The sequence below is a fragment of the Pseudorasbora parva genome, chromosome 12, assembly GCF_024679245.1.
Source record: "Pseudorasbora parva isolate DD20220531a chromosome 12, ASM2467924v1, whole genome shotgun sequence".
NCBI classification, from domain to species: Eukaryota; Metazoa; Chordata; class Actinopteri; order Cypriniformes; family Gobionidae; genus Pseudorasbora; species Pseudorasbora parva.
In genome coordinates, this window is record NC_090183.1 from 32,467,606 (window position 1) to 32,539,694 (window position 72,089).

Here is a 72,089-nt window from a genome sequence, read left to right on the forward strand (position 1 = left end):
GACGACTGGCTGATTCTAGCGAATACAGAGCAGATGGCGGTTCAGCATCGAGATGCTGTTCTCGCCCATATGTCGAAGCTGGGGTTGAGGCTGAACGCCAAGAAGAGTGTGCTTTCTCCGGCTCAGAGAACCACTTTTCTAGGTGTGAACTGGGATTCGGTAATTATGCGGGCGCAATTATCGCCAACACGCATAGCATCGATCCTGGCAGCCGTCAAAGAGCAGAAGCTAGGCCGAGCCGTCACTGTGAAACAGTTCCAGAAACTGTTAGGTCTCATGGCAGCAGCGTCCAACGTGATACCTTTTGGCCTATTGTACATGAGGCCACTGCAGTGGTGGCTCAAGACAAAAGGGTTCTCCCCGAGGGGAAACCCGCTCCGCACGATCAAAGTCACGCGGCGATGCCTACGTGCTCTGGTCATGTGGAAAAACCCGGGGTTTTTATCTCAGGGTCCCGTGTTGGGGGCTCATGTTCGTCGCGTAACGCTAACGACAGATGCCTCTCTCACGGGCTGGGGGGCGACCATGAGTGGTCGCTCGTCCCAGGGTCTATGGCAGGAACATCAGCGGCACTGGCACATAAACCGGCTAGAGATGCTCGCAGTGTTTCTTGCATTGAAACAGTTCCTGCCCGACCTCAGGGGCCACCACGTACTAGTCAGGACAGACAACACGTCCGTGGTCGCCTATATAAATCACCAGGGGGGTCTGAGGTCTCGTCCGTTGGACAAATTGGCACATCGGATCCTCCTGTGGGCCCAAGGGAAATTGCTGTCAATCAGGGCAGTATATATCCCGGGGGCCCTGAATCAGGAAGCAGACAGCCTGTCGAGACAGGGGCCGAGGCCCGGGGAATGGAGACTCCACCCAGAGGTGGTGGAGCTCCTTCGGAAGGTTTATGGGAAAGCAGAAATAGACCTATTTGCTTCGGCGGAGAATTCCCACTGCCCGCAGTGGTTTTCTCTGACCCATCCGGCCCCGCTGGGGCTGGATGCCATGGTACAGGAGTGGCCGAGGCTGCCTCTGTACGCCTTCCCCCCGATTGTCCTGCTTCCAGGAGTTCTGGAGAGGGTACGCCGGGACGGGGCCCAGGTACTTCTAGTGGCTCCGAACTGGCCGACCCGAGTATGGTTTTCGGACCTGATATCTCTCCTGGAAGGCTCTCCGATGGAGATTCCGACCAGGAGGGATCTACTCTCTCAGGCGGGCGGGAGATTCCTGCACCCACGCCCGGAGATGTGGAAACTGTGGGCCTGGCCTCTGAGGGGGCTAGGCTCATAGAGGAAGGTCTCTCGGCCGAGGTCGTAGAGACTATCCTACACTCCAGAGCTCCGTCCACAAGGAAGCTGTACGCTTTGAAATGGAGACTTTTCTCAGCATGGTGCAGAGAACGCCAGTGGGACCCAGTTAACTGCCCGGTTGGTACAGTGCTGGAGTTCCTGCAGGCAAGGTTCTCGGCAGGGTTGACCCCCTCCACAATAAAGGTGTACGTGGCGGCCTTGGGTGCCTTCCACGTCCCTTTCGGTGGAGTGTCTTTGGGAAGACACCCTCTAATTACACGCTTCCTTCGTGGCACTCTAAGGTTGAGGCCAGTTATGCACTCGAGGGTCCCAGCATGGGACTTGGCCATTGTTCTGAGGGGCTTGTCCGGACCACCGTTCGAACCTCTGGAGGAGGTTTCGGACAAGTTCCTCACCCTAAAAACCATCTTTCTGTTGGCCATTTCGTCTCTTAAAAGAATAGGAGATATTCAGTCCCTGTCAGTAGGGCCCTCATGTCTAGAGTTTGCGCCAGGGATGGTGAAAGCATTTCTGCATCCCAGGCCGGGTTATGTCCCCAAGGTTCCTACGAGCCCACGGGGCCCCATCACTCTACAAGCCTTCTGTCCTCCTCCGTTTAAGACGTCAGACCAGGAAAGGTTAAATCTGCTGTGTCCTGTGAGGGCACTGGATACATATGTCCACAGAGCTGCCCTGTAGAGAAAATCTGAACAATTATTTGTCTGTTTCGGACCCCCTAAGAAGGGGGCTCCAGTATCCAAGCAGAGGATGAGCAAGTGGGTGGTCGAGGCCATCTCACTTGCTTATGAAGCGGCCGGGCAGCCGTCTCCACTGGCTGTCCGGGCGCATTCAACCAGGGGTATGGCTGCTTCAAAAGCACTCTTGTCGGGGGCTTCCCTCCACGATATCTGCAACGCGGCCGGATGGTCGTCTCCGTTAACCTTCGTCAGGTTCTATGAACTAGACCTGGCATCTACAGTAGGGGCACAGGTTCTCTCGTAACCGTGTGCGCTTCGGCTTCACACATACGAGACACTTGGTCCTATGGCGATGTGGGTATAAGCGTTCTCACAGCGTTTCGACGCAGCTCGAGTTCCCCGAAAGGGAACGTCTCAGGTTACGTATGTAACCCTGGTTCCCTGAGGGAACGAGACGCTGCGTCGCTTTGCCATACTCCCGGCGTGTCCGTGATCACTTACTTCAGGCTTTATCAGAAGTTAGTTCCTGTTTGTTTTCGCGGACGTTTTATAGCTTCCGGTCGATGACGTCATCACGCCGACGATCGATCTTTTTTCCGATGGAATGGTTCTACAGGCGCTTCACGACGCATTAACGCAGAGGCGTTCTCACAGCGTTTCTAATTTTGCAGTGGTCTCTTAATTTTTTTCCCCAGTGCATTACAATCTAACAAATTGCTGACTTTAAAGGAACATGACTGTTTTTAGAAATACGGCTTATTCAACTTCTTTCCTACATTTAGATGTGGGCAAATGCTTGGAACGCTAGCTTAGCATAGTGAATAGAATTCTATGTTGCCAGCTAGCATGTCCCGAGTATCTCTGCGCCCAAGTCGCAATGCTTCACCTGTGCTTCCCCATAATACAGTCCTAATTCAATATCGGCCTAGGAAATCCCCTGGTCTTAATCTGCATCGCTATTTGTATTTGTTGTGAATATGCAGGCCACAAGAAGTAATTTTTCTTGTGTTTATTTTGTGTGTTTTTTTTTTTTGGATCACTTTTACTCGGGACATGCTAGCTGGCAACAAAGGACTCCATTCATTATGCCAAGCTAAGCTAGTGGTGACCCTGCCAAACTAAAAAAATGCATGCACTAAGACAAAACTGCATTTGCCCACATATCTAAATGTAGGAAAGAAGTTAAATAAGCCCTGTTTCTAAAATGGTGGAGTGTTCCTTTAAGATGGCAAGAGAAAGATCCAAGATAATGGGGTGATCTCTCTACGAGAAAATGTCAGTATTCGACTGGGTGGATATCATTTTCTAAACAAAGTCTCTCCAGATGTGTCTGATGTGCAATACTTTATGTTCCAATTGTTGATTACCAATATTTAGTCATCATATCTGAGAAATGTTTAGTCATCATATCTGATATCCCTCATAATTGCTTCCTATAACCCTCATTAGCTTGGCCCCTTCTGTTGTTATATTTTTGCAGGGTCATTTCATCAGATATATTACAGCTGACCAATCAATAACTAATTTAACTTTCGGTTTATCTGTTAGAGTTGTTGCCTAACTTTTCTCTTTTGTGGCAGTTTCATTATTTGTTCCCTAATGATGTGGCTTACTTCGTCTCAAGGTGAATCTATGAAAAAACGTTGAGAAATAAGTCACCAGTGGTCTCATTTGTAAAACGTGTGTACGTTAAATCCATGCCAATGTTCAGATTTATAAAAACTCTGAAAAGTTCTTAGTACTGTGTCAAGTTCTAAGCAGCAATAAGCATAATACATAGAGTGAGGGTGTGTTAAAATCCACTTTTCTGTGTGTACGTTAATTTTCTCTAAATCTCGCATGCGCATATTTGAGAAATTATCTTAGATCACGTCGGACGGTTTCTACGCAACATTTTCTAAATGAAGCACCAGGTGTTTATGCCAAAAAGCAGTCAGAACTGCTCCAACGTGGGCTTTTTTTATATTATTTTTTTTTTGTGAAAGCTTTTCTCGTAGGTGAATTGGCTCTCGCAAGGAATCATTTCTCAGACAGACTTGCCTGCCAGTTTTTTAAAAAGCCTATGGATAGGTTCACCTGATGATGATGATGATGATGATGTGTGTGTGTGATATGTATGTGTGTTTTAAATATTCCACAACTCTTCAAACTGTGTATTATATATATATTTAAATATATAATAAACAAAGTTTCACTCCCTCCACTAATATTGGCACCCTTGGTAAATATGAGCAAAGGCGGCTGTGAAAATAAATCTGCATTGTTTATCCTTTTGATCTTTCATTAAAAAAAACCACAACATTCCCACCTTTCATTGAAATATAAAAATTGAAAATAGGGGAAAAATCTCATTATGAAATAAATATTTTGCTCTAGTTCACGTTGTCCACAATTATTGGCACCCAATTACTGCAATGTCCTTTTCCCAAGAAAGCTCTGAGTTTTCTCCTAAATGCCTGATGAGTTTGGAGAACACCTGACATGAGATCAGAGACCATTCCTTCATCTCTCCAGATCCATTAGATTTCCAACTTCATGTTGGGGATTCTCATTTTCTATGGTTCAGGTCAGGGAACTGGGATGGTCATGGCAGAAGCTTCATTTTGTGTTCAGTGACACATTTGTTGATTTTGATGTTTGGTTTGGATCATTGTCCTAATGGAAGATCTAACCATGGCTCATTATAAGAATTCTAGCAGAGGCCATCAGGTTTAGATTTTTTTATGTGTTGGTGTTTGCAAGAATCCATGATACCATGTTTTTGAACAAGATGTCCATGACAGCCAGCAAAAATAGGCCCACAATATTAAAGATCCAGCAATATATTTAACCGTGGGCATGGGACACTTTTTATCCATGTTTGCACCAAAGCCATCGGGTGGGTTTGCTGCCAAAAAGCGATTTTTAATCTGACCATAGAACCCGGTCCCTTTTTGAAGTCCCAATCCTGTCTGACAACTGAATATGCTGCAGTTTGTTTTTGGATGAGTGAGGAGGATTTTTCTTGAAACCCTTCCAAACAACTTGGTGGTGACGTAGGTGATGTTTGATCAAATGTTTTAAGCTTTCTGACAACAAGACTCTAATCTCTAATCTCGGAAATTCTCCAGCTGTGATCCTTGGAGAGTCAAACTCAAACTTTCCTCCTCGCCGTGTATTAAGACGCATGTCCTCTTCCAGCCAGATTTGTAACATCTTTAGTTTAATGGAACTTCTTAATTATTGCCCTGATGGTAAAACTGGGTATTTTCAGTGCTTTAGCTATTTTCTTACAACCACTTTTTATTTCATGAAATCTTTTGCTGCACATAAGAACCATATTCTTTGGTTTTTACTCATTTTGATGGATATTCTGGCCCTTGTGGTCTGGCCCTTGTGTTTCCTCATTTTTTTAATCACATAATCATATTTATACTCATTTGGAATTGGAAGTTGTGGCTAGACAATATATATATATATATATATATATATATATATATATATATATATATATATATATATATATATATATATATATATATATATATATATATATATATATATATATATATATATATATATATATATATATATATATAAATTATTATATATATATAAATCATATAATTATTTAAAAAAAAATCTAATTAATTAGAGGCTTTGTAATTAATTAATCGAAATTAATCGCATTTTAATTGCATATAAATATTTGACCTGGAACAATGAGAAGTCATTTTTTCACATGGATTTTTAGTAGACAATTGAATAATGACTGAATACATAAGCTTAATCAACAAAATATTGTTTATTTATTTCAGTCCAGCAGACCAGTGCAATGTTTGCCATTAAGTGTAGCAAAAGCATATTTGTGATATTTGAGGCTCGATGTGCTGCGGTGATACGCACATTCCTTGTTGTATAGCTTGCACACAACCATGCTCTTGTCGACGCTTCCACCCTTTCGTTTTTTAAAACAAAATTTCCCATCCACGGGGCCAAGCAAAGCGGTCTCATCAGCTTCTTTGTTCATGTTCACACTGGTTTGTTGTTGTCGTGACTCGTCAGCTGTGTCTCATTTCGGAAGGCTGCGTCCTCTGGAGGTCGCATTTGAAGGGTGCATACGTTATAAGGCCGTCTCATTTCAAAAAAGTGAGTAGGACACTCCAAATGCAACCTTCGAATGCGCGCATGAGGAGTATCCTTCACGGCTGGAGATTCTTTGCGTCGCCGTTAACAACAGTCATATTTTTTTTTCATATTATATGAAAAAATGGCGCCACCGCCAGATATACATGCAAGCGGTGTGGTGTTTAAATTAAGTAGTTCAAACTTTTTTGTTGTTTTTTTAAGCTCTATTACCTCAAACAGATAGTTGTGGTAAACAGGATTACAACTGTTTAGTGCATTTTAAACGTTTAGAACAGCATATTGCAGTCCAATGTACAAGAAACATTTCATAGTCATTTTCAAGTTATAAATAATTTTCATTTATATAACTGGCGTGAGAGCGCAACGAGGCTGAACTTGTTGGCATAGCAACGTGATACTTCCTGCCTGTGTGTCCTACGAAGGACGTCCCGTTTAATTTTGACTAAGGACACTCCGTATACTGCATCCTACACAGGACGTGTCCTCCGGAGGACACAACCTTCGGAATTTAACGAAATGAGACACAGCAGTCGTGAGCGCTAGTTGGTGTTCCAGTATAATCGGTCTGTCGAAACTCACTCATTGAAAAACGTTCTGAGGTGCAAAAATAAGTGTGGTTAAAATTGTTATTTATTTTTTTGCGTAATTAATTAACATGTTAAAGTCCCGTTGTTAATTAATCTTAATTAATGCATTAAAGTCCTGGCCCTAATATATATATATATATATATATATATATATATATATATATATATATATATATATATATATATATATATATATATATATATATATATATATATATATAAATTGGAATATATACGTCAGAGATATTTTACTCATGAAAATTTCTAGGAGTGCCAATAATTTAATAATTGTGGCCAACAAGCATGGGAGAAAAACATTTATTTCATCATAAACGTTCTACTTTCAATTGTTTTACTTCAATGAAAGTTTATAATTTTTGTTTATTTTTTTGGATGAAAGATTCACAGCCTCCTTTGCTCATATTTACCAAGGGTGCCAATATGGAGGGCACGGCAACTTAAGACAACAAACAAAGCCTCTAAATAAAACCACACAAGTTATGTGCAATTCAAGCAATTAGATATATTTACAGACGGCACATAAAAATGATTTTTATTTAGAGTATTAACAAATTCATGTTCTATACATTTTATGGACATTACCTTTGTAACTTGTCACAAATAATTGATTTTATAAAAATAAATGTACATGAAACAGCATATATAATAAGTACCTTGCTTATGGTGTGATTTTATTTTTTATTTATTTTCTCCTACATTCATATTCAAACAAATACTGTAAAAAAAGGTTTAAGCCTCAACAAAACCATCTATTGTTGATTAGGATATGGATATTTTTGAGAGTTACAGTGTTGACAGACAGCATAAAAAAGGGGGGAAATGTTAAGTATTTTGCCCAGACACAGCAGGAACACCTGATTACACTAACAAGGTTTGGCTCGCCATGTGTCACAGCCTCTGTTTTGCTTAAAGAGAATAAAAGTAAAAAGAAAAAAGTTTCAGGACAAGTCCAACTGCACGCATTATTTACTAGGACTGGGGCTGATGGTAAATTCTGCAGTGTGCCATGAAACTGAAATAAGGTCATCACGCTAAGGGTTATTGTAAATCACCAGTGCAGTTAAGAAAAGAAAAGGCAAAGGTTTGGCCATTCCTCTGAAGTGCCCCATTACATCAGTGGTTCAAACAAACACCATAACTGTGGCATCACCATCAACACTGTATCCCAGCAGCTGTCCAATGTGTTTTCTTGTATTTTTTATTTTTTTATTTTTTTATTTTTTTTGAAAGTATACCAGGCCATTTAACTACAATTACAGAAATAGCTACAAATATACTGCTACCTTGCAGTGCCTTATTAGCTACATAGTTTGGTAGTTTCATACTCCATTGAGTTGGGCTGCTTGGCACTGAAGGCCTGAAGAGCAGTCTGGATTCGGACCACATCAGTGGTAGAAAGTTTGAGACGGTGGCGTAATAAGCAGGCGAACAGGTCCAGAGGTTGCTGGCCCGGTGGAGAGAGTCGGTTGACCCGGTCTCGGATCTCCAGAAGCTGGAGCAAGGCCGAGTCCTGCGAGCCCTGCGTGTACGGGTAGTCCAGCTGCAGGATCAAGTCCTGGATGGCATCTGGATCAAAGTGCATACTGTATCCGAACACCTGCATACTGTTGATTTTCATGTAGCCCAGGTTACGGGACGAATCCATGTATTCCAATGGCTCGAAATGGACGCTGCCGTTACCCTGAGCTGATGCTGTTTTCACACGGCTCCTCAGGTAAATGTGTACTGTCTCAAAAAAGGTCTTCCACTTGTTACCTAGAGTGAGGGTCCAGTTATAACAGTCAAGTGGGATGTCTAACTTGGTCCTTTCCCAGTCAGGGTAACTGTTCTGATCAATGGGCATGATCCAGCTCTCAGAATGACTCCCTCCAAATGGGTTGATGTAGACGGACAGCACGGGTTCCAGAGTGCTGTTTTTAGTAAGGCATATCTGCAGGGAGATCCCTAGGAGCATGTGAACGTGGTTAGACTTGAACTTGTTGCTCTTCAGCGTCAACAGCATCCTCTTCCTCCAGCTGGGATCAAACCAGTTGTTGAGTCTGACGTCATTGCTTATGAACATGGCGTGAATACTAATCCGCCCGTCCTTCTTTTGCAGCAGGTAACGCAGCTCCAGGTCCTGCAGGTCGGTCTCAAAACCGATGTAGTTGTCGGTAGAATCCGGTATGGTATTCCTACAGGTCCCTTGGCTCAGCATGTAGCCGGGATTGCAGCTGGCACAGCGAGAGCGGTTCTCATAGGAGCAGGAGGTGCAGTAAGGTCCGTCGCCCACGGAGCACGGGATAACACCCTGGCAGGACGGGTGCTCATAATGACAGGAGCAGGTTCGGGTTTCCTCCATGTAGGAGCCTATCTGATTGTTCTCACTGCAGTACATGATGGACAGGATATACCTCAGCCAGTAGCTGAGAGGCCTATGGTAAAGGAAGGAATGAATGTGATAAGTCAGGTTGTCTTGAAAGTCCTAAATGATTTTGTATTTCATCATAGAGTCGGAAGACAAAGTAAGTGGCAATATTAAAGGGTTAGTTCACCCAAAAATGAAAATTCTGTCATTAATTACTTACCCTAATGTCGTTCGACACCCGTAAGAACACAAATAAAGATATTTTTTGTTGAAATCGGATGGCTCCTCTCTCAAGACCCATTAAAGGCACCAAAGACGTCGTTACAAAGTCCATCTCACTACAGTGACTCTACAATAGTTTTATGAAGCGAGAATAATTGTTTTTTTTGTGCTAAAAAACAACAACTAAATAATTTGATGGGCCAAATTCAAAACAATGTTTTTAACGCTATGAATCAGCGTATTGATTCATGATTTGGATCGAGTGTCAAATCCGCTGAAATCACGTGACATTGGCGATCCGAATCATGAATCAATACGCTGATTCATAACCCTTTCGAAACATTGTTTTGAATTCAGCCCATCACTATATAAGTCGTTATTTTTATTTTTTTTGTGCACAAAAACTATTCTTGTCGCTTCATAAAATAATTGTAGAATCACTGTAGTGAGATTGACTTTTTAACAATGTCTTTAGTGCCTTTTATGGGTCTTGAGAGAAGAAATGACATTGGTTTCAATGAAGGCCTTTCTGAGCCATCGGATTTTAACAAAAATATCTTCATTTGTGTTCCGAAAATGAACAGAGGTCTTATGGGTGTCGAATGACATTAGGGCAAGTAATTAATGAGAGAATTTTCATTTTGGGGTGAACTAACCCTTTAAAGATGTACTGTTGATTAACATGCTAAATTTGGTATTCTATTGGGGTGGAAATGAATTGGACTTGGTGCTGGTAACAAAATGCAGGACATAGTGACACCAGAATGAAAATATTCATGATTCTGAAGCTGAAAATACATTACATTATTTTAGACAAATATGCTTGCACTCTGTCACTGACTAGGGTTATTAAGATAAGACATTTAACAAAAGACATTTGGCATCAAGACCCATCAATATTCCCCTATTGCAATATTATACATTATATTACAAACATATTGTCACCATCCACACATAGTGTTGTATTTTTGTATTGCGATATATTGGTACACCCTTACTTTGTATTGAACAAAATAAAACAGGCTAATAGATTTATTACTAGTATATTACTTGGCTAATAATTTATATGACTTAAAACGTTTGAATTGGTCAACAAAGAAAAAAGACTAAAACTAAGATTACTTTATTCAAAGCAATGTACCGACTGTTTTCTTTTTCTTCTTATAATAGAATACTTAACCCAAGTAGAACATTTGGAAAAATAAATACTTTAAAAAAACAACACTAGTCACTAAATTACTTCCAAACAATTTCATCCATTTTATGAGCATGAAAAAAAAATGCCATCCTGCAAAAATTAACATAACATGCATATTCAGACACTGTAATGATTCTCTCTGCTGCTGCTGGCAAATGAACTCAGTGGAGTGGATCAGCACGATCTGTCACATGGAGTCAAATTGTAAACATCAGCTAAACTGTACTTGTTTCCCATTTTCCATTTCACTTTGTTTTTCCAAAAACAATAACTGAGTAAAAATGTACTTCATACAGCATTTATAAATCCTAATAGTAAATGATGCGTCTATGTAGTCTGTGAAATATCTGAGCCAAATCAAATGTTATTTTTGACACATTTCAATATCATCTAAAAAAACACAAATCATAATCAACCTGAGGAGGATCATATTTTGGGTTTAAATAAGGGTATTCTTATTTCCGCTCTGAAATTGCTTACTATGTATGGTAACTCTTCTTTTCATAGTGCAAAAATCTATTTCAGCAATTGTCCTCTTGTTATGCTCTCCTGAGAGATAGCCAACGATTTTCATTGCCATGGAATTTCCAATTGCGCAGAGAAAAAACAGTTTACCCTGGATTAAAACATAAGTGATGGCAACAGAATGTATAAATATTCATGGCACCAGGCTGCCTGAGAGACAGTCAGTATGCAGGTGGTTGGCAATGGAAGAAATCTCAGCAGCCTGTCAGCATATTTCACTGACAGCGAAACGGAAATTCACACCAGAGACAAAACATGCTCATGCACATTTATTCCACGAGACAACAATTTCATGAGAATTTCCATATTTTTAGAGTGTAAAACCCATCTGATGGAAGAGCAACAATAGCTTAAATAAGCCATTTTTGCTCTTATGGAAAATTACACCCATTAAGGAAAGCGTATTTGTCAGGTAGTATAATCGCTCAAAACCAGCTATCGGATTCAGAAAGTTAATGTATTTGCCTGTTATTTTAAATAACACCGATTGGGTTTAAAGCTAAAGTGAAAGACAAAGTGATATGAAAACAAATATAAAGCAAATATATGGGAATGCATTTTATGAACAAATGTATCAAGCTGTTGATAAATTCTGCCTGACAAAAGCAATGAAAAAAAAAAAAACTCATTTAAAAGAAGTGTGAAAATCAAATAAATCAAGTGTGAATGATGAAATGACAAAGAAAACAAAACAGTAAATCAGGAACTTAAATTCGTCTAATAAAATGTATTTTCTATTTGTGTGCTTTAGTTTCTTGCTGCGACTTCAATCATATGTTATCGAAGCATAAGGACACTCTTGAAGATTGATCAAGGCAGATTGCAGAAACATTTCAAACACATGCAGTTATTGTTTTCATGCCCTAGACTCCTCAGTCCCAAGATAGGAAACTTTGCAAAATATTAGTATACTGTACATTGGGACTTGCGATCTGCAAACATAGAATTTTTTGTTTTCACAAGTGCTGCAAGTTAAAGGCTATTTACTTCACATTTTAACTAACAGCTTTATAAAATATAATCATATTAAAATAATAATTAATAAAGCATGCTTAATAATACCCTAATTAATCATATAATTAGTTATGCATGTAGCAACTAACACATTTTTGGTGTTGTCTTGTTAGTTCCTGTGCTAGGTAGATACATTACTGATAAAAAGTACATGACAAGTAATGTAGTTAGTAACATAATCTAGTAGATTACACATTCAAGGTAATGTATTCTGACTACTTTTTGATTACTTTTGACCCAACTCATTTGTCACATAGATTTAAATACGATTGTTTTGTACCATATTTATATGAAAATACAAAGAGAAAGATAATATATAACATTTTGTGTTATAAAAAATAAAGAGTATTAAATATGACATTATGCCAAGGTTTCTCATACTGTTTCGTGAATAATGAATAATCATGTAACCAATAAAAAAGTAATTGAAATATGATTATACATTTTAAAGTGCCCCTATTGCCCCTATTATTTTTTCCATTATTCCTTTTCATGCAGTGTGTAATATAGATGTTTGTGAATGTAAAAGTTTTGGAAAGTTTAAATAAAGTTATTGTCTTCCAAAAGAAAGAATCGCCTCTGAACCTCCTATACGAGTCGTTTGTATATCGAATCTTACTGTGTGACGTTTCTTCTTCACTAGAAAAGACATTTGTGTAATGTCGTATTATAACCTATGTTGTACATTGCCCACCCATGAACAACTTGACCAGCCCTCAAACGTCATTTCACTGATTTAAATCTGTCTCGAAAGCATTTCAGAGGGCTTTTTTACACCTGGGGCCTCATTAATAAAATTTTGTGTAGAAATCATCCTAAATTTTATCTTAAGATAATTTCTCAATGTGCGTACGGAGTAATTCATAGAATGAAAAAGCACAGAAAACATGACATCTATAAATAGCAAATTATCTTTAACTGGTTTCAGTTCTCCGCCTTGTAAACAATGCCTAATTCATGTAGTTTACTTATAAAAGAACACCAGTCATTGTCCCAATCATTTTATTTAGAAGAGCAAGCTGAAAGACTTATATTTCCAAAACCCTACAGTACATAGACAAAGAAAAGTGCATACATCTGTGTAGACCCTGAGGTGGCACTAAGTACTTTTCCATGTCAATGACAGTTTTTATAAATATGAGCATTGGCATGGATTTTTAGTATACATACCCTCTAAGATCAAATATGTGCATATGCACGCTTTATAAATGAGGCCCTTTGCCTTTTTATGATCGGATGGCTATCCGATTAGAGAAAACGTCTCGGCTTACAACTGTAACCCTTGTTCCCTAAAAAGGGAACAAGACACTGCGTCGGAATCTCACTTTGGGTATGTTCCCTTAGGCATAGCATATCTGAATGAAACCATTTAAATCCTGATTGGTGTTGCGTCATGATGTAACCATGTGACGATATATCCGGAAGCTAAAAAGGATTGCCAGTACATAACTGTAAGCTGAACCATGAAGCAAACGTTCCCAGCCATGACGAGGTGTGGCAGCGCGTTCTCATAGGGTACAAGGTTTACGTTGTAACCTGAGACGTTCCCTTTTGAGGGAACAACACTTTGGGGAACGAGTTCCCACTATGCAACTCCAAAAACATTCCTGTCCTAGTGTAAAGCTGGAACCCAGGCACATGGTGCCCTGGTGCCTGGCGTCATAGGGAGTTGCAGACTATAGAACCTAATGAAGGTCTGCGGAGTGGCCCACCCAGCTGCATCACAGATCTCCTGAAAGAAGTGCCCTAGAGGAAGCCATACCTTTAGTAGAGTGGGCCCTGATAGGGAGAGGCAATAGCCTATTGGACAAACCAATTTGCTGACTGTCTGCTTATATGCCGGCAGCTCTTTCTTGGGTGAGCTAAAGCACACCAACAACTGGTCTGACTTTCTGCATATAAATGTTCATTGCTCTGACAGGGCATAGAAAAATTAAGCCTTTCTTCTTTTGCCAATACATGTGGTGGAGAATGGAAGGCCTGAAAAAACACTGATCGTGCCACGCTGGATGGCACCTTAGGTACGTAGCCAGTTCTGGGATGTAGGATGTGGCAAACTCCAGGCAAGTCGGCGAGATAGCCAAAGCTTGGAAGTCCCTTACTCTTTTGAGAGAGGTGATAGCAAGGAGAAAGGCCATCTTAAGGGTCAGGTTCTTTGCCTCAGCCAACTCGAGCGGTTTAAAGGGAGCAATAGACAGGGTAATACCATACAGAGTAATACAGTGGATGGGGTAATACCAGCAGAAAAGCAATCTTGAACAAACTTCAGCACTGAATCCACCGGGCAGTTAACTAGTTCCAACTTATGCTCTCTAAACCATGTGGAAAACACATTCCACTTTAGGCTTTAAAATCACCTTGCCTTGCCTGAAGCTAAGTATGGTCTCTACTACATCTGCTGAAAGGCCAGCCTCTAGGTACAGACCCACAGCTTCCACAACAAGTGAAATATTGTGCCCCCAGCCTGAGACAGAAGGTCCTTGCATAAAGGAATCTGCCATGGAAGGCCTGCCAGCAGTGCCATGTCTGTGAAGCATACTTGGGCTGGCTAAAGCGGGGCTATACGAAGTAGACTGATTCCTTCTTGACGGACCCTCTCCAAGACTCCCAGGAGCAGAGCGATGGGGGTAAAGTCATAGCCAAGGCCACGTCTGTACCATGGCATTCAACCTCAGTGGGGCTGGATGCTTAAGAGAAAACCACAGTGGGACAGTGGGACCTAGACAGTGCGACGCCTCTCGAATCGTGAATAGATCCACTGGGGCAAACCTCTCACACATGGACTTCACCACCTCTGGGTGAAATCTCCATTCCCCAGGCTTCAGCCCCTGCCTCAACACGACGTCTGCTTCTTGATTCTGGTGCTCAGGGTATTATATTGCTTTGAGAGATGACAGTTTCCCCTGGGAATACAGGAGGATGAGATGCTCCAGTCTGCACAGAGGGTGTAACCTCAGACCCCCCTGATGATTCAAATAAGAGTCTACTGACGTATTGTCTGCTTAGGACATGGTGGCCACTGATATCTGGGAAAAACTCATCAGTGCTTTGTAGACAGCCATCATTTCCAGTCAATTTATGTGCCAAGAGGAATGCTGGGTCTGCCACAGACCTTGCGCAAAGCAGACGTCCATGATCGCGCCCCAGCCAGTGAGGGAGACATATGTCGAAATGGTTTTCCACCGACATAACCAGCTGTAGAACCCGGACTCCCTGTCTGGCAGAAGAACACGTCCAATGGCCTCATTTACCAACAAAGAGTGAACTTCCTGTTCCATTATCCAAACCTACTCTGGGACCACTGCCATATAACCAGTCACCATATAAGCCCGCTGATTCCTTCGAGATTTTGGCCCATATTGACAAGATAGCATCACGCAGTTGTTGCAGATTCCTTAAAACACTGTTCTTTCATATTCTGATGCTCATTTTGAACTTCAGCATATCTTCCTGACCAGCACCGCTGATGTCTCTCGGCAGGGTTTGGTGGGCCATACTAGGGCTTTAAGGGGATGACACAGCGCCGGGGAGAGGTAACTGGCCAAAGCCTCCTCCACCCGAGGCATCGTCCCATAACCGTACTCACATGCACCCAGAACAACTGTAATCTAACACGGGTGGGTAAGATAAGCACACCGAGTATTATTTATTCCATGACTTACACAACTCATTGTGTGAGTCAGGAAAAAATAGTAAGCACCTGCGCTAAGGTTGAGACCTGTGCTGCAGAAAGCGTTTGTCTAGCTTACTTTTCAGCTGAACACTCTGCCTTCTATGGCAAACTGATGTTTAATTTGGCCACAGAATGGGTCAAAACCTTAAACAGCTCCTGTAGAGCAGGTGAATAAAGTGGCAAGTCTTTGACTTCAGCTTTACCTGCCATTATTCTGAGCATGTCTAATCCCAGGATTCTCTATTCCGGGGGAAGAAGCCACAACATGGGCAACATCGTAACTGTCAAACGAGGACTGAGAAGATGCCTCAGCCGTCTCAAGTCCCTTTGACAGATACATGAGTGAGCCCCATGATCAGCAGATCAGCAAACTCAGGGGCCCAAACCTCGGGGCTCGCAAGCCTATCCAGCCTCATCGAACACAGCCAATGGAATAGTGTCACTCATACTTCAGATGCGCTATGATTAGGGAGCATCCCCACAGTGTGAGTTCCCTCGAAAGGGAACACATAAAGCGACCAGCTTTAAATAGGTCATTAAATACATCTAGTATGCTAGGCAAATCTGCAATAAAATTTAAAGCAACATTCTAAACTGACAAACATACAAATATATTTCCAGAATTGGACAGTAGTGAAGTATTTTGTTTTACTCAAGTAAATTTCAAGTATCTGTACTTCATCAGGATGTTTTTTTGTTTTTGTTTTTTTTTTTGGAAAAAATACTTTACTACATTCCAAAGCATAATGTTTGATAAGTACAATTTTTTTTTTTTTTTTTTTTTTTTTACCTTGAATACTCAAGTACATTAAAATATACAACATCATGCTTTGGAATGTTGTAGTAAAAGTGTTCCAGTATACTGGATATTTAAAACAAAGAAGCATTTCTAGTGCAATTTTTTTTTTTTTTTTTTTTAATCTGAAAATCTCATATTCCCTTCTAGGGAATAAATACATTTTACAACATCTATGTTGTTGCATCTGCCACAACTGTATTGCATGTCATCCAAATGCACCCTTCTAACTTAAGTGATAATATGGGGATATCTGAATAGCATGTCTTTAAGAAGTCAATATGAATATTAATGAACCAAGAACTTTCAGCTGTGAAGCTGATCATTGCTTTAGGCTTTGCTTTCACCTCATCTGACTCAAGTAGTTTCCACTTGAATTGACTGTCTGCGTGGTTTGCATAATTCTCATTTTTGCACAGCCCTGACCCTCTACCATCTTTGAACACTCAGTTTCAGACCTCAGTCGTGAACTTTCTCCTTCCACTGCTCTTACCAAAGGCACTGCATTATCATGCCAGTGCAGATCCCATAAATTACCTGTTTCTCGTGTCTTCCATTAAAACACAGCATGCACTTTAGCCTATAGATGGGAAGAGAAAACCTATTCATCCACTAACTCCTGAAATGATTAGATGGGACAGTCTCTATCATTTCAGAGAGTCTGGGACTTCAGCCAAGACACTAGACTTAACACAATTATGCTTGCCACAATTGCCCTCCGATATGGACTGAGTAGTGTGTTAAAGGCATTTCTTAATTAATTAGTTTGGAGGACATGCATTTTAAATCTCCTATTAGTACATCCATTTGGAAACAGCCCCCCCCCCCCCCCCCCCCCGCCAAAAAAAGAAAGAAAATTTCTATGCAACATCCCAACATATGTATATGACATTGTGACTAATTCAGACATTATAGGACATTTCAGGATTTGACCATTATTTGTTACGTTGTTGACAAGAATCAACTGTGATTCTGTGAAACATTTTTTATTTTGGAATAAGGTCTGTTAACATTAGTTGCCAACATGAGATCCTTGTGAACAAATAACAAACAATACTTTTACTGGCTTTTAATGAGTTGGATGTATGACGAAATATTTCTGTGCCAAATACACTCCTTCAGGATTCAAAAAAAGTATGGCCCTGTATGACGTCATAAATCGGAATCGGAACTTCTCCCAGATGCGCACATCAGCAAGAGCAAATGCAGTCAATGAGTTTTAAGACCACGAAATCAACATGGTCGTGATTCTTTAGCACCACCCACTGCACGCCTTCACGAGTATGGCTGTTTTTGGAAAGAATCGGTACAGCATAATCTGTCTTTTATAAATATGATAAAGCTAAAGACTCTGAAGGATGCAGTACTACTCTATAGGTACTCAATATTAACATGAGACTGGCAGAAACAATTTCAAGTTATAAAAACAAACATAAATGAACTACTTTTTTATATAATTATAAACAAAAAAAGCTCTTTGGCTGTTTTCATGACAAAAAAACAAACAAAACAAAACTGAGTCATTACAATTTTAAATTGAATATAAATAGCATATTTAAGAACAATTTTTCCTAGAAATTCTAAAACCAAATTTGAATGAATATGATTAAAAAGCTTTTCAATGGCATTGTCAGAATAAAGAATTTTAACTAGCTTAATAACTTCTGTAAAAACACTTTTGCTAATTGTTTGATCATATTAATTAACTAAAGTTAACACATGGAACCTTGTAAAAGGTTCTGTAAAAGTACAAAAATCATTTAAGAAACAATGACAATTTTTTTTTTTTTTTTTTTAACCTTTCATCACATTACAATCAATTATAAATAAGTCAATTTATACCCCATTAGGAACATGGCAAATATCTTACCTTTCCCTGGGCACAGATATTTTGGGTTGAGTCCGACACCTTTTGCTGAGTTTGAAGAGTTTGCCGACAATCCTCTGTGCTTTGCTGAACAGCTGTTGAGTGCTAGTCTCCAACAGTTGAAAGCGTTGCTGAACGCCAGGGTCCACCTTCCAAAAGTACTGCACAGCAGATGTGTTCAGAGCATAGAACGTTGGTAATCTCCTCACAAAATTTTGGAAGTCCTCTAGAAAGGCAGACAAGTGTTGAGAATAAATTACTGGAATGACTTTGCCTCATGTCGGAGAAAAAGAAATCAGTCGTGTTCGATAAAATGAGTCAACAGTGAAACTGGGGGTGGAGAGGGGAGCAGGTGGAACGTTATTTTCATTCCTTTGATGAAAATTGAAAATTGTCCTGTGTGATTGAACACTGATAGGCAAGGACAGCAGGGTATTTTCAATGAATTGCTAAGAAACGCTAAGCAGGACGGGCTGATTTTGAAGGAGCACATGTGGTTCAACTTTAACAACAAACAAAAAACAAACAAAAAAACATTAAGTTCTGACAGGATGGCAAGTCATTAAGGCAAAGTAGAATCACCTCGGCCACACAAATGTCTTCCAGCAGAAGGAAGTTCATTTTCATTTGTGGCAAGAAAAATCAATAGCCGTGTTATGGGTGCTCAACGCCCCAATCAATGCTCTACCTAACATCTAACAAGAAATGATCTCAGTGGCTATAATTAACAACACAGATCCTCATCATAGCCTGACAATTCCAGTCAGTGCACAATTGGATTTTTCATGCAATCAAACATTAGGTAATTGAAAATATTACAAGTTCCATTTTTAGATATCCATTGATCTGTCCAAGTCTCCAAGTTTTGTTTTGATTTCACATTTCATTACAAAACCAAAACTGTGTGGTGCCCCGACAGAAAATAGAAGCGGACTAGTAGATGATCTCACTCCAGCAGATGATTGTTGTTTATTTATTTGGTTTACAGTCATTAGGCAGTGGTTTTTTACTCCCTGCTGTTGCTGCAGGAGGTAGAGCTCCAACATGGCTGTGATGCTCACAAAAACCTGCTCCGTGCTGGCTCAGTGCCTGGCTTAGGGACAAGTAAGCCTGCCAAGTCCAAAACGCTGCTTTACCACAATGACAATGACACTAGATCCCAGGAAGCAGTTCCCACTATTTCCTTGTCAGCCATCAAATGTAACAAGGTGACAAAAATCACTGTTTAATGTCACCCCACTATGTGTCAGGGATATTTACAGATCTAAGTGGCATAACAGAATTAATTTGGTGATGTCATGCCATAGACCTCTCTGAATTATAAAAACAAAACAAAAAAAACACCATAACTATGAAACCTCTTGCAAGACAAAACTGCTTGGTTTTTAACATAAAAAACAAACAAACAAAAAAAAAAACAAATCACTACATTCTCATTTAAATGAACTGTACGCAATAAATGTATTTCAATGAATCATAAAACGGCCCTGATATATCACTAGGCATTAATAAATCATGTTCATTTCAAATACTTCACTGACAACAGTAGTCCGGCCAAGATATTGTCATTTAAAAGTTGTTATTGCAGCCCTCAACTGATGTTGATGTTGACATGTTGTGTTTTGGCCTGAAGCTCCGCCCTCCACCTATCGACCAATCATGAAGTCAGTAGTGTTTCTGCATCCGGGTGGCCAGATCTGCTCTAGTTACCACAGCTGCAGCTACAAACGTTCCTGCTGGATCCTGCAGCCTATCTGACAACCTCGAGTCAGGGGGGAGTGGGAGAGGGGATACACCGCTCTACAGTCATTTGAAAGTGATTGCAGTACCAGTTTTGGCCACAATCGTACATACACTTCCTTTAATCACCCCGCATGTGACTGTAAGGAGAATTCTTAAAGAATAGTGCTGGAGGTTCTTTTCCATGCAATTACTTCATATATTAACTCTTAAACGCATGCTTATGGTCTTTAGTAACTTAGTTTTACATCAAGTTTCTTAGTATTACTCAATCAATTAATTATAAACAATATAACAAGGAAAACATTTATACTAATACAATTATAAAAGTATGCCAGTTTTCCCATTCTTTTTTTTTTTTGGTAAAAATTGTTTAGGGTCGCTAACGACCCAAAGTGTATAATGTTTAAGTGTATTTTTTCTGCACAACAATAATTGAATCTTTGATAACTGAATAAGTGCATTTCATTATCTGATACACAATGATGAAGTGATGTTTCACTCATAGTTGCAGCAGGCAGAAAACAAAAGAATAGGAAGTATCATCAGCAAAACTTGAAATGGAATGCAATCTAATATTAAGAGTCATTGTCACTTGATGGTGGATCTGGTGAAGAAGCTGTCAGGAATCCAAATATAGATTTTGAAGATGTTGAAAATTATAGTTTTGAGAATACGTTTGTGATGGCGAATATGAGCCAGATGCTGAATGTACTGAACAATGAGCTCTGGCGAGGACAGTGATGATGAGATAAAACATCTGTTCAGACTGAACACTTCCAAGCTCAAAAAGTTAACAAAATATGTTTTATTTTATTCTTCTGTAGTTATTAGGCTATTTCAATATTAGGAGAGTTTTATATTATCACGACAGGTAGAGATCCATCCATGTTAAATAGTGTCTCTAAAGTATGCAATAATTATTAGCAAAACATTTCATGCATTTAATAGGTGAGCTATACAAAAGCATACAAAATAATGAAATTTCAATGATAATTCACTGGTACAAGACTGTTCAGACTCACACAATTTCACAAACTGCTATTTCCGAGCAAGAAATTTAGCTGTTAAAATATGTCTAATAGACATTCAAACACAGCCATGAAATCTAGGCTAAAATGTAATAGACATCTAACCATAGCACAATCATATACTAGTCATCTAGAACATGAACATGTCAAATAAGTGAAACAAACAGCTTGGATTCACTGTTGACTTTTCTTACATGATGGAATATCATAAATCTCGCAAGTTACAGTATTTTGGCAAAAAATGACAAGTAACCAAATTCAAGGTTATTTTGGCTAGAAGTGGGTTACTCATAGCCGGACTATATCAGGTCTATAGTTAACTGAGATGGTCAAATAAAGGCTATTGCTTGCTGGGTTCTCTCATGAACTTGACAGTTTAAAGCAATATTTTCAGTAAATAACCATTTAAGCCAATTAGAAATGCTATTGTATAGCTTAAAAACACTTTTATGATACATGTATGGTGTGTCCCATTCAGTCAAAAGCTTCAGCTTCAGAATATTCAGTCTCCCAAATGCATGGAACAGAGATACAGTACCAATGCAATTCTTAAACAAATCTCTTTTGTGCTTTACATTTTTGTGAATTTTACTATTCATCATGTTTCTTTTAATGTAACTAGAAAAAATTCGAAAACTTGAAAATGACACAATCTTACCAGACTCTTCAAACTCTTGGTTGGCTTGCATCCATGATTCTCTGATGAGTTTCAGACTGTCCTGCATAGCCTTCAGGTCTTCACTGGGACAGTTGCATTGGGGATAATCAACACTGCATTTGCACCAGCAGTCGTTATCCCGGCACACAAACTCACCCTCGGAGTGACAGCCAATATAACTGAGAGCTGCCTCCACAAATCGGCTCCTAAGGTATTCTGGCAGAATGGCCTGAAGACCTAAAATAAAGCAAAATTGTTTATATATATACAAATACATAATATGCAAAAAGATCAGGGTCAGTAAGATTTTTAAAACAAATTAATAATTGTATTCAGCAAGGGCATATTAAATTGATCAAAAGTGACAGTAAAGACATTTAATATTATAAAAGATTTCTGTTTCGATTAATCAAATAACCCTGAAAAAAAATGAAAGTCAACATTGATTATAATAAGAAATGTTACATGAGCAGCAAATAAGCATATTAGAATGATTTCTGAAGGATCTGGAGTAGGGATGCTAAAAATTCAGTTTTGCCATACCAGGAATAAATTAAATTTTAAAACATAAAATAGAAAACAGTTATATAAAATGTTAATTATATTTTAATATCAAATGTTTTTTTTGTTTTGTTTTTTCAAAAAAGAAAAGAAAAAGAAAAGAAAACATAAAAAAATACTTTTTTCAAGATAGTATCTTGGAAAATTCCTTGAAACCTTTAAAGACTAAGAGGAACAAAAGATGTTTGTGGAATATTTCTGTGAACACACTGCTACGTCTTTCAATAAAAGATAAAATTCAAAGAATGATAATATCATTGGAATGTCTGAGGAAGAGTTAAATAATGAATGCGCTACCTTGTAGATGAATCTTGTTCTCAGGACTCTGAACCAAAACGGAACTGACAGAATCGAGGTTGTCATAGTTACTGCATCCAAGAGGGCCTGTCCTTGTTTCGGTCACCTTAAGGGAAGACAAGAGAAAGCACATGACAATACTCTGTGCAAAACAGAGACAGAAATGACACTTAGGCCATTAAATATGCAGAGCGGGCAGATGACTGCCTGTGAAATCAGAGTAACATAGATTTATCCAGTGCTTCTACAAGCTCAAAAAAAGCATATTGTTTTAAACAAGCATTTGAAAGAAGTCCACACAGGAAAAAAACATAACTACTTTTTCAAAATATCTAGAATATCATAATTCTAATGTTATGCCAAGGACACGACTGCTATTGAAAAAGCTATTATTTGGACCAAATTCAGTAATGTAGTGAAGGGCAATATTTCACGGTGACGTAATGTACTTTCACTCTACAAAAATAGTGAAGGTTAATGGACCTGTTGTGGAAGTAAATGGCTGAATGCAACTTGAATTTTACTATAAATGTGGTACATATTAACACAGATACATTAACCTGTATTGCCAAAAGTATTGGTACACCCCTCCAAATCATTGAATTCAGGTGTTCCAATCACATTGATGGCCAAAGGGATATACAATCAAGCACCTAGGCATGCAGACTGCTTCTACACAAATTTTGAAAGAATGGGTCGCTCTCAGGAGCTCAGTGAATTCAAGCGTGGTACCGTGATAGATTGCCACCTGTGCAATAAGTCCATTTGTGAAATTTCCTCACTACTCTATTCTAAGGTCAACCTTTAGTGATAAGTGGAAGCAATTGCGAACACGAATAACTCAGCTCCGAAATGGTAAGTAATGTAAAATCACAGAGCTGGGGTCAGCACATGCTGAGGTGCACAGTGCACAAAAGTCGCTAACTTTCTACAGAGTTATTAGCTACACACATTCAAACTTCATGTGGCCTTGAAATTAGCTCAAGAACAGTGTGTAGAGAGGTTCATGGAATAGGTTTCCATGGTCAAGCAGCTGCATCCAAGCCTTACATCACCAAGTGCAATGCAAAGTGTCAGATGTAGTGGTGTAAAGCATGTGAGCAGTGGAGATGTATTCTCCTGAACTCTTAATGCTTCAGCACATCAAGACATTTTGGACAATTTCATGCTCTCAACTTTGTGGGAACAGTTTGGGGACGACCCCTTCCTGTTCCAACATGAGCGAGTTTGGTGTGGAGGAACTGCACAGAGTCCTGACCATACCCCGATAGAACATCTTTGGGATAAATTAGAGCGGAGACTCTAGCGGAGCCAGACCTTCTCCTTCAACATCAGTGCCTGACCTCACAAATGTGCTTTTAGAATAATGGTAAGAAATTCCCATAAACACACTTCTAAACCTTCCCAGAAGAGTTTTAGAGAGCTTTTATAGCTGCAAAGGGTAGGCCAACTCTATATTAAACCCTACAGATTAAGAATGGGATGTTTTTAAAGTTTATGTGCATACAAAGTCAAGTGTCCCAAAACTATTCGCAATATAGTGTATTTCAAACCCAACATGGCTGCCATTGCAGTAAAAGTCACTGTGTATTATTATATTGTATATTATTAGGAAAAAACTATTGTACACTGTCATGAGATCAATATGAGATGAAAATGGATCAATATTCAAGAGCAGACAAATAGCTAGACATATAGAACATCCCTGCCAAATCACTGACACCTCACTGACAAAGCTATCGACACGGTATCTTTGTTCCCATCCAAAATGGTGCAGCTCAATCATTCCTGACAAAAGCGTCACTTTTTTCCCTGACAAAAGTCACTGTATATCAAAGCTCATCTGACACATAGGAAGAAAACCAACTGCCTGTGGGCAAATATATCTCCCTACCTGTCACTTACAAATTGTTCTCTGTTCTACATTGTCTTCTTTAATATTTCCCCCAGTGAGTGAATAAAAGTCTTCATGTCGTGTTTGTAGATTAATGGTGACCTGAGATTTCCGTCAGGCGGAACTAACTTTTCTTCTTCTTTGTTGGAATAAAAGTTGCCTTTGTTCGACATCTACTCATGGGTCACCGGATAAACGGTGAAGCGGATAAAATTAGACAAAGTAAACAGTATAGTGAACCCTCCAAGCAGAACGCAGTTGTTGTCATGCAACTGAACCACTGAAAATGACTGAGGACCTGGAAAAGCCAAGGAAGCATTTCTAATGTGTTACACAAGCAGCAAATCCCCATTATCGAGAGCTGCTTTATTTAATTTCCATTCAGCGTGTTGAAATAACTTTCAAGCCAGTGAGAGTAGTGAAAGTGGAATCGGGAGGGAAAGCACAAGTTCAGCAAGCCTACCGCTGGCATTTCCATTCCTCTTATTGACGCGTCCACGCAATTAATTAAAATCCAAGGAGCCTCTACAGGGATCAGCAGATTAATTTCTAACAAAGACAGATGTCCGACTTAAAGGGAAAATTGACCAATTGCAAGTATAAAGATGGGTTTTTCTATGCATAGCAATGAGCTGGTCCACAACAAGGGCTCGACGGAGCGGAGCATGTGCAGAACTTGGGCTTTCTATAATGAAACGGATAGAAATAGAGAGCTGTTGCTGCAGCTAGTGCATCTGAATTGGAAATTCTGAATTTACCTGAGTGTGCATTATGTGCCATCCATTACAGATGCTGAGTACAAACCATGTGGATTGAAAACTGTGTATTTTTTCAAATTATCTGCAGTGTTTTATTTGTGCTGACTACATCAGGACTTTCAGCAGCAGGCGTTGAAGAGATCAGTGACTGGTATAAGGGTCATTTTCGGTGTGGTTCAATACAAGGGATGTATTCAGGGAAATGGGTCACTTGTGACTTGTAACATTCACTCTCAATCATTCTGAAGTTCATAAGACTGTCCCCTCTATCTTTATTAAAGAAGACCTGGTGCCCATGATCCCTGACGTGTTGTTCTATTAGTTATGTGCCATTCTTTTGTTTCTAACTGTCATGCTAAGAGACTAAACCACTGCATAGTTTTAGAATGGGCAATAACAATAAAAGTACACATGGAAGAGCTCACTTAAAAATGAAAATCTCTCATTTGCATACCCTCATTTGTGTTCCACAGAAGAAGATAAAAAGCATGACAATAAGACTTTAAAATCCAAAGTGACTAAAATGATTTGCTAAATAAATATTAGAAATCCATTGCATTTTTTCTCCCACAGTAAATGAGTAAAAACAGACAGGTTTGTAAAACCCACCTGTGATTAATCCAACAAAGACTCCGGAAAATATATCAGGATGAGTGGGCCTGCGTAGCCACATATTTGAATAATAATGGATTTTAAGATGCCGTTCCCAGCTTTTTTTGGTACGCTAGAAATGTCATTAATGTTTCATAAGCATTGGCACTTATTATAATATTGCTTTACACAAAGATCCGGATAGAATTGGGCTGTATTTAATCAGTGAGCATTAGTCAAAAGGCATTTTCCTATAGCATCAGGCATGTTTTTACACCGCAATGGAACAATCTTTGAGATATTCAAGCAGCTGTTTTCATAAAAAGTCCCTTTCCGGTAGGTTAGTGTTCCCTTCGTTTCAGTGTGTGCTATGGGGGACGCTTATCATTGGAGGAAAGTGTGCATTAGAAAGGAATTATACCCTTTTCTACAGAAAATGGGACTTTATTGAAAGCAGCAGGGAATCCTCAGCGAGGCTAGTAGTGGTTAATGCTCTCAGCTTCGGCTTGTGAAATCTTAGAATGAAACACAAAGGCATGCTCTCTACAAGAGAGCTTCATCTGCGTGCATTAGCTGGAAACTCTTTTTGATTTTTCAAGCGTTTTTCCTCGCAGTAGGATTCGGAAGTTCTCGTTCTGGTTTATGGCAGTTAAGAGGGTGAGACTGGGGGAGGTGTAGAGGTGCTGGCAGAGTTTTCATGCCTCCCAGCTTGTGCTCGGGATGCTTGACTGATGACCCAGGCAAACGTCAAAGCACTACCAGTGGCAAAATGCCCAACTCTTTCTCTGAATCATAATTTTTCATAAAGTTTTCCACAGTTCATATACTCTGCAACAGAGTTAGTGTGAGTATTCATAGCATGCAAAAGGTATCTATTGCTTAAAAGAGAAGAATGCGACTTTGAGTATTCAGTACAGAGGAGAATGGGGAATATAAATGTAAAATATACAATATTATCAATCAATACAATACAATACAATATATACATATTGTATTATTGAGTATCAATCAATATCAATACAATACAATATATACATATTGTATTATTGAGTATCAATCAATATCAATACAATACAATATATACATATTGTATTATTGATTATTATTAAAAATGTATTTTTATTTTTTTCACACGCTTGCTTATTTAAAGGGATAGACTGCCCAAAAATGAATAGTCATTTGCTTACCCGTATGTTGTTCCTAATATAAATTACTTTTGAGAAATATTGGTAACCAGTCAAGTCACCTTTATATATATTGTGCTTTATACAATACAGATTGTTTCAAATAAGGTTTACAGTGATACACTGGAAAATAATGATTCAGTGGCAAACTAAATTAAATTTAGCTGTAGGGCAGCTCTAAAAATTAATTGACTCAGATGTTGTTTCAGAATATTGCAAGTTGTGTAGGAATTCCAGTGAGGAAAGTCACTATATTCTCAGAACAAACACAACACAACTACTGTTATAAAGGCTGTTCACATGAGCACATTTAAACAATTTAAAACAATATATATATATTTTCATTAATTTGATACGCTACTCCACATTAGCCTGACGTGGTCATACTCAATTCTAGTCAGAATATGAGTCTGAAATTGCTCCATTGGGCTGTGATTATGGGGCGTGTTTCAACCGAACCAGGAAAGACATCAATTGGATAGAGCTACAACCAATCAGAGCAACGAAGCGACGCATTGTCAAATGTCAACATAGTTCAACGGCACTGTTGCCAAGTCCGTGTTTTTTTTCCCCGCGGGTTGTTTTCTATGTCCGCGGGTTAAAGCGACTATTATGTGATATATAGACCCATGAGTGCGACTTTTAGCAGGAACACTTGCCAAAATAACACACATTTTACCCCCCAAATGCCATTTTTTCCCCCCGGAGAACCCCCCAAGAAGCTATTGTTTAGGGCTAGTAGTTGGCGGGTTTTATTGTAAAAACTTGGCAACAATGTCTGCACGTGTGCTAGAATCAGGCTGGAATACACGATCTTTGCCGGTGTTGTAAAAAAATACAATAATTTAATGATACACAGAGTACTTACCAACATGATACTCATTTCTGAGAGAAATTGTGAAGATGAATGCATATACAAACAAGCTCTCCGTTTAGGATTCGAGAAATTATAATCCAAGTCCCTTTGATGACGTGCATGATTACGTTACTGTTGATCATCTGTCCGTCATCGTCTAAAGCCCGCCCTGATGATTTCATTGGTCCGAACAGTTTCTGTTCGGGGATAATCACTCCTCTATGCAGCAAGGCCAGACCGAACACCCCAACCGAACAATGTTGTGGGCGGGGCTAAGTTCGGCTGGAATCCAGGCTAGCTCCACATAGGAAGAACCGACAACTAGCTGCTGACCTGATGCAGACACATATCTGAAGTTGACTGATATCGTCTTGGTCTGGAGTGAGGTTTACATGAAGTCACGTAATAAACAGGTGGGGCAGTGCTGCAGTTCCATTTTTCACCACAGATTTACACTGAAAATTTGTGGTCACTGTAGAACTGTTCGATTTTATTCGCCAGTATGTGTGTTTGAGACTAAGTAATTTTAATTAAGTAAATTTAATTTTAATTAATATAATTGAATAATTATAATAAATTAATATAATTGAATATTTTTTTTACAGTGTAGCCGGTTTAAGCTGGTCAAGTGTTGGTCCTAAGGTGGCCCTAAGAAATTAGTTTATAACTAGCTCAGGACCAACTAAAGACCAGCATAAACCTGCTCAAACCAGCTGCCATGCTTCAAAACATACCTAACCAGCATGCTGTTTTTTTTTGTTTTGTTTTTTTTTTCAGCAGGAAAATTATTATAACACATATAAAATCAGTCTAGTGGCATTTGTTTACATTTTAGATTGTGTTTTAAGGGGTGATGGTGAAGAAAGCATTGCACTGGGAGTTACACAACAATTAGACTCACTATAACTATTTACTTCTAATGAGAGGGGCAAACCGTCACAGAATTTAAAGCAGGCTCAATCCTGCAAAACTGATGCGGATGAGGAATACAAGAGGAGCTTGTGTGCAGGGCGGCTGCCAGGAGAAACAGAGTCTGTGACATCTGCAAGATGGGGGTGCGAGCAATCAACCGATATCGGATTGTTCAAATGAAGATCACGATTAATCAGAAAATTGATATTTTTACTGAGTCCCCATTCATTAGAAAATCAAAGTTCTAATGAGTCTTTGACCCATTGCCCGATGTTCATCCAAGCCTCTTCAGAGTTATAAATACTGGCCACTTAGCATGATGGCTTTCAAGTATATCACCTTGATTGCATCATATAATGCACAGCCCTGGCCAATGACTACTTCAACCTACTTATGAAAATAAACATGCCCTGTTGTTATAAAGCTCATCTAACACTCCTCCCACCTGTTAATCAAAATGAAATGTTGTGACTCTTGTCAGCTGGCACTCACTGCATTTTCTGTCCACCATCGTGTCTGACTGTGGAGGTTAAAGATTCATTTATTATTGGCGGTGCAGAAAATCTTCCTCATAAGTCTCTTATTCATTAGAGCCTGACACCTCACTTATATTCAAAATGGCTGACGAATAGGCTGGGCTCTCAAAGAAATTATTGAAATGGAACAGATAATTTGTCACACTGATGCATAATTCCAGCAGCACCTTCATATTTATTTATTTTCTATATTCCCTCCATACCCTCCCCCCAAAAGATATCTCTTCCATTTGAATCTCTCTCTCTCTCTCTCTCCTCTCTCTCTCTCTCTCTCTCTCTCTCTCTCTCTCTCTCTCTCTCTCTCTCTCTCTCTCTCTCTCTCTCTCTCTCTCTCTCTCTCTCTCTCTCTCTCTCTCTCTCTCTCTCTCTCTCTCAAATGTATGTTTGCCACAGAGAGTATCACCAATTCGGTAAAGAGAGCCTTTGTATTCACATCTGTCTTCATCCATATGAGGTAAAAATCCATGGGCTGAATTAAAGACTGCTGATCTTGAGAATATTCCACATCAATCACATAAAATGGCAGGCAAATAAAGGCATCTAAAAGGGCCAGCATCTACTCATTTCCATCAAGATAGCTTAAAAGCTATTAAGCCAGGACATGTGCTGTCAGGAGGTAATGTGTCTTGCCCCCTGTAAATCCAAATCAACTACAATGTGGTAGGGTTTCATTTTATTTTATTTTTTAAAACACTGGAACCAAATGATGTTATTCCACTGATGCTGACTGAATAACAGAACTACCACCACACAACTGAAACAAATGGAATATTTAACAAGTGTAGACAAGTGTAGTCCAATTACAGAAGGACTCATACTCATACAGAAACATACAGTGCAAACAGTGCAGTCTGATTCTTGAACGAATTAACATTTTTTTATAAGGGAACCAAGCCCATGCAGCTTGTAACTTACTGTGAAAATTAAATCTGTGTAGCTACTGACTGGTTCTTCATATGATAATATGTATTTTTGTCATTAGTATTGTATAAACAATAATGAATATTGTTTAATAATTTGAATATATATATATATATATATATATATATATATATATATATATATATATATATATATATATATATATATAGTATAAAAATAATAATATATTTACTTTTTACATTTTTTTTTAATAATCTCATTATTTGGCAATGGACTTACTACTGTTCACAATTTCGGGTCCGTATGATTTAATATTATTAACTATTATTATTATAATAAAATCCAATTAATACTTTTTGTCAGTAAGGACCAAAGACTGTAAAAAAATATGGACATAGTGTCTGTGACGTCACCCATAGGATTCCGATAAGCCGTTCTGAAGCATAAAGTACAGACAAGCTGGCCGTTGCCATCTTGGCAGCATGTCATCGCATGTCACTCCCGGATAACAGAAAATGGGCAAAGAGGCGGAATGTGGGCGGAGCTTAGGTGACAATTACTATAGACGGCGGATAAATGGCTATCCACCTGTAACTCAAAGTAACCACGCCATTAATTATGCAGAACTTTAAGGCTTTATATAATGGAAATGAATGAGTTATAAAACAATCAGAATGAGTTGAGTTATAATGTGTTATATACGAATATACGAATGAGTTATAAAAAATGGCTTTGACCCCTTGTGGTAATTAATACATTAATTTACATTATTAGTTAATATAATATGTTATTAAGGAATTAATACATTATCGCACATTTAACTAATAACAACTTAATGATTGCTTAATCTATTAATCATGAGGAATCTTCATTAGTTTCTGATGCAGTAATCATTAATAAATGGGTTAGTTCACCATTAGTAATACATTAACTCATGATTATCTGTGCATTAGTTAAGCATGAATTAATGCATATTAGTGCACCCGTATTGTAAAGTGTTACCAATTTTTGCATACAATAGATACTGTATACCTACTGAACCGTCCTTTGTTTTCCAGATAATCATTTTAGTTCTAATTCAACAACATGCATTTAGAAGTAGTGTTGACAGTATCGGTACACCGATACCAGCAGCACATTCTTGCTCTTTTCGACGGCAAATTGACTCTGACTGCTTCCTGTCACTCGTCTTATTTCCTTTGGATTAATAGTGCTTGTATTGCACATAATTTTACTCATTCCTGCAGGTTTTACGCTCAGTTTGCAACATTGATCTATATAAGTGGCACACATAAAGCCGTTTCTCAAACAGATCAAGAGTCAACAGTCAAATACACAAAAATGATGTCAAAATACTTGTCTTGCTGAATATTCAGGTAAAAACAGTCTGATTTGGTAAATAGTGTAACAGAATATTGGATTTGTGCATAATCTCTTGAAGTGACAGCAGTCTAATATTCCTGCTGCTGCCTGTCATGTTAATCAAAGTACAAAAGAAAAAAAGAAAATCACTCACTGATCCTGACTGAATAACTTTTGTTAACTTTAATTGTAAGCATTCATCTTTATTATTTTTTTATTATTATGAAGACTATCCAGTGTTATTTTACATTTGATTACTTAATTTAATTTCTGTAGTATTTCCTATATGAATACTGTTAGACCCACTTGAAAAACATAAAGTTAGTTAGGTCAAAGCTGCAAATAAAACCCTCACTGTACTGTGTACAAGCTATTGCAACAAAATTACCCAAATTATCTTTATGAGAGTAGCTATATTGTGGTTATCCCCATAATATTGAATATCAATATTCTTTTCAAGATATCAAATCAAAGTTAGAAATTCCAGTACCATGACAACACTTTTTAGAAATGTGTAGACCCTGTGCATCATGCAGAGGACATTTATATGGGTTACTTTTTCAAGCACAATCACTGACCTTATTGCTTGCTATAGATGAACTCATATATGATGTATTTCAAAGAGCTAAAAGCTTTGAAAGCTTGTTTCTGCCCCAGAATAAAACATTTCAAAAGATAATTGGGACTTTTTATCTCATAATTGTCGATGTAAACTCACAGTTATGAGATAAAAGTCAAAATTGCGAGAACAAAAGTCAGAATTCCTTTTTATAACAGAATTCTGACTTTATAACTCGCAATTCTGACTTTATTTATCAGAATAGTGAGATTTAAAACTTATTTATAGTGAGCTGTAAAATCATTATAACAATTGTGAGTTATAAAGTCAAATTCCAAGTTGGAAAAATATTTTCCACGTTTTTTTTTAGTTTATATCTCGGAATTCTGAATTTATAACTTGTAATTGCGACTTTGTATCACTTTATATTCTGACTTTATAACTCACAATTGCGACATTATATCAGTCAGACTTTATAGTCAGAATTAAGAGAAAAAAAAATCTGAATTGTGAGATAAAAATTCGCAATTACTTAGACTGGGTAAACCCAACACTATCTGCCAGGAATTTGATTTCTTCCAAAGAAGCTTATCCACCTGGTGCACTATTGGTGGGTTTAACACAATGACGGATCGAGAAGCGATGGATCGTTGGTCTGATCGGCTGAAAGACTATCAAATTTCGTACAGAGTTATTTGAGCTATGCCCGTTGATCGCACCTCTTATGCGAAAACTCCTCAGACCAATGTTCAATCTTAAAAGCTTGGTGTGGTGATAGCCAGACAAGCAATTAACTATTTCATTTTTTTATTATTCTGTGGCAGAAACACGCTTAATAAGTGTGTAAAAACAGTGCCTTTCAAACACAATTTAACTTAATCTAATGCTCCTCTGTACATATAAAAATCATTTTGTTCCCACCTGTGATTCATTAATACTTCATATCTACACAACAAGAACAAAAGAAGGAAAACTATGTGCTTTTCTAACATTTAACCCATTTTTTTAAATCTCCAAATGATGCAGCTGCAAAACAATAGAAACAGCCGAGCTCAAGTCAAACTCCTTTCCAAAAATAAGCACTCAAACGTGGGGTCAGGTCCCCAGGTCTGTGCGCATCTAGGCCACAGGGTTACCTTGATGGCAGTGGAGGCAATCTGGAGGTGGTGCAGTTTTCGCAGTGTACTCTCTCGGTCTATGAAGTAGGAGGCAGCCAGCTGGTGCAGGGCCTCCAGAGTCACGGCCGTGCCATTTGAGTCAGTCAGGTCTGCCGTCCGGCTTAGCCTCCTCTTGTCCACAAATATAGTCAATGCCTCCTCACCTGCCACGAGGGCAAAGCAACATAAAAGAATGAGGAACACTGGGGAAAATGGCTTCATAAAGAATGTTCTTTGTGTTTATGTAAGGAAGAGTGAAGCAAGAGCATTGTCTATTCAACGAATCTCTGGAACACAATATAAGAAGGGAATAGAAGATGGAAAATTTATCAACAACATTTTTTTATATATTTTATTAATTAATTAGCATAATGAAAAAGTTGACTGTCATTAATATAAATCATTAACATGCTCAACAGATCCACATTAATATAAGTATATATATATGTATATATATGTATAAGTATATCAATTAAATATAAAGTTTAAAGTGAAAGTTTTTAATGAAATCTTATTCATACAGCTGTCAATCGATTAAAATATTTAATTGCAAATAATGTTGTGTAATTATTAAGTTCGGATGGTTGTGTGGATGTTGCATGCAGGAAAAAAAAAAAAAAAACATACAGTATAAAAACTCCAGAAAGTAGATTAATGCAACGGAATTCATATAACAGTAAATCAACAGACAAAGGTTAATGTTAAAGTTTTTAATTAAAACATAATGCAGCTTTCCTATGATTAAAATATTTAATCACAAATAACTGTGTAATTATTGAGTTTGACAGGTTCTGTGAATGATGCACGTTGAATATAAATATATAAAAACACCAGAAAGCAGATTTTTGCATCAGATGCCCTACATTTCTTTCAAAAAGGTTTTTTTTTTTTTTTTTTAATACCACACACAGATATCAGTGAAACGGGTGTCACAGCCATAGACTTTCATGTCTTCACATCTGCAGATAATGGGATGCCTAAAAAGCAGAGAGTTTTCAAGAGTAGTCGTTTGATAATATGTCAAATTGGGGACAAAATGCATTACAAAATAAGTAGTATGTAGATTTTGTCAGCACTAGTAATTAAAGAAATAATGTAATTGTTCTCTAAAAACTGACTGATTCATTTAGTTCAATTAATTCATACTTTTTTTGATGATCATTTTTAATTCTTGGCTATTGTGGACTATTGAATAGATTTTAGAATGCATTTTCACATTTCCCAATTGAACTATAATGCTTTAAACTGTAAATATTCTATCCTTGTTTTAGAACAGTAACATCTCCCGTTATTATGTACCAAGACATATCAAAAGAATGTCTTTTTTCAGTGGAAATGATGAAATTCTTTAGAAATGAACAGGCAGCTTTGTTCAAGTACCTCCGAGTGTAGCTGAAAGCAGAAAGTGTGTGCCATATTTCCTGATGATGTTCTCGGTAATGGCAGCGAGGGTGGGTCTGCGGCCCAACTGTCTGATGGTCTGCATAAACTCTGGATCGAGGGGTAGAGCCACGCCATTGTCCTCTCTCTCCAGAGCCAGGCTGTTCACCTTCCAGCGCCCAAACTCTCTGCAAGGTCACATACAAACACACACACACATACACCCTATTTGGAAATGTCCTTCATTTGAGCCACAATGGACACAGGAGGATGAAATCCTGAACACATTTTTTTTTCCCCAACAGCTGGGAGAGTTTGTTTTAGTATTTGGTTCAGTGTAAGCAATACAGTTAACGCTTCTCTGAAATGGGTGTTCTGTATATTCCCCAACTGAAAAAAAAGCAGTTTAAAGAGAGGTCTGAGAAACCTTCACGCAGCTTGAGTACGACGCATATTCGGTTAAGACCTGCTGAGGAGAAAATGCGATGACTGCATGACCCCCGTGCCTGCAATTCAAATCATATTAGGGATTCTTTTTATTTTTTTACAACTTCAGCTTCAGGAATTGCTCTGGTCTGCTTTTAAAGCTGTTGTCCCCTAGATAATGGTTCAATTTGTTTTTAGGTTTTTTTTCCCTGTGACTTTTGCACTGAAGAAGGGCTGACTGGGAGTAATCACAAACAATGGAAAGCTTCTTTCGTTCATGAATAAAAGGCCATAGGAGAACAGATGGAATACTATCCTTTTCCTGTCTTTCATTTATAGCAACAACTGTTCATTGCAATACAATGAAATGGTCCTTATTATAACCTGTGGTGCTTTAACAGAAAAGTATGGTATAGTAGACAGTACAGTATGGCTGTACTGAGATATGAAATACTTCAGTATGTAGGAGTCGGACTGACTTAAGGAGTATGATCATCACCATATTATGCCAAAGGTAAAATTCCTTTATTAATATAGCTTTGGTATGATAAAACAAAATACTAGCAACGAAATGGCGTATGCAAAACACAAACAAGCGTTTTTAATATAAAACCATAATGCTATATTTAATATACTATATTTTTCATTCTACATTACATACACTGTAAAAAATAGGGCACAATGTACTGTATAAATATGAAGGAAATTTCCATAGTGTTTTTTTTTTTTTTTTTATTTTTTTTTATTTTTTACAGATTTTTTACCTATTTTGAATTACACATTTTATTAGTTTGCGCTTTAAGGGTTAACAGAAATTTCTGTAAAATTACTGGATAATGTACTTGAAAAAAATACATTTTTTATTTTTTACAGTGTATTTAAATTATGGAAGATGGGGATTGTGCAGTAATGTGCATTAATAACAATCATTTTAAGCATATTTATGTTCATACATAAATATCTGAATAGAAACATTTCCTAAGTTAAATAATCCTAAAATCCAGTAAAGGAAAAACCTTCACTTTAAAAAAAAAAAAAAAGTCAGTAAAAATAGGTGTTTTACCTGTTTTTTGAATTACACATTGCATTAGTTTGTGTTTTAATGGTTAACAGAAATTTCCGTAAAATGACTGGATAATGTACTGGCAGTAAATCACCAGTACATTTTCTGTTTTTATTTTTTACAGTGTTGCCCAACTAACAGGGTAGGATGACTTTAGCTGTTATCTGATTATTACATAATGTATTTATTTATTTTCTTTCTTTACTATGATTAAACATTAACTTTTTTGTAATGTAATATATTAAATTAAAGATTTTATTTAAAATCACATTGCTCACTCAAAATGAATAAATCACAAAATCAAAGAAATGCATCTGAAACATTTATTCCTTAAATGCTCCGCGCTTATTCCTGTTTCTTTAAAACAAGAAATAATCATCTGAATTTACAGTCATTTGTGGTTACTCACAATAGAACAAAAGACTATAAATTCAGAAGGAATGATTCTCAATATAAAGATATGGTAAGACCGTAGTTTAGGGCCCAACTCTCACTATTTGATGCTCAATAGCATGCATGTTAACAGGATGCTGGCTGTTTATTTATAAAGCACATATTAACACAGTCAATTATTCTGCATCCCTTAATCCTGTCAAAGACCTACATTCAAGAACTACCTTTTAATGAGCAGTAATTAGGAGTTTATTGAGGCAAAAGCCATAGTTGATAGTTTCTGAATAGTTAAAATTAAACCGTAATCTAAAGTGTTACCAATAATAATAATAATATTAATAACAGCAACTACACCATGCGCTGCATACTCTTTGTTCCATTTCTCTTGCAAACAAACATACAAACCACAAAAAAAGAGAAGAAAATCTATTCCAATCTAAATCGATGATTATATCCATGAAACCCCATCAGCAGAAAGCTTTTGATGATCCATGTGATGCAAATACACAAATACGGGCTGCAGGATTATGACAAAAATCATAATTGTTGATCATTCCCTTAAAATTGTAATTGCAATTTTTATTTACAATTATCACAATTTACATTGGATGGTGTTTTGAATAGTTTTATATCATTATTTGAAACAACTGCATGTTATATTTTTATATTAAAATAAGCTGAAAACATTTTTTTAAGCATTTATTGCATAAAATATGCATGGTATCATGTTAATAATATGTTATTATACTAAAACTAAAATTAAAACAATGGGAAAAACCCTTAACCCTTGTGCCGTCCTAACACAAATAACCTCAAAACTGACTGAAAGAATGAATAAATCACACAAATGTTGTCACAAATGTCACAATTCTGGACAGCATACCCCAGGGGGCATCTTGCCTCATTATACCCTATATATTATATTGCAATATATGGCCTGCTAAGTGTTTGTATCTAAATAATAATATGTAACAAATGACACGCATTGAAAGCAGAAAGGAAGAGCGGCAAGGACAATGAGACAGAGAAAGACAAATGGAGGGAAAGAGAGAAAAAAAGAAAAGAAATGGGGGAGAGAAAGTTTGATCGACACTGTGTCAGAACAAAAGTTCTTGATGGACAGTTATGGATGGAGCTGGAGGCTAATCCACCACTGGGCCCACGCTAGAGCCTCACAGCAGGAGAAGGCATATTGAAGAACTACCTGCCAGGCTTCCCCACAGAGACCTACGGCTACACGGAGTCAGCAGTGAGAACACGCTCCAGAGGAAGCAGTCTGAAGCCAAAGGGAGACCGACAGTGTCACAGTACAAGCAAATGAGACCAGCTATGTTATGCTGTCGGAAGCAGCGCTTTGTTTGAAACCTCCGATTTATGCAACATTTTTGCAATATTATGCAACGCGCTGTATGATGAGGTTTATGGATAGGCGAAACAAGGTTTTGTTAAAGTTAAATTACATTCAGTTTTTAAACTAATTAGTTTCAAATAGAAATTAAATTAGCACAATCAATCATGGTCCATCCCGTATATGCATGTAAATTCTGTAATACATTGCGCATCACTAAACCACACTTATAGAAAATAGGAAGTATAGAATGAGTAAAAACTGTTAACACAGAACATGTTCTTGCGTTCAAAAAGATGTAGAGCAACGGAATGGGACAGAATCCAGGGTCTCGAGACCAGTTTTTAAAAGTTAAATCATTTTGACTTGTCTTTCTCACCAGAAAAAGGAGTAAATAAATGAATCTTCATGTGGATGGGTGGAGAGCAGAAACAACAGCTGTCTTTATCCAGTCAGTGTTTTAACACAGTTATCAAACGTTCTCACAAAGGCACACTTTTATTCATTCAACAAAATACAGATATACACTACTGTTCAAACTTTTGGGGATTTTTTTCATTTTTTGAAATAATACTTTTATTCAGCAAGGATAAATTAAATTGATCAAAAGTGATAGCAAATACATTTAATGTTACAAAATATTTGGATTAAAAAAATGCTGTTCTTTTGAAAATTTCATTTAAATTTCATTTATTAAATTTAGCATATGGCTTTGTATCAGTAGAAATCCGGTAGTATATTCAAATGATCCATAAACCCCTGAGATGAGAGATTTATGTATATTTTATTTCTGGAAAAGATCCTCTGATGACACAAATATCGTCATTTTGCATTTTTTCCAGAGGCACAAGACTACAGCCAGTAGTAGGAGATATTTCCGCATGTTTTCAACCGGTCCATGGGGGGTGGGATCACACTCACAACACTCTGCTCGGGCTTTCATGTAAATGGAGCGGTGCGGAGCAAAGTGAGTGTTTCAACTTTTAAATGAATTCCTGTGAAAGTTAGGCTTCCAAAGGCATGAACTGAAAACACACCAGACTCTACACACGCCGTGAATGTATGCCGTGCCCGCGCTTACCTCAGCTCTCGTGATGAATGTAATCTGAGTCCTGCTGTGTTACTCGCTCGGCTCACTCACATTATATTGAACAGAAATTTTCCATTTTTAATTGTAGTGTCTGTTCTCTAACTGAACTAAATGAGTTTATGAAAATGAACAGAACTGTAGCGCCGTTGTCGTGGTGGGCAAGTGATAATCCAGTAACGGTGGCTTTGGGAGTGGCTTCGTAGGGCAGCGAAGCAAGTGCATTCTGGGAGTTGTTGTTTTCATCCCCATGAGACAAAAATACATTTTCTCTTTAAAACTGCAGTACACTAAAGACAGTCTCAAAAAACGTGTTTGAAATTGCTGGTGTTTCTGACGTCACACATTTGTAACCAATCACGTCAGGATGTGGACGGGCTTTAACATATCATTAAATACCTCTGCTCTGAAGCAGGGGAGTCTCAAGAGAAGCCACACTGGTATAATTTGATATGGAAAATCGTCTACATTTAGCAATATAACAGGTGAATAATATATATTATGATGTATATTATGAAGGTGAACGGGAACATGGTTTGTGTAACATTAGCAACACATTATAAGGTGTTTGATAACAGTCAAGGACAAAGCTAATCATATCAATTACTGTTATGTGTCTGACGTTGTAAAGAGCGATACCTTAGTGCAGTGTTTACTACAGTAACTTGAGTAGAAGTTGACCGAGTGGGTCTCTGCAGGTGGGCGTGAGTGGATATGGGGCTAATTTGCATATTCACGGCTCCACATATGCTAAAGGAAGCAAGGGTGTAGCATTACATTCAAGCTATTTTAAGGAATGAAGAAATTGTTTTCACAGAAAAAAAATGTCATTCTGGAGATCAATGAGTTCTAAGGGATACAATTATTGACTACAGGGGGACTTTAACTAAATGTTTCTTGAGCAGAAAATAAGCATTTTAGAAGGACTTCCGAAGGATCATGATCAATTATCAAAATCTTACAGACCTCAAACGTTTGACTTGTAATATTCTGTAAATTTACAGTCATGCCATTTGCATTTGTGCTCTGCGTTGAAAATGCATGTTAAAATGCACTTTTATGGGTGTTATTCTACTATGTTGACCCACAAATATGCTATAAGTGATTTTAACGTTTAACACACTCATAGTAAGGACGGAGGGCATTTGTGTCCAAGACATCAGTGTCAGCCTGCAACTCAAACAGTCCATAAATCTAGAAACTCATGTAATAAATGCTTGCTGCACAAAAACATGCCAAAAGGTGTCAGTCTCTGATTGAAAGCCTGGTGGTCTGTCAGCATTTGTAGATGCACAGTTCTTGCAACACACGACAGTGCTTCGAAGTGTAAAAACCCCCCCAAAAAAACAGTACTACCGAGGAATGAAATCGTGTTCTGGGGGATGTCCACCATGGTTGAAATCGCATTCCGGGGGCTTAAAATATTGAAGTGCTGGTATATACCTACGTCGAGCACTGCACACAACTATGGATGGCATTGGGGGATCAAGTGCTAATGTTAAAGGGTAACAGCCATGTGTTCTCATGAATAGTATTGAGAAGTACCGCTGACACATACAGTATGTAAGATGTTTCATACTGGAGAGGACTGAAGTAGCCTAATTTCTGCTAAAAAATGTAGCTTTACCATCACTTCTTCAGTGTCAAAGTATCCTGCAGAAATCATTCTAATATGCTGATTTGGTGCTCAAGCAACATTTCTTAATATCGATGTTGAAAACAGCAGCCTACTATTTTGGTGAAAAACATCAAAAGAAAAGTATTTATTTGAAATAAGCATCTTCCAAAGCCATTCATGGACTTGCTAATTAATGTAAATACTATGAATTTACTTTTAATTCCCTTGTTTGAGGTGTCCTATAAAGCATACAGGATAAAGTTTTGGTAATACGCATGTTTAAAAAATTGTCCTCACTTATTAATGACTGTAATATTCTTCAAATCTGTCAGTTCACAGTTCCACAACATATGCACATACATATATTGTTGTTATATCGTCATCCTCGTTCCGCATTCTCATTGGTTCTTAGGCAAATGGGGGGATTTTATGCGCAAGGAAAGCTGAGCTCAGTGAGCACTCACTGTTGCTGCCAGATCTCGATGAACACATAGTATTTAATACAAAACTAACTAGACTAAATCAAATGAAAAAGCCATAACGTAAACTATTTTCTTTGCATTTCGTTTTATCCGACGCATATTTTTATTTTATTTATTTTTTATAATAAGCTAAAGAAAGATTTACTGTAAGTACTTACTGTAAGTACTAACACTGCGAAGAATGAATGTGAATGCCTCACTTATTAAACCCATCAAACGTGTGTATATATATATATATATATATATATATATATATATATATATATATATATATATATATATATATATATATATATATATATATATACCGCTACATTATTAACTGCTGTATGCTGTATTTGACACATTCATTTCAAGTAAAAAAAATTTAAATAAAAATAAAAAACATACAAAAACTAAATAATACATTGAATCAATAAAATGTCCTTTATTGGCAACTACCAGCTGTGTTTATATGGTCTTAACTTGATTTCCAATTCAAGATTAACCTGAGGCAAATTGAGAGCTCAGGCTACACCTCATTAGTTGTGTTTATCAAACACTTCTTCATGCTAACATTAATCAGATGTAAACACGCTCATTAGGGCTTCACTCATTCCACGGCATGAGTCATTTAGTACTTCGGAAAAAAACTTTACGGACCTAAAATTAGACCAGAATGGTCAACAAAGGCCATTTATTCTATTTATTCAAAGTGTATTTCTTCATACTGAAATATTGAGCCATCAAAGCCACAGTCATCATCACTCCTGTCAGTTGTGAGATATGACTTAACATATGCACCTCTGTGCGCTTCCATCATTCATTTCCCATAAGGGAAGTCCAACAGCTCATCTCTCTCAGTCGAGCTCTGGCCCTGATAAACTGAACTAGGAAAACAATCTACCATAGCAATGACCGAGCAGCCAGTAGGTGTTTTGTCCTTGATTGTGTTTCCAATGCAAGTGCAAGCATACTCAGGGGATATACATGTCTTGAAACATAAATAATGAGACGATTAGCTGGGGCCTGACGCTACTAGCCTGATATCTCTCTCTCCCTCTCCTTCTGTCGATCTCTCTCTCTCACGCGCTTTCTCTCTCATTCCCACCCACCATCTCTCGTTCTCTTATATAGGGTGAATTATGGTATTCTGGGTACTCTGTTGTGAATATTTCTTGATCTATTACAAGCAAGTCTATGTAGCTTTAGCATATGCTAGCTGGGCTGTCATGTGATAATGCCCTATTTGTTAGAATGAAGTTTAAGGGTGACAATGGAAGTAAATTGTAAAGGTCAAACTGCAAACAACACTCTAGATGATCATAATGTTGATCTAGGTTTCTAGCTGATTTGATTGCTTTTGGAACTACTTCCCTAACTGGCCATATTGGTCTTGAATGGGAGTCATTCGAAATTAACTTCTTGTTCAAATACCTTTTTTCATAAAAGCAATATCACACTCATAATCGGGCTTTTGAGCAAGGGGTTAAATTAAATTCTCCTTTACACTCTTAAAAATAAGGTTCCAGAAGTTTTTACTGTGATGCCATAGAATAATAATTTGTGGTTACCTAAAGAACATTCTTAAAGTCAAGACCATTTGAATAATCTAAAGAAAATGCAAAGATATATTAACTTAAAGGTGCTGTAAGTAGGATTGACAGCTAGTAATCAAAATAGGTACTATAGTCCAAATTCAAAATATTAGAGATTGTTGTTTCCCCTGCCCTCTCCTCCTCAGACTCGGCGCTCACGCGGATTGCCAGCACGAGTACACTGCGAGCACAATTGACAATGAAAGCCACACTTTAAGATGATGAGTTGATTTATCTGTGTGTTAATAATCTCTCATTCATAGAGATTGTTAGATGCATGCCGAGGCTTTTTAGGTCAAGGTAGAATCTGCAATCTCTGAACCAGTTTGTTTGCTGGCTTCCATGGCAACAATACACTGTGTTTTCCATCAACTGGCAACCTGTAGTGTCGAAATACTATTGAGTAAACTGGCAAATTGCGTTATCGCACAGACCAAAACAAAAACAGACATTCTGACACGGAACACACATTCCAAATTAGAATAACTGGCTGTAGCATTGTTTTTCTGAGAAACAATTAGATGGATTTGGCATGTTTCATAAATATCTACAAACATATTGATGGTATTTTTTTATGACTTAATATAATGAAAAACATACAGCACCTTTAAAGGTTCTTCGTGGATCTGTTTCAAAAAATAACATAGAAGTTTACTTGATAATATATAACTGGTGAAGGAAAATACAATAATGGCAAAATAAATACAATATTATGGAAGCGGTGTGCAATGCAACCATTTTATTTCACAAATAAAAAAATCAAAACTTGTCAACCCCTTCGTGTGTTTAATTTGAAATTCCACACCGGTGAACATCACAGTCTTTGTTTCAGTTTGATTTTCAGGACAACACAGAGATATTTGTTTGATAAGAGTGGTTCAAAGAACCCGGCTGTCATTAAAGTCCTGTACACAGCACACACACACACGACTAGATTAAGTTAAATATCCCTCTAAAATAGCACAATGTAGAGCCACTAATTGAGCAATCAATGATCTGAGGCTTTTATAGAGACATTATTGTCGTTAGGCTAAACATTTTCCGTCTAAAGCTTTTTGAATGCCGAAGATTCCGGAGGCTAATAGGCCTCTACTGCTTTAGGCATTAATAACACTTATGACTTGTAGATGTTTAAGAATGTATGATAATTCAATTATATTTATTCATCTTAAACCCTTTCAGAAGCTTTCTTAATTGGAAATCTTGATTAATTCAACACCGTCCTCATTCTAAGCTTTATGTGCCAGAAAAAGCACCAGTGCTATGGATTTTACAAATCCTTCCTTTAAATTAAGATTAATTATAACATTAATCTAAAAAAAAAAAAAGCAAGACCTAACCTTTAGGGTTTTACCATTTAAGCCTCTTAATTATCTTTAACAAAAATGATCTTATTTTGTTTACAGTCCATAACCTAAAAAAGGCTATCACAAAAAAGGCAGATGTTGTGAAAGCTCAACTCTCCTGCAATGGATGTATGTAAGATACTTTTTTATAATACCAGGGGCTCATTTAGCATCTGACACCAAAAGCAAATACATTGGAAACACAATCATAATTGCAAAGTGGCAGAATATCGTATTTATTTATGTACAAGTAGACATATTTAAATATTCCTAATACTTTTAATTCCAGTAAGGATTTAAAGTACACATGTACTGTCTAATTCTAAAATGAAAAATATCACACACTCTGTCGACTTTACGTTCCATTCCAGAGTGCAGGAAAAACTTCCGCAAGACAGTGTTTGCGTGGGAGAATTACTGCTTATCCTCATTGTTGCTCACACAGCTCTGGCTAAGCCGACAATTGCTGTCACCTTGTGCTCGGGGAGCTTCGCCATTAGCATCTCCGGGAGGAACAAGCGAGCACGTATGTGCTCCGGCAACCTTTTCCGCTGCCATCGGCTTGTCCGCCTCACCCACCTATCCTCCCGTGCAGAACCCTCCCATCATACACTTGTCAGGCAGCATATGTCTGGTGTTTTATGAGATCCCTTTCATGCATCTGACAGGAAGGATAGACACTACTAAGTCTTTACTGTACCCTTGGGCTCTGTTCAACCTTTGGCGGGAGGTAAATGGGGAGAATGAGAATGACACAAATGTACCTTGAATCTATGTCACCGCACACCTACCTACTGTATGTGACCACGAGCAAGTTATGAATTTGTAACAACCTAGGTGTGTTTCCGCAAACACAAACAAACCACAGATCCTGAAGTTGTCAAATTTTAGGCGAGGGTGTTGTGTGTGTGTGTGTGTGTGTGTGTGTGTGTGTGTGTGTGTGTTGGGGGGGGGGGGGTAAATATAACTACGCAGGTGGGACAGCAGCTCAAGTTTTGTAGTTTTATTTACACCGACCATGTAATGAACACACTTTTGAGTCAAAAATAAAAGTAGCACTAGACTGTAAAAACCAGATGTTTCGAAAGTTGTAAATAAAACAAGTACATTTTACAAGAAAATACAATTTCAGTCTTTCTACTTAAACAAATCATGTTTAATTCAGTGTTACGTGTCATTAGCCATTTATTGCCATTTATTTGTAACTTTTTGTGAAATTTACTAGCAATTTTCTGAGTAAATTTTTTTTATGCTCCAGTTGTCTTTTCACACATTGTAGATTTTCAAAGAAAAGCAAACACACATTTAGGCTTAAAAAAACTGTCCCGATGTCACATCATTATCTTTCCTCAAATGTCTCATACAAGGCAAAGAGTGTTAAGAGGGCAGGAAGCAGAATTGATTCCCTCTCAACTCAGATCTGTAGCAGATGCAAACTTGTCCCTCTCTATACTGCCAGTGTGAGAGCAAGGTACTTAAAAGTCATTCAGGCACAAGGGATCTTGGGATAGGAGCCCTGCCTAGCATGAAAAGTAAAATTATGCACCTAGACACGCGCACCCCAGCACTCGCACACACACACAGACAAGCTGCCGGTTTCCACCAGCAGGGGGAGATCTGACATTGAAAAAGCACAACTGTACTTTTGTTGACTTCTATAGTCTGTTTCTAGCAAAAAAATAAAGCCAGTGGAGCATTCACAGATAGATACACACGTATGTTGAGGAGAGAGCATCTGACTAACCCCAATGTTGCCATTTCCATCTGTGCCTGGCAGTGTGGTCCAATGGCCCTGCCAAATAAGCGTGTCAGTCAGGTTCAGTTCAGCCAACTCTTTTCCTGCTTTTCACTTCTCCCCTTTTGGGCTTTTTATCACTTCATCTAATCCTCAGCTCTAACTCAGCACAACTTCCCTCAACACCTCACATCAGTTGCAACTAAAAATCTGGCATTAAAAGTTTCAAACTACTTTAACTTGAAAAAAGCTGTCAGACTGCTTAACACGTAACTCCTCATCATGTGCAGGGATTGTCTATATATTGCTTTATTTACACAGTCTAATTTATATTGCATCGTGGTATCTACAACAGCGTTTTCTACCTGCCCAACCATGTTGCAATTTGCATGTGAAAGGATCTTTTCTATTCCAAGTGAAAGTTAGCACACCAGTAAGCAAAATGAGCCAGCCTCTATTCAAGTTTCTCGTTAACTTTTTGTGAAACATTAATATGTGTAAAGATAAATGAAAAAGCACCGTATTTCCGGCATATCGTTAATATGTCCGACACATTCTACACATAACTGGCAACAAAATACAGAAATAATTATGCAACTCACCTGTAAATCTTGTATTTGGTTGTGAAGCCCTGCTGATAACGCTCCACGAATTCTGCAAATTCCTGTGAGTGATGAAAAGGCCCTTTATCTGAAAGGAGCCACCCAAATGGACCAGCGGCATCATGGGAGGCTGCCACAGGGGCTAGAACCCAGCAGTGAAGGCTTAGTACAACACACACCCATAGACTCATCAGATACGCCAGTCTAAAATCAGTACACTGGCAGCTCATGCTTCACCCTGCGACTCGACATTCTCTCCAAACTTTCCTTGCCTTCTGAAACAACAAAGTCAATACAGTGAATTCAATTATAACTTGTTTCCAAACAGCTCTTTTTTCTTTTCTTTTTCAAACACAGCTGTAAAGACATTTAAAGTCCAGGGTCTTCAATCTGGGGTACATATACATATAAATGTATACGACTTTTAAAGTTTAAATTATTCAATTTCTTACTATAACTTTGTTGATTTTCTTGTTCTTTTATGCATTAGATATAATTGTATTTATTGTTCTTATTAAAAGCCTATAGTAGCCTAAAATGTATTTAGGAAATGTGGTTAGTAATCTAGTAAAATGTGGAACCCTAGGTTTTCTGAGAATCTGACTGGGGATCCCAGATTAGAAACTCTTATAATTAAGCAATTGATACAATATATGTCCATACACAGGCATAGAAACATACTATGTATTGTAAGCTACTGTCATTTGCCGTTTTCCATTCAAACTGGGTTTCAGAAAAAAAAAATGCTTGTAGTGTTATCAAATCATGTTTTAAAAATATTATTTAAAATATCCCATTAGCCTACATTATACTTTGGATTATTATATTGAGAGTAAGTTTACCTTTTCCAGTTGTCCGATGTTTTAACCACTGAAGTCAACAACCTCTACAGTTTACCGATTAAGGCAAATGATTGTAAACGCAAAGCATGGGCAAATTGTTGAGGGTGACCTTTAAAGATTCGGCTCAGTTCAACTTGTTTTAAACACCATCGCGATGCGAGAAGAGCCCTGGAAACCCAGCATCCAACTCTCTGCTTCCACTACCGTGTATATTTCCAACGTCTTGTGCCGTATAATCCGGGTGAACAGAAGAAAAAAAAACTATCGTGAGGAGAAGCGGTCGCTCTGTCTTCTCTCTTCTCTCTCCAAGTAGACAGGTCTCTTATGAATTGGAAGTTACGCTGAAGCAATCCCATAACCATTAACGACTGACGCGATTAAATTCTACTGTTTCCCCTCGATATATTAACTTAACCCGGTGCCCAAGAAGCACTATATAAATGTCGACTCCAGAGGTCCACTCTGTGCAACTGCGCGTATGTTGGATGCTCAAACTAGACGGTTCCCATACACACCATGAAAATATCCAATTTATTTCAGAGACAAGCCTCCTCCACTCCTCATTGGCTGTTGGCGAGCAAGAGGGGCGGGGTTTCCCTGCTGAGAGAATGTATCTTGTCTGGGTGACAATGAGCTTGGACATTATGTGCTTGTTATTAAAATAATATTATACTTATTTATGAATGGGATAATTAAAATACAAATAGTAGACTACTCGAGCAAGAGCTTCACCTTATTATGCATTTGAGTCGTTTTCAGGTTCACTTGGCTACCAGTCGTAAAGGCTATTACAAAATTATATATATATATATATATATATATATATATATATATATATATATATATATATATATATATATATATATATATATATATATATATATATATATATATATGGACAATGACATGACATGTATTTTTTGTGTCCAAATGATTTATTTTTTTAAACATAATTTTAATAAATACATGTCATATATCAAACTGATCTACAGTATCTCCTTTATAAGAAACATTTTTTATTTTATTGAAATTCAGTTGATGTTTTTGAGTTTTGGTGTTTGAAAGACCAAAAATGTCAGGCGGTGCGACCGTCCGAACCTGCAACCAGAGAACAAAACAAAACTGATATTTACAAGTTCTCAGTAGTGCTAAGTACATTAAATGTATATTTATTTAAATTTATATATGGTCGCACCACCTGACATTTTCTGGGTGGTAAAATCAGAAATCTTGTTTAATAATGAATTAATGCTGCCTAAAAAGCTGTAAAACCAATATGAAGCAACATCAAACATTTGTATGGACATAAAAATGCATTTTAAAACCGTTTTGCGGTTTTAAAAAATGATAACAAAAAAAAAAAAAAAAGATCTTGAAAACCTTATTCGTCATTGACCCATATATACTTTACAGTGTAATTAACAGTAAACCAGTAAATCCATTACATCTCAATTCATTTTCATACATATATATATACTTACCTAAAGGATTATTAGGAACACCTGTTCAATTTCTCATTTATGCATTTATTTAATCAACCAATCATATGACTGCTTCGGTGCATTTAGGGGTGTGGTCCTGGTCAAGACAATCTCCTGAACTCCAAACTGAATGTTAGAATGGGAAAGAAAGGTGATTTAAGCAATTTTGAACATGGCATGGTTGTTGGTGAAAGACTGGCACAATCTGCTCAGTCACTGGTATTTTCACACACAATCATTTCTAGGGTTTACAAAGAACGGTGTGAAAAGGGAAAACATCCAGTATGCAGCAGTCCTGTGGGCGAAAATGCCTTGTTGATGCTAGAGGTCAGAGGAGAATGAGCAGACTGATTCAAGCTGATAGAAGAGCAACTTTGACTGAAATACTTGTTTAAACCAAGGTATATTAAAGAAAATTATATTACAAACAAATACAATTGTGATATTCATATATCATGACACCATGCAATGGTGGCTTGTCTCTTTGCCTTATTATGTATTATGCACAAATCAACAACATTTCTAACATAAATAATTGCACTCTAGGATAATTCTTTACAAAACTACATACCTAACTGGTTGCACACAGCATTGGTTATTTAGATATATCAAAATGGAAAAACCTCTATCCAGACAGATGAATAAGTATGATCTCATCTCAAAACAGTGTCCATGATTATGTTTATAATAAGCAGAAGTTTACCATTAAAACAGGTTATCAAACACTGGACTGATGATGTTGATGTCTGTTTTAAACACAAGAATGAGTAGAAACAGTCTAACATTGGCTTGCAATTGATTCTCAGTGATCGACCGTGTGAGGAAATGAGCAATCTTGGGAGGAAAGGAAGGGAAAGAAATCAAAGACAAAATCAAATCAAGTCCTCACAGTGAGAGAGCAACATGGAGAGAGCGAGAGAAATATCAGCACAGTTTTCCCGAGATATTTTCAGATGTTGGGGATAGTGAAACGACATCCGTAGGACCAACAGCAGATCAGTGGATTGTGCAGAAAACAGCTGTTTGACAAAGCTGAGACAGCACTCCTTAAAACCAGTCGACATATAGGCGGAGTTGAGATCTAGATTGTGGTAGTGTTTGAGACGACAAAGCAGGGATATTTATCAATGCATCGACAGAAAGTCATTACAACAGGTAAATATACACTTAAAATGCAGCCTTGATGGACCCAGTGATGTGTTGTCTTGGTGAAGAGTAATCAAGGAAGCAAAGTAAAGATAATGTTTTAATTAGCTATCATCTTGACAGCCGAGGCAGGGAATTTTTGCATATCTTTTCAGATGCATCTGTATTCGCTTTTTTCCTCATTTCTCTCTCTCCCTCACTCTGCCCCACACTGGCTCCTGTAAATAGGTTAGACTGTGAAAACATCTTTAGAAAATGTAATTGTAGGTAAGAAAAAGTCACTCCTGTACTTGCATAATTAGCTTGAAGATGCCCATTACATATTAACTACGTTCGTGCAACCAGGTAAAAGGGATGTTTATCAGTGTAGCATGTTTGCACCAAGAGGTTTCACAGGCTATTAATTGTCATAAGCAGTGTGTGAAGTTTAATCTCAGCCACTGCATCTGTAGCTGAAGTGTCAGACTCTCTTCTGGCTGTATGAATCACCCGAATAGTGATGAGGCCAAGCCAGTGTCATGCTCTCCTTCTCTAATGACTCTGACATATGAGCTTTGTTTCACAGTAACAAGCACCAATGCTACAGCTAGAAATGTCTAATGATGATGTCTGAAAAAAACATTAACCCTCCCTTCTCAATGCCACCTGGTCAAAGTGCAGGCCCATAAATCAATCCGCGATGTTGCAAGTTGGTAAGTGGTTTGGTTTAACAGCTAGCTTGCAAACATCAGAATAATATTAAAATGGGTTTGTAAATCCCAGTATGCCTCAAAAAATAGGGTGAAAAGCCTAAAGTCTTAAATATATATATATATATATATATATATATATATATATATATATATATATATGTGTGTGTGTGTGTATTTTATTATTTTATATAAGAGAGAGTTGCTTTAACGCAATACAGGTGGTAGCAGGTGGCATTTTGGTGGCATTTTGAGCTCCTCAGAATTTGCTGCCTTTCCATATGGACCGTGTTATCAATCCAGAACACATATGCTTTAGTTAGGCCAGTCTTAGTTGTTTACTCACAGGCCTGTATTGCAGTTACATGAAAGTGATACCTTTTTTGAAAAAAAACTTGATTGTTATTGGAAGATTATTTAGTGAGGCCAGTAGGCATAGGCGTAATTTACGGGTGGGACGGGTGGGACATGTCCCCACCACTTTTTTAAAAACATCTTGCTTCACGGATAAACTAATACAAACAAAACATCTCTGGTTAACTAGAAGAGCATTATTTTGTTCGTTTGTTAAATAAGAGGCGATCTGTCGCTCGTTGCCGCTGTTATCAGTGGAGCAGATTTCTCTCGCGGCTCATATAGTCTTCACACAGATGAGCGCTTTAATGTAATGCTATAACGCTGTTGCAGAGACTTTCTATTTGTTCCGGTCAGATCACAAAACAAAATGCACAAAAACTGTTCCTGCTCTTGACGTACTGATGATATTCGGTTTTGATGAGAGAAAAAATAGGCTATGAGGGCAGATTAGAAACGAGAACTTCTTTCAAATTTAACAGACTAGACCAGGGATTATAAGCAAAGTGTACAAATCTATATGCCTTTATTCAAGTGAAAATTCTTGGCACAACACTATATTGTGTTTAGTTGCTATAATTAAAAGAGATCTATATCAATAAATGAACTATTTAATTGATTTCCGGACATCTTAATACTAGTTTTTCTGCAATTGTTATTGTACATATTTTAAATCTGATATAACATTGTATCAGCAATGCAACCCCCTTAATACGCAATATAGTGCATATCATATGCACGCCAAAACTCATTTTGATGTTTGAGCGCCGTCACACATCAAAATGAGCTTTGGCGTGCATAGTACGCAGTTTTTCGCATGCATATGATACGCAATTTATGTCCCACCCACTTTTTAAAACAAAGTTACGCCACTGCCAGTAGGGTGTTTTCACACTAGTAGAATATGTGGGAGAGAGTTGCTATAGTTGGAGTTCACTGTACTGCAATATAGGTGGTAGCTCATTCTGAGGGGCATTTTGAGCCCCTCAGAATTTGTGAATTTGTTGCCTCTCCATATAGACCATATATATATATATATATATATATATATATATATATATATATATATATATATATATATATATATATATATATATATATATATATATATATATATATATATATATATATATATATATATATATATATACACACACAAACTGACCAGCAAACAGCATCTTTCAGACAGCATCTTTTTTTTCCCAGCTCAACCTTCACTCAATGAAAAGAAAAGGATTGTGGGATATCAAAGGCAGCAGAGGATACATGTATGCTGCCTTCAAAAATTGATCAGATGAAGATGAATATGAATATAAGGATTCATCTATAATTCATTTATAAATTGCATTGAAGACTGTGACGTATTTGATATTTTTTTTAAATTTATGTATATTTCCAACGTGTTAGATTAAATATTTCAAATATACTGTTGTTCTAGATTCATTTGGAGATTATTTTTTGTGAAATTATTACAATATAAAAATATAGTAAAAAAACTTTAATGTTAGGTGGAATTAATCATATTTGTCCCTAACTGAAAGCACTAAAATATCACTGCAAATATTATTTAATATTTTAAAATTGCAATGCTAAATAGCACCTTAGTAAAAGATCAATTTTCCATAAATAAGCATCCAAACATATTGCTTCTTAGATTGTGGTAGATGCTCAGTCATTTAATCTAATACATAAAATATTTTAGCTTTGATCTTGTTTGTCCTTTGTCCCCATCTCCCCTCTAAAAGATACAGTATCTGACACACTGTGAAGAAAAGATAGCTCGGTAGCATTTTTTTTTTTTTTTTTTTTTTTTTTTTACAGTGTTTTCCATGTACATACAATGCACTTTTTACAGTAATTACAATAGCTGGGTGAAACCTAGGTACTAACACTGAACCTACTCCTAAACCTAACCTGTAACTCTCATCTTAAATTACCCAACATTTTATTAGGTAAGTACACTGTAACATACTATAAAATACAAAGTGCAACCGATAGCTCAATAGAAAGCAATATTTTTAAAAAGAAAATCTGAAGAAATCAAATATAGCAAGTCAACCTATTGTTGGAAAAATAAATTAATAAAAAAAAGATGGATAAAAAATTAAATGGAGAGCACTGTCATTCAATACCTCAGGTCATTTGCTAATGGATTTTTTTTTTTTTTTAATAAACCTCTAAAGAGATGCATTATTTGTGTGATGTTCTGCCCTTAGAATGGATCCATCTTGATATTAGATTCTGTCATGGTTGAGAGGCAACACAATTTTCCCTTCTTACTTGCGGCGTGACTTTTTGCTTGAATAAGGTGGACTAAAAAGGACTTGGTGGCATTTGTCTGGGGAATGAACAGATTGTACAGGTCATTGATAGAAAATGGCATATCGCAGCACAATGAATTGTAGTAGATGCTTAATGAATAAATGTTCATCAGTGCACTATCCAGAGGGTGATCCTGGTGAACATCAGTCTGAAAATATCAAATAGCTCAAGAGTTTCCTTTTTACTTTATATATAATGTACATTCATATAATATTAGCATTACAATAGATGATATTAGATGATAATCGAGGTATGTATGGCTGGATATATAGAACACTGGTTCTCAGCTGTTGAGCTGAGTCCAGTTACTAAAAACTACTTTCTGAAACTAACCATATAGTGCTTATAAGCTTTTTGAAGAAAGGAGATAGTGCTGCCCATCACTGTCTGATGTTGTAGTCTTTCAGCAAAACCAGTTGAGAACCATTGCAACAGAACAAGTGTCATTTTCATGAGAAAAAAATCTGTGAAATGCGAAGTAACTTTTCTTTATGTGCATATTTGTTTATTGTAATTATATACTTGAATAAGATAACTAAACAATACTGGAATCCAGTGTTGGCAGTAGCCTAACAAAATACAATTAACTTGTGTTTAGTAATCAGATTACTTTAAAGTAACTAGTAAAGTAACAAATTACTTTTTGTCACATGTTAGGTCGTTGTCTCCTGAGTTTTCCCCTGTACTTCCTGGTTTTCTGTTTTGTCACATGTTCCTTTGTTCTCAGTTTCCCGCCTCAGTTCAGCTCCCCGTGTCTGTTAAGTAATGTCAGCTGTGTGTCATCATCTGTTCCACCTGTCCCCCGTTAGCCCTGTCAATTTACTTCCCTCATGTTCATTCCTTCCTTGTCCGGCCTCAGTTATACATATGTGTTGTTGTTCATGTTTCTCGAGTGTTCTACGTTCCTGGTGAAGTCAAGTATATTGTCAATAAAGAGTCTTTGAGTTTGGAAGTATCTCCTTCCTTGGGACAACAGCCCGTAACACTTTTATATTCACAACAAAATATCTGAGCCCAGCCTGGGTGAGAAAAAGTAAAGCAAAATAAATGTTACACATTACTTTCCATAAAATGTAATGCAATTAGTTACTTTTAGGAAGTGACACAATATTTTTATGCAATTTGTTTAAAATTAACTTTACCCAACACTGCTGACATCTAATACCATGATAAATGTGACATAATTATGGCTTTTACGGCTTGATAGCTGAATAAATGTTTCTCTTGGAGTAAAGATCAAAATAATAACACCATAATCTTTTCAAACAATCATTAAATCTCGCCAAAAGAGAGGCTTAGTTATTAAAGGACCGTTTAATAAAGATCTCGGTTTGAACACCGTCTTTCTTTGCCATCTGTCTTTAAGTAATCTCTGTCAATGAAAAGGCTGGCAGCATCCTAGGTTTGGCTCGCTATCCTTTACCCTGCAGCCAAAAAAAAAGGGAAAAAAGAAAAACAACTGATTTCTTAACAGACTAGCACTACCCATATTGTGACTAGAACACAAACAATATTGTATGAGTGATCCGATGGTACTCTAGCACTCAGCATTATTACGGAACAGAAAATGCTTCATCATTCAGATCAACAACATTGAGATGGACATCAGGGGTTGGGCGTTTAGAAGAGGAATCTTCCTGGTTCAGTTCAAGTTAAGCTCAATTAACAGTATTTCATTTTGATTAACCAAAAGTAAATGAAGCCAATTCATAAATGTTAAAATACAGTTTTAAAACTTATCCAATAGATGTAAACCATATGGTTAACATGATTTAGTATAAAAACAAATTGGTAGACATTTTCTGTGCAAAGTTTCCAAATTTACAACAATGCAACACTAAACTCTTAACCAACACTAAACTTAGGGTCCTTTTCACGACAACTTGTATGTACATGTACTTGTATCCCCATTAACATGATTCCCAGAAAATGACTAAAACACTGTATAATGCCAGGTCAGATAGTGATGTAACTTTGTAAAGAAACACTATGGGCCTATAGATTGAACACTAAATATGTGCGCACATGACGTCACAGTTTTCACAAATCCACGTTTTTGATTTTGTACCAAATGGATTTGAATGCAGCTGCCAGAAGACATTTTTTTTATTATTATTATTTTTTTTTTTTACATTTGATAATTAAGGTTTTGAAGTGTACAATTACACTGGTGCGATTATAACATTCAGTGTGTCACATTATCAACTGCTAACTTCCAATCTTGCTTTGTCATTGCTTGCTTTAAATTAATTTCTTTCTGTACAAAAGCTACAGAATATGAGGAAGACTGAATCGATACAGGACACTGTAAAAATAAATCTGTAAAGTACACTCTCAGAAAAAAAGTGGAGGTACAATTTTGTCCCTTGGGGAACAAAACATATAACTTTAAAGGTACACAATTGGTCCTTAGGGTACAACTATACCATTGTTTTCCTCAGTTCAGCCTTAGTGAGTTGCTGTCCTGCAGAATTTGGATCCAACCCTGAAAGACATCTATAGAAGCTCTTTTTGAGAATTAAGAGATTTAGATTTTGATGTTTTATTGAAAACGTTTGGTCACCAATATGGCGATCAGTGTTTCTTTTAGTTGGGCAGTTTGACTTCAGATGTTCAATATATCAGATGTTCAATACATACATTTAAAAAAAAAAAAAACATTCTGGGTGGGTGGGGGTGGGGGTGGGGGTGGGGGGGGGTGGTAGGCACACACAGATATCAAGAATCAGCATAAGAATCACAGAATTACAACAACGGTGAAATACTGCTGCGATGCATGATGGGAGCTATGAGTTTTATACTGTGGTGGCTTAGAAGGGTTGGAGCTAAACTCTGGAGGACATGAAATATCTAGGACCGAACTTACCTACCCCTGACTTAGAGGTACAAAAATGTACCCATAAGGGTACAGCCCCGGTGACGGCCACTTCTACCCTAAAAGGTACAATTGTGTACTCTTTTTTTTTTTAAGTGTCTGGCCCAGTATAGCTCATAAACCCCGCCCCGTCCGTGCATTCTAATGTGACGAGAGACAAACTAAACTATCAAATTACATTTCAAATACATTACATAATTTACGAAGAGGGTTTCTGTCATATTACATAGTTTTTATCACACTGATGTAAGTTTGAGTATTCTTTTTTTTTAAAATTTATTTATTTTAGTTATTTGATGCTATAAAATTGGGAGCATGACGTCATGATTGACAGCTGTGATTGACAGCTTCTCTGAGTGAAGTTGTCACTGTAGCACCAACAGATGTTCAGGAGGAGTTTGGAGATTTAACTGTAATTTATACATTTCCTCAACTGTTTATGTCACACCAACACAATTAGTTGTCCTGCAGCTAACAGATAATGCGGGAGTGTGAGCGTTTTGATATCGCAGCTCTACTTCCTGCTCTTTATTGCGCGGTCCAAAATCAGCGCAGGATATCAGCTCCGTATTCAGACGTTGGTGGCTTCACTTTTCTCCAATAGAAGATAGTGTAGGGGTGTTGTCCATTTTTTTTTTGTAAAAAATTCTAAATAAAGGGTAAAACACCTGTAAAAAATAAATACGGAAAATTAATACAGTGCCCTATTTTTATGGATTTTCTTTTAGTGTTACTTAATATTCTGGAATAGTGACTATGATGTTAATAACTATTGTGTTAATAATGTATATTCTACCTGAATGACTATGTTTTATAAAAAGGTTATGATTTATTTACAATTTGTATACAACGAGTATCGAATAGATTAGTTCTTTGGCGTAGGCACCTGCCATAGTCCGAATCCGAAGGGGAAGCAGATGCTTGCAGTTCCTGCCTGAAGATGAAAGCGGAGCCTATCCCCTGATGTATGGACAGGGACCGACCTGGTGGGGGTGGGAAGGATGGGGGTGAACACCGCCATCAATATCTGCGAACATAGTAATGGGTGAGGAGTCCCAAAATGGTGCCCCTTCAAAAATAGCAAGTTCATGACACCACTTGTATCATTTTTACAAGCTTGCACTGGACCTTGTGTAAACTATAGTGGTATCCAGCTGATTTTAAATTGCTCATCTTGCATGCAGTACCATTTAGCAATTTGCTGTCATCAACATTTTGATTAATTAAATGAGGAAAGGACTACTAATTAATCTATGAGGAGAAGCAAATTATCGGTCATTTATCCATCCATTATCTCAGTTTATTTTTCGAAGAATGTCATTGCAAATGTTTACAACGGTCTCAGGGCAGTTTGTACTCTTGAAGTTCTGTTAACTCACCCTTAATCGAATGGTTGATCTCACTTACTTCCAGAGATATCAGTGTAATTGAATGGCAGTTCACAGAGGAGTGGGGATACGATTCACTCGAGGGGAATAGCCAAGGCAGAGTCAACAAGGAAGTGTTCAAATGACCTACTGAACCGGGGCCAAGGTCTTGCTGCTGCCCATGAAACTGTTTGTTTACTTATTACTCGCTTCAGATTCTTTCAACGTTGTTTGAGATATCTGGTATTTTCCATAACAGGTATTACTGAACAATCGGCTTCGTAATCATCAGCTCAATAACAGTCATTTAACTTAGAATAGTGTCTGTGGAAACATCAAGGACAGAAGTCAAGGCTGCTGATTTAAATTAAGCGTTTATCTAATGTGCCCATCACCTTTGGCAAAAGGAGAAGTCTTATAGGACATACTTCATTCACTGAACGATGGCGCAGTAAATTAACCAAATCCCTCTGCTGAAGTGTCAGGTAATGATTTCCCTAATTACTCTTTAATTCAATTTCAGAATATATTGACACCCTTCAGTGCCTTTTGCATCTTCTTTTCCCCCCTCTCTGCCTTGTGCTCCATCTCTCTCTCTCTCTCTCTCTCTCTCTCTCTCTCTCTCTCTCTCTCTCTCTCTCTCTCTCTCTCTCTCTCTCTCTCTCTCTCTCTCTCTCTCTCTCTCTCTCTCTCTCTCTCTCTCTCTCTTCACGCACACACAAACATACAACTCACATTCTTACTCTGGAGAGACACTAGACCCCTTTCATGCATGGTTTGTGACTGGCATAACTCTTTATTTAGTTTATGGTTTATAACCTCTTGCCAGCTTTGCTGCAGTGCAACAATATCTTTATTGCAACATTTTAAAAGAAGTTGGCACTAGAAAGAAGAGAAATCTTGCACTAATGTATTCTTGTGTAGGTCTACATATATGTGTGTGGAGGCGTGAGGGAGTGGTCATCGGGGTTGGGCAAATTCAGAATTTAGGAATCGGTTCCCTTTGACTGGATTAGAAATTTAGTTGAATTGGCCAGACCTGCACAGACAGAATGAGAAGGAAGAGAGGATGAGAAAATTGTCGATCAAAAGAAGAATCTAATTTCGGTTTCATTAAGTTTCATTGAAATGTTATGCCTATTCCTTCACTAATAAGACTGTCTTACTGTCTTAAAAGTTCAAGTTTTAGGTATTGGGTAGTAAAATATACATGGAACTAAATGTTCACCACATAACTTTCTAATAATAATAATAATAATAATAATAATAATAATAATAATAATAATAATAATAATAATAATAATAATAATAATAATAATAATAAACTGTAAAAAGATACATTTTATCTCATGATGACGTATTAATCATAATATGTCTCTCTCACAGTTGATCATTGCCCATAGAACCTCTGTAAAGCTGCTCATCCAGGTAACTGAAACTGGCGACACTTTCATATCTGTCATATCACCGCAGATTCTGTTCAGTCTTGCTAATATAATTCCCATCCTTCCCCTATAACCCATTCTTCCTCTTTTTCCCATCAAAATTGAAAATAGACATATTCAAAAAGTGGAAATAAAGAGCCTAATGATTATTTATTAGTGGGAATAAAGTGTTTAACATGTAGGGTTAGGAGTACAGTATGTGTAGGTGAGGGTTTTAGGGATTGAGACAAGTATAGGGACAATAACTATAATGCACAGAGTTGCAAATATTATTAGATGACGTGCCATTTTCGACTAGATGTAAATAGTTATTAGATGCTATTTATACTTTATACTTACACAATATAAAAAAACAAACAAACAAAAAAAAAAACTATTTTGAACACCCGGAAGAAAATATGTCAATAATTAATGATACTCACAGGTTGTTATTTTGAGGAGCAAGCTGGTCCAAATAAACGTGGTGCTGACCCATCTTTCGAAAGCAAACATTTTGCAAACAGAGTGCAAGCGTAACTAGTGTGCCTTGCTGGCAATTGCTATTCACACTCGGCCCGCCTAAAAACACTTGGAATTTACAGTCTTCAGTGGCGCAATCAGAAAAGCATATGGCGAAAAGCATACCATTGTTTTGACGTGATCAACACGGGTTCGAATCCGCCTTTTGCGGAGCTCGCTCCTCTCTCTTATCTCATCACAAATCACATCAGAAAGCATTTACTTTGAATAAAAATTAAGAAATGTGGAAATAAAGTTCCAAACAAAATGTGTAATAATAAAAATAAAAACATTTTTTAGTGTCTCTTTACGTCAGCATCCATTTAATAATTTAAATAAAAATACTAATTTACACGAATTATTTGATTCTGTTAATGTACAACAATAGTGACATACATATAGTATTTAAATATCAAAATAATGCTTACATGACATGTTATTACTAGTTACACATATTGCAAAGAACTGCCTTTATATGTGCAAATAGGATATCACTACTTTCACTTATGGGTCCTGCACTGTGCGATTTTTCAAAATCCTTTGCGAATGTCCCTTGTCAGACTGTACGAACATGATCCCTGATGTAAGCTATGTCACACTGTAAGATCTCAGTTGGCATTAATGTCAGACTGCACGATAGTGAAGAGTAGAGTAGACGTCAGATTTTAGCCTAGGATCTGAGGAATCATTTAGGATTTGCTAAATTAGTCTCAGACGGCCAAATCGTGGCCAAAATCGCACGGTGTGCACGCGGCTTTAGTAAGTATCTACAGCTATTTGCACTTAGTGTAAATATCATCTATCACTAAGTAAGTCGAGTGTAAATAGAATCTAGTTTCTATTAATACTTGCTGTAAACAGCATCTTTTGCTATTTGCACTTAGTGTACATAGCAATTATCATTTAGAAAATATGCCATTTTCACTGAGTGTAAATTTAATCTAGTTGCTATTTACACTTAGTGTAAATAGCATCTATGGCTATTTGCACTTATAGCCACTGCCTTTTGCAAATCCTGCATTGAACTCGGAGATTTAAGAATGAGTTGTTAATAAAATGACATTTGAGAGCTGATCAAGTTGTTCATTGGCAGACAGCATAACATAATGCAATTATTATGTAAATATATACAAAAAAATATTATTATCATTATGCAAATATATTTACTAGTAACATAGAGCCATCATGCAGTGGGATTCAAAATACAAACAACTTCAGAGGTTCAGAGGTGATTATTTGGGAGACAATAACTTTATTTATTGTGCACTTTTGACTGCAACGTTTTCAACCACAAGCAACTATATTACACACTGTGTGAAAGGGAATATGCAAAAAAACATACTAGGGGCAACTTAATAAAAGTTTGATGCTACATTTCAACGCTTTCGATATGCATAAAAATTATAGCAGTTATTGATTCTCATTGAATAGTTATATTTTCTTTAAATGAATAAATGTAAATTACAATGCACCCTGTCTGCTATTCAAATTCTGGAACTGAAAAGCATTCTCAATTTGATTCTTCAAGGCGCACAATGCTGATGATACCTTCCCCTGATTAGGCAATGTCCCTGCAAAGAACACCACACAACGGGAGAAGTTGCCGTTAGCCGCAGGGTACATTAGCATAGAAGTGAGATAGAGTGAGAGGGAGAAGTCATTGCTAGGATAGCACACAATATGTTTTCTTCACCTAAACTATTGTAGGGGAAATTAGCATAATGCTGGCCTGGCGAGGATTTTTCTAAAAAAAAAAGAAGGGGGGGGGGGGGGGCTGCAGTGAGAAGGAACAGAGGAACAGATCAGGACTTAGAGCTGGAACAGGTGCAAATGCACAGCACAAAGAAGGCAAACAGAGGAGTCAGTGTTCAGCTCTGTCAGAGGAGTGAAATATTTAAGGGATTTGGAAACAGTGAGCGTTCTTAGGCCCCCCCAGCCATCACTGTAGACTGCTGTGCTTGGCCAGAAAAAAGAAAAAAAAAAGAGACACTGAGGGAATGGCAAAGTCTGTGTGATTCTGTGTCCCTCCTAGACCCAAGTGCCCCTAAAACCAACACATATGACTTAACTTTTGTGCTTTTGCAAGTAAGCTCTTATCTTTCATGCAGGGTTAGATGAAATGTCAAATTCTTTAAGACAGGTTCATGTAAAATACATTTTCTTAACATCACTGCTTTGCGACATTGTGAGTCTTTGCTTCTCGCAGTCCATCTTTAGTCCCTGCATAACAGTTTTTTTTGTTGTTGGCCATTTTGTTTTGTTTGCCCACAGTGCATGTTGTAATAACATCTACCAGCAGGGGCTCTTGCAAACCTGCCGCCCCGTGCTAGTTTTCCCATTACATTTTTTCTCAGTCGCTTGGGTACATTTCTTGAATCATCCTTAAGATAGGCAAATTTACACAATACTCTATATTGGACAAGACTGGACAGGATTCAGATACTGTTGGTCGTTATAGAATTACTTATTTACTGTATAATGTAAAACGCAAGCAAACTACTGTAATATAGCATTACAGTAAGTCTACAGTATAGCGAACATTTTCTGATTACATACCTTTTCTGTCTACAAACGTTTGAATAACTGAGGACATATATAAGGGTACTCCTGCATATCACTTATATGCATGATTTTCTTTTGTGCATTTTATATGTTACAACTTACCCCAGTATGTTTTATTTAAAACCTACCCCAGTAATGAAGTAGGTTGTAACAGAGGACCAATTTGTATTTGCCATACCCGGTCTCCCTTACTAGACCACAACAATGAAGCCAGCAGTCACCCTACTTCGTCTCCGTCAAGGTGACTGTCTTATTGAGGATTATGTGAAGGATTATTTGTGTTTCATGGATTCTTTGCCCAGGGACGAGATTCAACTTAAAAGGTGTTTTTCTTTTGGATTGGATCATGATCTTGCTGAACTCATGCCCTCTGTAGAACATCCGTGTATAGTATGTTAGTATATTGACTTTATTTTGTTTCCATGTGGTTCAAGTTTCACGGCAGGGGAGGCAAAGGACTATTATTTGTCTGAGCCTGTCCATGTCCAGAGCCTAGTGATGTTTCCTGTCCACGATCAGAGCCCTAAGTTGGCTCCAACCCCTGACCAGTGTCCAGAGATGGCTCCAGTCCATGACCCCATAACGCCGCCCAATAACATTTTCAGTAGGTACCTGGCTATGGCCATGGAGGCCATGCCTCTCTGACCCTCTCGACTGCCTGCTCATGGTCCCTAGAACTTCCTGCACCACAATGACTTCATGAACTTCCTGAACCACCATGGTCCCTTGAACTGCCTGCACTGTCATGGTTCCTTGAACTTCCAGCACCACTATGACTTCCTAAACTGCCTGCACCTCCATGGCTTCCAAGCCTGCCTGCATGGGCCATGCTCTACGGCCCATGTCCACCCATGTTCCAAGGCCCAGGCCCAGTACTGCATTGTTATGGACCTTGTCCTGTCCCCTTGATTGGGATTGACTCACCATTCCTCGGCCAAGACCACCCTCCTGGACTGTTATAGGTTTTGTTTTTGTTGGATGTCAGGAGCCGCCCCTTTGTGAATCATGTGTCCTGGTCTAGTATTGTCCATGCCAAGTCAAGTCTGTGTTTATTGGATTTCTGTTCACATACCGGATTAAATAAATCTGCATTTAGGTTTTATCAACTTGCCTGCAGTGGACTATTGCTAGAGTAGTTCTAAGAATTTCAGTTGTGATCTGAGAAATGTACCAAAGTGACTGGGGAAAACCGTAATGGATGCTTTAATATGATCTTGCAAAGGCTGTTGATTTCAACATTTACAAATACATTATTAAACAAAAATGGTGTACCTGTTACATTTTAGTTAATGGACCTGAGCTAACAATGAACAGCCGCTCAACCCAACTCATTGTTAGTTAAATATGGGACCTTATTGTAAAGTGTTACCCAAAATATGTATCAATAAAACAGTTGCAGTTTATTTTTCAGTATGTGTACATACAGGGTACTTACCTAAAAAATGCAGGTAAAATAAGATAAGTACATGGGTTAAGGTTAGGTTTAGGGGTAGGGGTAGGGGTAGGCTCAGGGTTAAGACCCTAGTTATTACCCAGTTAGTGCAATTACTATAATAAGTACATGGTACATGGGGAACAGGACTGTGAAAAAAAGTGCTATCAAAAAAACTATGACAAAATTGGTGATTCAAATTAAATGCATAAAGGAGTGAAATCATTCTGATGGTATTATTAGATTTTATATGATGTTCCATGCAATGGGACCAAAGCGCTGTGTTTGATTTAGGATGCAGATGTAGGCTAAATGCAGAAGCGTACCGTGGGGTTTCAGTAAGGGCCTTCACTAACGATCTAACGATCAACACGCCCTAAGCCATCGCCATAACAACACACACACACACACACACACACACACACACACACACACACACACACACACACACACACACACACGTTTGTTTTTGTGACATATGGGGACATTCCATAGGTGCAATGGTTTTTATACTGTACAAACCGTATTTTCTATCCCCTACACTGCCCCTGCCCCTAAACCTACCCATCACAAGAAACATTCTGCATTTTTACTTTCTAAAAAAACCTCATCCTGTATGATTTATAAGCATTTTGAAAAGTGGGGACATGGCCAATGTCCACACACACACACACACACACACACACACACACACACACACACACACACACACACACACACACACACACACACACACACTGATATATACAAAATACGCACTGTACACAATACTATTACGAACTTCACTTTCATAGTGTTCGTTGGGAAGGGGGCAAGCAAAAAGTACACGCGAGACAAAAAGGCAATTTGACTATTTATTGATGATACTGCACTCACGTGTCAACGTTTAGGCAAATGGTGAAAAGAATCAAAATCAGCTGGCACAAATACTCTTAAACAAACAAAAATACGGACCAACAGAAAATCCAAAGAAAAAAAAAAAAAAACACAGCTTCTTAGCTAACATTGCCAGCTTGACATTAGGATCAGTGGTGGAATGTAATGAAGTACAAATAATTTGTTACTTTACTTAAGTACATTTTTCACATATCTGTATTTTACTTAAGTAGAATCAATAGTGCATACTTTTACTTCGTTACATTTTACAGCAAATATTTACATTGTTAAAGAAACGGATTCCCATCCTAAACATAGACAAAGTTTCAAAAACTAAGTTGGACATTTGATGGAGTATTTCTGTATCAAAAATACTCCTTCCGGTTTCTCACAAGTTTCAGAGAGTTTTTTTGAGTATGGGTCCGCTTGACGGACTAGTGGATCTGCTGCACCTGAGAGCAGTGTTTATGGGCGGCGTGCATCTAGTCACGCGCGCTCACACCTTTCCGGGAGAAGAGTGCCGCACTCCACTTTATTCCTATGGGTGACTAGCGACTTCAACTAGTCAAAAGTTCCTAGGCGACTTCAACGCTTCAGCACAGCGTTCCAGGAAGGCAGCGCTGCATTTGAACCGATTTGAATGCAGAAATGATGGGAAGCATCACAACATACGCTTCGGTCACAAAAGTGGATCTCCACGGTCTCTGCTGTCAGGACTTCACAAAATCAACAGTTAACTTACCTGCTTTGGAAACAGGCGGTGAGTAAAACTGCTTCAAATGTCTGTTGTTGGCTATCGTCGCGTAAACATCTGTAAACAACACGATCGTGTATGACGTTAGTTAATTTATCAATGGATCATGCGATCTATGGTGTGTGTTTAAATACATTTGTTTAGCTGACCACTATAGGTGTCAGTTTGTTTATTGTAAAACCACCCAAACATAAACCTAGCGTTCTCACAAAGCGTGCTTCGTCATTCAAATGCGCTAACGGTTACTCCATTGTTGTTCTATGTATAACGTTACACTAGTCTGATGTGCAAAACCGCTTTGCTTGCTACTGCTAAGGTTTAGTCGCATACAAAAGTCCATAAACAGAATCATGTCCTCATAAACTGCAAAAACTCATAAACACACACAAATGTTGACAGGCCACTAAATACAGTACATACCACAGAGACAGACATCCTGCTGTTGTTGCTTCTCATGTTCAATTTATTTCATCCTGTGGATCTGATTCTGGATCATATCTGTATTAGTTGAATGAATCTGATAGCCATGGTTTATTTAGGGTAACGTTTTCATCTCCAGGCTTGAGGATGTCAGCTTTCAGAAGCTCTCGTGCAGTAGGTGCGCGCTCGTCATTCTTTAGCTCCGCCCACACGATAAGCCTGCAGGCGCTTGTTTTTTTCCGGAAAGACTCGGTACAGCCTATATTTCTTTTATAAATATAATAAAACTAAAGACTTTTTGGAGATATGAAGGATGCAATACTACCCTATAGGTACTCAAGATTGACATGAGATTGAGTGTTTCACCCCCCCCCCCCCCCCCCCTTTAAGGTTTGTTTGGATAATTAATGAATAATAATAATAGGTTAATGCAAGAACTGACGGTTGTGCTGTTGACAATCGCGCAGCCTCTCGAAGAGAAATGAAAACAAACCAAAGCCGCTCGTAGGCTACAGAGAAACTCAATAATATACAGCAGTAAATATTCAAAATGTAAAGGTTTTTATATTTGATAACAAATAATATAGTTAAAAAACATCACATGACACGACCAAGAGTGCTGTTTTCCTGAATACCATCACGACTGAAAATGTGACACTAATTTCCATAAATTAGTCCATAAACAATCAAAAGCTAGGCTTTATACTTAAAGCCTGGCTCCCCACCGAAACCTAGCTCTGATGTAATGTGATCTGGAGAGTGTTTTTTCAAACACTCAATTGTTATTAGAGGATGCTTTAGGTAGGCCACTCTTAGTTGTTTACACACAGGCCTGTATTGCAATTATATGAAAGTGAGACCTTTTTGTAAACAAACTCAATTGTTATTGAAAGATTATTTAGTGAGGCCAGTAGGGTGTTTTCAACACTAGCAGAATATGTGGGAGAGAGTTGCTATAGTTGGAGTTCACTGTAATGCAATACAGGTGATAGCTCATTCTGAGGGGCATTTTGAGCCTCTCAGAATTTGCTGCCTCTCCATATAGACCATTTTATCAAGCCAGAAAACATATGTTCTACTGTAGAGTCCCATGGCCAAAGCCTGGCTCCCCACCGAAACCAAGTGGGTTCTAACCCTGATGTAATGTGAACTGGAGAGTGTTTTTTCAAACACTCAATTGTTATTAGAGGATGCTTTAGGTAGGCCAGTCTTAGTTGTTTACTCACAGGCCTGTATTGGAGTTACATGAAAGTGAGACCTTTTTGGGAAATTTGAATTGTTATTGAAAGATTATTTAGTTAGGCCAGTAGGGTGTTTTCACACTAGCAGAATATGTGGGAGAGAGTTGCTATAGTTGGAGTTCACTGTAATGCAATACAGGTGGTAGCTCATTCTGAGGGGCATTTTGAGCCCCTCAGAATTTGCTGCCTCTCCATGTAGACCATTTTATAAAGCTAGAACACATCTGTTCTACTGTAGCGTCCCATGGCAAAATCCTGGCTCCCCACTGAAACCTAGCGGGTTCTAACCCTGATGTAATGTGAACTGGAGAGTTTTTTTTTTTTCAAACACTCAATTGTTATTAGAGGATGCTTTAGGTAGGCCAGTCTTAGTTGTTTACTCACAGGCCTGTATTGCAGTTACATGAAAGTGAGACCTTCTTGGAAAAAAATCAATTGTTATTGAAAGATTATTTAGTGAGGCCAGTAGGGTGTTATCAACACTAGCAGAACATGTGGGAGAGAGTTGCTATAGTTGGAGTAATCTGTACTGCAATACAGGTGGTAGCTCATTCTGAGGGGCATTTTGAGCCCCTCACAATTTGCTGCCTCTCCATATAGACCATTTTATCAAGCCAGAACACATCTGTTCTACTGTAGCGCCAATGGCCAAAGCCTGGCTCCCCACCGAAACTAAGCGTGTTCTAGTCTGGATGTAATTTGTACTGGAGAGTGTTTTATCAAACACTCAATTGTTATTAGAGGATCCTTTAGTTAGGCCACTCTTAGTTGTTTACTCACAGGCCTGTGTTGCAGTTGCATGAAAGTGAGACCTTTTTGGAAAAAGTTTAATTGTTATTGAAAGATTATTTAGTGAGGCCAGTAGGGTGTTTTCACACTAGCAGAATATGTGGGAGAGAGTTGCTATAGTTGGAGTTCACTGTACTGCAATATAGGTGGTAGCTCATTCTGAGGGGCATTTTTAGCCCCTCAGAATTTGCTGCCTCTCCATATAGACCATTTTATCAAGCCAGAAAACATCTGTTCTACTGTAGCGTCCCATGGCCAAATCCTGGCTCCCCACCGAAACCTAGCGGGTTCTAAACCTGATGTAATGTGAACTGGAGAGAGTTTTTTCAAACACTCAATTGTTATTAGAGGATGCTTTAGGTAGGCCACTCTTAGTTGTTTACTCACAGGCCTGTAGTGCAGTTACATGAAAGTGAGACCTTTTTAGAAAAGTTTAATTGTTATTGAAAGATTATTTAGTGAGGCCAGTAGGGTGTTTTCACACTAGCAGAATATGTGGGAGGGAGTTGCTATAGTTGGAGTTCACTGTACTGCAATACAGGTGGTAGCTCATTCTGAGGGGCATTTTGAGCCCCTCAGGATTTGCTGCCTCTCCATATAGACCATTTTATCAAGCCAGAACATATCTGTTCTACTGTAGCATCCCATGACCAAAGCCTGACTCCCCACTGAAACTAAACGGGTTCTAGCCTGAATGTAATGTAAACTGGAGAGTGTTTTTTCAAACACTCAATTGTTATTAGAGGATGCTTTAGGTAGGCCACTCTTAGCTGTTTACTCACAGGCCTTTGTTGCAATTACATGAAAGTGAGACGTTTTTGGAAAAAACTCAATTGTTATTGAAAGATTATTTAGTGAGGCCAGTAGGGTGTTTTCAACACTAGCAGATTATGTGGGAGAGAGTTGCTATAGTTTGAGTACATTGTAATGCAATAGAGGTGGTAGCTCATTCTGAGGGGCATTTTGAGCCCCTCAGAATTTGCTGCCTCTCCATATAGACCATTTTATCAAACAAGAACGCATCTGTTCTACTATAGCGTCCCATGGCCAAATCCTGGCTCCCCACTGAAACCTAGCGAGTTCTAACCCTGATGTAATGTAAACTGGAGAGTGTTTTTTCAAACACTCAATTGTTATTAGAGGATCCTTTAGGTAGGCCACTCTTAGTTGTTTACTCACATGCCTGTGTTGCAGTTGAATGAAAGTGAGACCTTTTTGGAAAAAGTTTAATTGTTATTGAAAGATTATTTAGTGAGGCCAGTAGGGTGTTTTCAACACTAGCAGAATATGTGGGAGAGAGTTGCTATAGTTGGAGTACACTGTAATGCAATACAGGTGGTAGCTCATTCTGAGGGGCATTTTGAGCCCCTCAGAATTTGCTGCCTCTCCATATGGACCATTTTATCAAGCCAGAACACATCTATTGTACTGTAGCGTCCCATGTCCAAAGCCTAGCTCACCATTGAAACCAAGCGGGTTCTAGCCTGGATGTATTGTAAACTGGAGAGTGTTTTTTTTTTTTTCAAACACTCAATTGTTATTAGGAGATGCTTTAGGTAGGCCACTCTTAGTTGTTTACTCACAGGCCTGTGTTGCAGTTACATGAAAGTGAGATGTTTTTGGAAAAAACTCAATTGTTATTGAAAGATTATTTAGTGAGGCCAGTAGGGTGTTTTCAACACTAGCAGAATATGTGGGACAGAGTTGCTATAGTTGGAGTACACTGTAATGCAATAGAGGTGGTATCTCATTCTGAGGGGCATTTTGAGCCCCTCAGAATTTGCTGCCTCTATAGACCATTTTATAAAACAAAAACGCATCTCTTCTACTGTAGCGTTCCATGGCCAAATCCTGGCTCCCCACCGAAACCTAGCGGGTTCTAACCATGATGTAATGTGAACTGGAGAGTTTTTTTTCAAACACTCAATTGTTATTAGAGGATGCTTTAGGTAGGCCACTCTTAGTTGTTTACTCACAGGCCTGTATTGCAGTTACATGAAAGTGAGACCTTTTTGGAAAATACTCAATTGTTATTGAAAGATTATTTAGTGAGGCCAGTAGGGTGATTTCAACACTAGCACAATATGTGGGAGAGAGTTGCTATAGTTGGAGTTCACTGTAATGCAATACAGGTGGTAGCTCATTCTGAGGGGCATTTTAAGCCCCTCAGAATTTGCTGCCTCTCCATATAGAGCATTTTATCAAACAAAAACACGTCTGTTCTACTGTAACGTCCCATGGCCAAATCCTGGCTCCCCACCGAAACCTAGCGGGTTCTAACCCTGATGTAATGTGAACTAGAGAGTGTTTTTTCAAACACTCAATTGTTATTAGGAGATGCTTTAGGTAGTCCACTCTTAGTTGTTTACTCATAGGCCTGTATTGCAGTTACATGAAAGTGAGACCTTTTTGGAAAATACTCAATTGTTATTGAAATATTATTTAGTGAGGCCAGTAGGGTGTTTTCAACACTAGCAGAATATGTGGGAGAGAGTTGCTATAGTTGGAGTTCACTGTATTGCAATACAGGTGGTAGCTCATTCTGAGGGGCATTTTGAACCCCTCAGAATTTGCTGCCTCTCCATATAGACCATTTTATCCCATACGGAAATGTAATATATGTCTATATATGAAATATTAATATATGCGATATATGTGATATATAAAGTAAAAACATATATGAAACATATTAGAAATTGGAACAATTCCATATATTGACATATATATGTATCCCATATATTATATATGTTGATGTATGTATAATACATATATTGACATATAGGTCTCATATATGAAATATCCTAATATGCTCATATAGAGTAAAAACATAAATGCACATATACGCACAGCATCAGAAATTCCATATATTGACATATATCTTTAGTCCACATATTATATATGTTTAAATTATATATGTGATAAATCATTATCACTGTCAGATGCCGTAGAGTCTTAAAATCTATACTATGTATAAAACAAATTACATTTAAAATATAAAATATTTATAATGTTACTTATTGTCAGTTGAGGCAAGAGATGAAGGACTCAAGGGTGCAGAGGTTAATGGGCTTTTTATTAGACTTCAAAAATAAACAATCAAAACACAATCAAACACCTTCATGCTTGTAACTGGCTCACCTTAGTTTTTTATACAATAAGAAATCCTAAAAAAAACGTGAATTCACTTTTGCCAATAGTTTGTGTTCAAACTAACTGTAAGATTCTCAATGAGGGAGTTAAAATCAATTGTATCTATTTAACCACTGAATGAGATAACAGTAACAATTAGCACATGGACAGAAATCCAAGACAGCATTGTGAATATCAAAGCTCAAAACTATAAGTAAACACATAAACAGTAAATCAATTCCAAACCCAACATACTAGTGATACACAAACAAAAAACAGTACCAAACAATTCAAAATGCCATAGAGGGAAAAGGATATACAGTCTGCAATGCAAGTCTCTTATATGAGTGTTGTAGAAGCCCCAGTCCCAGCAGGCAATGAAGATATACAATCCTAAATCCTAGATTAGGCACTGGCACAATCCAACACAGGTCAGAAGTAGGTATCAGTGCACTCAAGCCCCATAACAGAGTCCTCTGCAAGCTTCTCTGCAAACTTCCAAACACTATGAATTAACATTTTTATGGGTACATCAAAATGTGCATTTGAACGAGATTGTAAAGCATTAGAATGTACAATTCACTTAACTCTCAAACACAATGGCCCTCATTTATCAATCTTGCGTAGAAACGGGTGTATATGTTGGCGTAAGATTATGCTTACACTCCTCTCACCGCCGGATTTATGAAACTGTGCGCACCACTGCAATTCAGGTGTACGCAATACTTGCCCTTGATAAATCCCACGGCTGAAAACGATCGTCATTAGAATAACACGCCCCTATATATTCAAGTCTCTGCCTCCCCCACGCCCTCATTTTACGCCATGGACAAACAGAAGACGGCAAAGAAACGAAACTTCTCCGACGTGGAGATCGGGCGCGCTCAATCATCTCTTTAGTCCACTTAGTCAGGGCACTGATTAGGACATAAGTTAATGGGCTGACTCCCTGATCAGTGCTCTGACTACTGAACTATTGAGATGATTGAGACGCGCCCATCGAGACCATCACCAGGGAAGTGGAAAAAAACCCCGAAATTGTTTTATTTGGGAGTTTAAAGAGTGGGATTAAAGGCGCTCACAAAAACAAAATATGGACCCAAATTACGAGTAGCTACTGTTAGTGTGGGGGTTGAGACGCGCACTCCAGCAGTTTAAATAGCTGTTTGGATGATAAATTACCATCACAATGCGTTATTTTACAGCACGTTTTGAAACAATTAGCATTTAATTTCGTATCACGGCACATGTATTGGGGTGTACAATAGTGATGATGTATTGTGGAGTAAGATTCATTCACATTAATAATTACATGACAATTTGTAAGATTCTTCTTCTTATTATTATGATTATTATTCTTAATGACGCTTGTTATTTAGAAGAAGAATGCCGTTTTTATTGATTTTATTATTATTTAAAAGAAGAAGGCCATTTTTATTATTTTGTCAGTCTGAATTATTGTAGTCCCAGTCCGTG

The 72,089-nt window shown here is 37.7% G+C and overlaps 1 protein-coding gene across 2 annotated transcripts; it reads right to left on the minus strand.

The window, feature by feature from the left end:
• Positions 1-7,229: 7,229 nt before the first annotated feature.
• brinp3a.1 (bone morphogenetic protein/retinoic acid inducible neural-specific 3a, tandem duplicate 1) lies at positions 7,230-47,736 on the minus strand. 2 transcript variants are annotated; one of them, XM_067459906.1, is made up of 8 exons: positions 47,234-47,736; positions 46,392-46,663; positions 34,715-34,902; positions 33,314-33,498; positions 22,644-22,749; positions 21,786-22,022; positions 18,360-18,582; positions 7,230-9,128 (listed from the first exon to the last, which is right to left on the minus strand). In XM_067459906.1, the coding sequence occupies exons 2-8, from the start codon at positions 46,619-46,621 to the stop codon at positions 8,012-8,014; spliced, it is 2,286 nt and encodes a 761-aa protein (XP_067316007.1). In that variant the 5' UTR covers positions 46,622-46,663; positions 47,234-47,736; the 3' UTR covers positions 7,230-8,011. The 2 variants fall into 2 exon arrangements, with proteins under 2 accessions (XP_067316007.1, XP_067316005.1); XM_067459904.1 differs by having other exon boundaries at positions 46,392-46,666.
• Positions 47,737-72,089: the final 24,353 nt, after the last annotated feature.

Bases quoted from the DNA above. Each gene is read 5' to 3' on its own strand.
- brinp3a.1 (XM_067459906.1), bottom strand. From the start codon at position 46,621: ATGAGCTGCCAGTGTACTGATTTTAGACTGGCGTATCTGATGAGTCTA. The intron at 22,750-33,313 runs GTAACCCTGTGG...TCTTCCCTTAAG, and splicing joins TTGCCTCCACTGCCATCAAG to GTGACCGAAACAAGGACAGG. The intron at 18,583-21,785 runs GTAAGATTGTGT...CTGCCTTTCTAG, and splicing joins CCAAGAGTTTGAAGAGTCTG to AGGACTTCCAAAATTTTGTG.